Genomic DNA, 71,219 nt, shown 5'->3' with positions numbered 1-71,219 from the left:
GACCCACGATTAGTCTCTAGTCAAAATTCAAACTGTGGATCTCAGAGATTATCCCTTCTGTATATCTTTGGCTAACTAAGGGGTTAGAGGAAAAGGGCTGCCAGTATCCAATTTATAACACTGATATTATACTTGGAGCACCTTTTAATGAGTGCAAGGCCTTTGAAACAGCTGTCATTTGGAAATGTACAGTCATCATTCAGTGCAGTGTTAAAAAACAGGCCCTTTAATCATTAGGTGCCTGTTGAGAAATGGAAAGTTTTTGGTTCTGTTTGCATTTTGCTCATAAGAAGAACCACTCTGCAGAGAAATGAAATTCCTCCCACGTGCTATTGCCAAGGCTTTAAAAAACACTGCCAGGGCTGCTTATTTTTTATATTAAGCAACTTGTGTGACCTTACTGTGGACAAACTGAACCTTACACTGACTCTGTCCAGAGGATGACTTTGTCTCCCAGCAAAAAGCCAAATAAGCAGAGAGGGCAGGAATATCTTTCTCACAACTAAGGGGTTCAGAACACAGGGTTGATGTGGCCGAAGGAGATGCAGGAGCAGCCACAGTATCCCTGGATGGGAGTTCCCAGTAGGATTATTTTTTATTCAAAACCCAGAATTAGGCAAGGAAAGCTTTCTGAGAGCAGAGAGGACACAAGTGGTAACTCCTCTGGCCTGAGAGTAAAACATGTGCCATTTGGCTTGAAATGAAATTTGCAGAAAGAGGACTTAGGGGCACTGCTCACACACAATGTTAGAAACAGAAAAGTTTCTCATTTATCATGTCTGTGGTTGGACTTGCTCAATCCTGTGCTGGTTGACAATTTCCAGCTCTTGTAGATTCTCTTAGAAGTGTTTGTCAGCTCCATTCAACACCTTCTTTTCTAGATTATTTTGCCATTTTGTTCTCCTTATCTCTTCCTCTTAGATTTCCTTTTCACCCTCTCAAAAGCAGCACATTTATCATGACTCTCACATGATTTTTGCTGCCAGTGTACTCTGCTCCCTCTGTATTGGTGCTATTTACACCACCTAGTTTGGGGGGCCAGCCTTCCCAGGTGTCCTCTGCCACAAATGTAATTCAAATCCCTTGAGAACAGAACTGCCCCTGCATGTGTCTCTCCCAGCAGTGACTGATGAGGGGTCTAAAGGCACCAGACCTCCACTGGAGAGCAACAGGAACAGAGCTGCTCTATGAAGGACAAGAAACCAAGGGTAACCATGGGCAGATGCAGCACGCACCTGGCCAGAGAACCATCCCCCAGAGCCTGAGCAGAGCAAGCAGGGATGGGTGATGGCAACAAGCTCATTTGATGGTACTAGCAAATCAAGACCAAGATCAGCCCTGAAAGTCCACTCAGCACGATGGGGCTGGGTGCTGGAACATCTCTAACACAGCCAAAGCCACAGGTGGGTGCTCATCCCTGGGCTCACAGAGGTCCTGGGGCAATGACAGAAGGTGCACGTGGGGAGGCTGCAGCTCAGGGCAGTGAAAGCCTACGTGGTGCTCAGGGCCACAGTAACCAAACAGCACACTCAGGGGCCCAGAGATAGCTCCTGAGAGTTTCAGCCAGCCTCACTTGCTGTCCTGTGTGCTGCAGCAGAGCTTCCTGGGTGGATGGCACTTGTGCTGGAAGCACACAAGTGCCAGAGCCCAGGAGCAAGTGCCAGAGCTCCCCAGCATCACTGGGATTCTTCTGGGTGCAGCTGCGCAGTGGCTGTGCCTCTGCTCTGCCTCGTGTCCCCCATGTCCCCAGTCACTGCCTGCACCTGCTGCTTTGATCTCAGCCCTGCCTCGCTGCTGCAGGGGGTCACAGGATCATTAAGGTTGGAAAAGACCTCAAGGATCAATGAGTCCAACCTGTGACCAAACACCACTGTGTCCCCCAGCCCAGAGCACCGAGTGCCACTGAGTCCACTCATCCCTTGAACACCTCCAGGGATGGGGGACTCCACGTCCTCCCTGGGCAGCCCATTCCAGTGTCTAACAGCCCTTTCAGTGAACAAACACTTCTTGATGTCCAACCTGAAATTCTCCTGGCACAGCTTGAGGTCATTTCCTCTTGTCCTGTCCCTGTTCCCAGGAGCAGAACCTGATCCCCTCCCAGCTGTCCCCTCCTGTCAGGGAGTTGTGCAGAGCCACAAGGTCCCCCCTGAGCCTCCTTTTCTCTAGGATGAGCCCCCCCAGCTCCCTCAGCCCCTCCTGGTGCTCCAGCCCCTTCTCCAGCTCCATTCCCTTCTCTGGACACACTCCAGCCCCTTCATGTCCATTTTGTAGTGAGGGGCCCAGAACTGGACACAGGATTTGAGGTGTGGCCCCAGCAGTGCCAGCACAGGGGACAGTCACTGCCCTGGCTACCAAATCATTCCCAGCCAGATGCCTCTTGGCTATCTGGGCATGGCTGGCTCATGTTCAGCTGATTGTCAAGCAGTGCCCAAAATCACTGGATTCTTGCCTGACCCAAGAACCTTGGTTATCATCCCAGGTCCTCTCTGATGTTGTTTGGATCTGTGGGACTGTGCACTCAATGAGAGTGCTACTCCCACCTGCCTTGCCCTTGCTGCTCCCTGACACAGGGGAGAAAAAAAATTATATTTGGAATTCTGGAAATACCAAGCAAAGGTAATTTAGCTGGAGTTTTGTCACCCTGTCCCTGATTTTGACATCCATCTGTTCACACGGACACTCACAGAGCTGCACTCATCATCAACACGTTTCTACAACACTGCACACAATAATGTCAAACAGGTGAGTGTGAGGGTAGGAGCCAGGATCCTGTTTTATGGGAAACAGGAATCCTGGAGGAGTAACTGAACTCCTGTGTGGGAGAGGTTCTCTTGCTGCTTCACAAGAATCACAGTCTAAAGATAAAACTCATTCCCTCTGCCCTTTCTTTTCAGAATTACATTTTGCCCACAAACCAAAGAATTGCTTAATGGAGGATAATAACATTTATATTTTTTTTGCAATTCCCAGATACTTAAATTACACAACCTTAAATCACTTCATACCCAGATAAAGTGGGTATTAGAAATGAAAGGACTCAGATTCCAGTAAAGCCTTCATTAAATTTGGCCCATCTCAGTTTCCCTCTGAAATGGATAGCCTAAAATTACAGAAGCTAAAAGAGGCCAGGTGATAGATTATAAAGAGAGGCATTGGCACAGGTCATAAACCAACTGAAAATGGTCCTTTCAAACCCACTGTGAGGTGACCGCCAAGGGATAAAAATCAGACCATTAGTCACCCTTTTGTGACATTTTAAATTGGCTACTTGCATCACTTTCATTGACTTTCTTTTCGGGTGCCATCGCCCCCACTGATTCACAAAGTCTCATTCATTCAGGGAGTGAGGTTTGACTGCAAAAAGAGCCACCTCAGAAACGGATTAATCGTGAGAATTTGCAGGAAATAACCACAGGAAGGAACAAGCCAATAAAAGGCAAAGGAAAATGACATTGCACACTGGCTCTGGGTGTACAAAACAATGCAAATGCAATGGAGTTGCTGTTGGCTGCACAGGAGCCTGAACTCCTGGGACCATTAACTTTTGCATGCACATTTGGGAAGGGAAGATCTATTTTTAAACAGTTTTAATCACTGACATTTGTTCCATTTTTATGATGAAAATTAAGAAGAACAGAGAAAAGGTTCCTAATATAGATGTTTTTCTATTAAAACTTGTCCCTCAAGATCTTCCATCCTGCCAACTGCTATTTTTCTAGCAATTAGTCCTAATGATTTTCCCAGCAGTAAAGGAAATTACTTCAAAGTGTGTAAATACAAAAACATATGTAGTTAAAAATTTATAAATAATATATTGTCATAATTATTGCATATAATGAATATATGGCAATAATTTAATGTGTATAAAAATATGATTGGCAAAATCCCCAGAGGGAATGGATAGAATTCTTTTCCTTGTTTTTCAATTCCTAGATTTCACATTTCATAATAAAGATATTAGATAATTATGATAAAGAGTATTAAAGTATCTGGTCAAATTCCAACGAATTTCCTTTTCATTTCTTTGGGAAATATTAAAAATCACAATTAGGACAGCAAGCAAAGAAACTTAACATAAAGTGATGCATTTTAGCTAAAACTAAGATCAACTTCTCAGCAGAATCCAGAAATAAAAATCATGTCATCTAAATGATTAAAACCAAATAAAAACAAAAAAGACAAAAGATAAATATGTTTCTCTTCCTTTCAGCCCAGTAAGACCAGCCATGGGGTGATCCAGAACTACACAAGGGGAAGATGAACCCAGATGTGTCTCTGCTTTTTTTTTTTTTTGAGCAAAACTCAAGAGAAAGTTACCTTCTCTCTGCAGAGGTGATTTTCCCAGGCTGTATTCCTCCACAGACTCTGAAAACCCAAAATCTGGCTGCAAATTCAGAAGAGAATTACACAAACTTTCTTGGAAAGACCGTCAGACTTTGGGACTTGCTAAGGGTGGAAACTAGAATCCCAAAAATAAAACCCTCTGTGGACAGAAAAGAGAAAGAAAAAAACAAATTAGGAAGAAGAAAGAAAGTAAAACAGCAGCATAGTAAGAGAAATAAAACTAGATTCCCTCCAATTTTATTAAACCACCTGCCTTAAGGTCTCTCCTAAGGGTCAGCCTGACAAGGAGGTGTTAGGAGAATAGAGCTGGGGATTCACAATCCACATCCTTCTACCTCAAAGTGATTTTATTTCCCTGGGACTGCCTGATGCTGGCCACCATCAGAGGCAGAATCCTGGACTCAAGGAAGGTCATGTCTGAATGAGTGTGGTGAATCTTGCACTCAGCCAAGTCCCTTACACACAGGCAGGAGGTGAAATAGGTCCATTTTGCATTATTTTCCCCTTTTCTGTTCATTGTAGCAAACAGCAGTGCAGCATCTTTAGAGCCTACAGGATGAGGTAAAACACTTACACTGATAACACCTCCAAATCCTCCCCAGTGTTAGGGTGGGAAATGAAGCCTCTTTGTGATGCTGTTCCACAGGGTGTCCTGCCAAGCTGTTCCAGCTTAATGCCTCTGGTAACTCCAAGGAAAACATGAGGATTACTGAGCAGGAATGACAAGTGGCATTCACAGGGCACTGCCTCCTACTCCAGACACTGCCCCTTTCTAACCCACGAACACCTTGACCTTCACAAGTCTGCTGGAGTTGTCCTGGTCTACAGCAGCTAAGTCCTCTTAAGTGCTATTTAAATAGCAACAAAATCCCTTTCTTCACATTTTACATTTATCCCAAGGAAAGAAATCACAGCTGATTGAAAAAACAAACAAAACAAAACAACAAAAACCACATGGAAATATGCCAGGAGTTTCCTCATCCTCGAAACTTGACAATAAGCACATTTGAAACACTCATGTTGTTGCTGGGAAGGAAAAAGTGGTTTAGCCAATATTTAAAGAAATATTTCAAATCTGTATAGAATAAAGAGGGTTTGTAGCCATGGTAACTTCCACAATCATTTATTAAAAAAACTATAATATCCCTGAAGAGTTGTGACACGATGCAGTAGCCATGTCACATTGTGTGCAGCGATGTTATGTCTTGAAAGCCTGAATGACTTGATGAGACCTGGCATGATGCTATGGATATTTAAAATTTTTCAAGGGAAATTCCAGTTCTAGTGGCAGGTAGAAAGAAACAAATTTTCACAGGGGGGTGGAAAAGGACACAAACAAATGACAATTGTAAATAAGTCCTTAAAATTTCTGCATTTGCAGAGTAATTTCACAACACAGAAGGTGAAAGATAACAGAACACTGTGGCTGCACAGGAAAAAGTTCTTATCCAACACGTAGCATCTCCACTGGGACTACACAACTCCTGGAGTAAGTAGACAGTGTCTTATTTTTGGTAAACATGAAGATATCATTACTGTAGAAACATATTACAAATTCAAATGTAACCACTGGAAAGAGATTATAATTTGGATTTTTTTTTTTTTACAATTTAGACAGTCACATTTGGAACTTTAAAGCACTCATTTAAAATGAGAGCATAAAGTCTTTGTGCTTTGACATCTTTTTTTCCTATTTTGAATGAAAATTAAGACTTGAAAATAATTTTTTGAGCATATGATTGTGAAAAAAAATATCTTTTCTGCCATCATTAGAGCTTCAGAGTGATTCAGACTGTTCTTTTAATGTTCAGACCAGGCACAATATGTGATATCAAGTGATAGCCAGTTGAAAAAGTGGATAAAGCTCAGGACAGATCTGACTCCAGTCGGAGAGGGAGAGGATTCCATGGGTTATTATACCCATGCATTGCAATGAGACATCTCTGACAGAGATGTCGTATTCCCAAAATAGCATTTGTCACCACATCAGAGCAGGCATTGGCTTGGTGCAGAACATTTTCTCTGAATTTACTATCTTTTAAGCTGCCTGAGAAGTATCAAGGAATGTGAGATCATTTGAAGCTAGTGTACATATTAACAAAATAGTGGTGAAAACTAAAAACATTCCTGCAGCACTCTCAGAACAACTTTCTCCCCCAAAACAGAGGTACATCAGTTTTAAGAGGATTATTTTATAAGAGAGCTCCAAGAAACTCCCCCTGAAAACTGTCTTTCTAAGGGGAGTTTTACAAATTTCTTTCTTAGCAAAAGTTTGACAAAATACATTTAGAAAAGCATTCTGCATGGAAGAGTCTTGCACTGGCTCCGAAAGGATAATGATGATTTTTCCTTGGAGGGGTATGATTTTGAGAGTGTGGATCTATCAAATAATGGTTAGGAAAGATCATCCACTGTAGTCCTGTTGGACTTGGTCCCAAAGGCCTGAGTTATCTCCATCATGTCCAGAGACATTATTCTCTCTGCCCCAGAGATGAGCTCCCTGCCTGTGCAATGTGTTCTCTTCATTGCAAACAACAGACTGCAGAGCCAGAGCAGCAGGAAATCACAATCAACTTTATTTCTCTTATCTGGACAAGTTGCCTTGTCCCAGGTACTTGTCACCAGAGTCACTTGTGAATGTTCAATGTAGCTCAACCCATATTTGTGCTCGGCACCACCACGGGCTCGTGCATGACTGGTTGTAGAATGGCGAATGAACTAACGAGCCTTTTCTTCTTTCACAAACCTCAGTCACAGTGATTTCTCTCAGGATCTGCCAGAAAATGTTTAGCTCACCCACTGGCAATAGGCTCTGCCTTAACTGTCTAAGTGCATGACCATTCTATAAACTAAAGGCAGATTTCCACCCAATAGACTTTAATAGCTGATATTTGCTTGGAGACCTTTTGTCTGCCCTCCAAACGCCGAACCTGCTTCCTTTTGGAGATAAGTCTTAAAGAGATGAACCATAACTGAGACAGAATCTGTCCATTTAAATTTCTTCTCTTCAACATGTGGAACTGTCTAGAACACACCACATGCTCACAGACACTGACAGAGATTTGAAACTCAGAAAGATGAAGAGAGACTATTGGCCTGGCTCAGAAGGACCTTAAAGATCATCTTGTCCCAGCCTCCTGCCATGGGCAAGGACACTTTTCACAACCTGGCCTTGGACACTCCCAGGGATGGGGCAGCCACAGCTTCTCTTGGAAACCTGTTCCAAGGCCTCAGCACCCGTACAGGGAAGAATTTCTTCCTGGTATCCAATCTAACCCTGCTCTCTGTCAGTGTGAACCCATTCCTCCCCGTCCTGTCACTCCAGGCCCTTGTCCAGAGTCTCTCTCCATCTTTCCTGTGAGCTCCCTTCAGGCACTGCAAGGCCACAGTGAGGTCACCCCAAAACCTTCTCCTCTCCAGGCTGAACAATTCCAGTTCCCTCAGCCTTTCCAGCTGCTCCATCCCTCTGATCCCCTGGGTGTCCCTGCTCTGGCCTGGCTCCAGCAGCTCCCTGTCCTTCCTGTGCTGGGATCCCAGGGCTGGAGGCAGCCCTGCAGGTGGGGCTGAGCAGAGCGGGGCAGAGGGGCACAATCCCCCCCTTGATCCCCTAAATCCTCACCCACTGTGTACTGAACCAACTCACTCGTCTGACTGCAGCGCGGTTCTGCCATTTTAAAACCAATAAATGTTTATTTTACTGTATTTTGTTTGATCTGGTTTGCAACAAATAAACCAGTTAAGTTTTATGATACACCCTTTGAGATGTTATTTTTCTTTGGAACCTAAATTTAATCTAAATCAGTCTCTGGTCCACCAAGGACAAATATTTTAAAAGTGCTGTCAGCCATGCCTTTTAGCCTGCTGTCTCCCCTTTATAATTATTGATGTTGGCATTATACCAAGAACCCTTTTCTTGGTGTATCAATAGAGCTGTGTTTAATTTGACATTTTACTTGCTGAATAAAAAACTGGTCTCAGTCACAGCATTAGTTTCAGTGTGTGCTTTCAAGCAACAGAATCCATAATTTCTGTGCTTTAACAGCATTTCATTTCCCTGATATCATTTGACCTCTTGACCTTCAAACATTTTGGCCTCATAGCCCTTCTGTCTTCCCTAGGACCTGCTCCCCACCAGGCTGCTTCCAGTTGTTGTGAATTAATGAACCCCGAGGAGAATTAGGCTTTCAGTCTTGTTCGTATCTGAATGCACACCTTAAAGTGTGGGATAAATGTCTAGTTTTGTCTCATGTCTGGTGATGCAGTCTTTCTGCCACAGCCACCTTCAGGACATTAATTATTCACTAGAAATAATAAGAGGACTGACACTCAATAAAAACCTGCCAGGTCTCCAGGTCCCATTCAGATGCTAACATTAGCTTTTATCTTTCAAATAATACATATTGAAATTCATTTGCTAACTTATTATTCGGCAAAGGAACCACAGGTCACATTAAAGTTAATTTATGAAATCATTTAAGTGAAACCCCACACCTGCCTTTACCTTTCACTTCTGCAGAACATTAGCAGGCTGTATCACGTGTCATTGCAAATGTTTTTCATTAGAGTCAGCAACAAAGGTGACTAAAGTGAAGCACAACAGCTGGATTTAAGAGAAGTAAATCTTGGTCAACTTAATTGTAAAGGCCCTTGAAACTGGGCTTTGCCATCTCAACAGTAACTCCTGAGTCATGTGTGTGCATCTGTATGTTAAAGCCCTCCTTTGAAGGCATTTCAATGCCTCATCATATCAAATATTGAAGAAACATGATCAGCTTGCGCTGCATCATTGCCCTACCACTGAACTAACCAATTCCTTCTGTCACCTGTCTGTATTAAAATCAGGAGGCTGGAAATGTGGAAGTGTTCTCTAAAATAATCACAACTTTCCTGAAGTTCACGTGATCGTGTTCAGTCAACACGTAAGGAAATATGAACAGACTCCTGTGACCATAGAGACCTGCATGCTCTCATTATTCCTGCACACATAATGAAAAGTCAGAAATGTCCTCAGAAATGTCAAAATACAGCAGAAAATTTGCTCTGGTTTTCCTCAGCATAGCTTTCATATTTCCATTAAGTGGGTAGAAAAGCAAGTACTGACACTTTACAAATATTTGTAACTTCCCCTTTTGTTTCTACATTTGCTGAGGGAAATTTGTCACTTTCCCCCTTTTAAGATTTTTACCTCCAGCTTTGGCAGGCTTCAAGTATAGAAATAGGGTTTTTTCCCCTTCATTCAAAGGGAGTTCCAGATATATATGGGCTTTCATGCTTCTTCTTGGGTGGTGGACAGTTGCTACTCATGAAAGAGGTTAGGATCATTTCTACGTTATTAGATATGGCGTATTTATCAGCAAAGTTCCCTGCACACTCTTCTTCTTGCAACCTGAACCTCTCTATACACAGCTCTCATCCTGTCCCTGTTCCCTGGGAGCAGAGCCCGATCCCCCCCAGCTGTCCCCTGCTGTCAGGAGCTGTGCAGAGCCACAAGGTCCCCCCTGAGCCTCCTTTTCTCCAGGCTGAGCCCCCCCAGCTCCCTCAGCCCCTCCTGGTGCTCCAGCCCCTTCCCCAGCTCCGTTCCCTTCTCTGGACACGCTCCAGCCCCTCCGTGTCTTTCTTGTCCTGAGGTTCCCAGCCGTGCCCCAGGATCTGAGGTGTGGCCCCAGCAGTGCCAGCACAGGGGACAGTCACTGCCCTGGCCCTGCTGCCACACCCTGGCTGGCACAGCCCAGGTGCCATTGGCCTCCTGCCCCCCTGGGCACACCTGGCTCCCGTCCAGCCGCTGTCCCCAGCACCCCCAGGGCCTTTCCCAGCTTTCCAGCCCCTCTGCCCAGCCTGGAGCTGCAGGGGGTTGGTGTGAGCCAAGGCAGGACCGGGCCCTTGGCCGTGTGGACCCTCAGAGCACTGGCCTGGGCCCATGGATCCAGCCTGTAAATCTCAAAATAAATTTCCACCTGACAATGACATTGCTGGTAGTGACCAAAAGCCTAATGTGCTGAGCCTTTCAGAAGCAGAACGGTCAGTACTAACCTGTCCCATATTTGAAATATCTCTGAGTTACCTTTTAGCCTCCAAACTGTCACTCAATCTTCCATGGCACAATAACATGAAATGATCTGTGGTACTTTGTGCTGCCTCATCCTAAAGAATTCTGAGGACAAAAACATGACTGAGAAAGGCTCATGTGTCCTCTCAGATCCACTGCTACAGTGGATCCTAGCTATACTTCTCACTACCTCTGAACAGAGAACTGAAAAAATTTGGGAGGTGGAATTCCTCCTTTGGTGCTTCCTTAGCAAGTATAGACTTGCTGTTTACAAGGCAAATACAACCCTGAGTTTCCCTAATTTCTGGTCAGTTTTCTATTTCTTGATGTAAAGTTGAATTTGCTCTGCAATTTTAAATGATTGCCAAGCCTGGAATGGGCTGCCCAGAGGGTGGTGGAGTTCCCATCCCTGGAGGTGTTCAAGAAATGACTGGATGTGGCACTCAGTGCTCTGGTTTAGTTGACAAGGTCAGAAGTTGGCCTTGATATCTTGGAGGTCTTTTCCAACCTTAATGATTCCATGATTCTGTGGTTCTGTGCAGGGAACCTTAAAGACAGTTCTTTAAAGAAGTCACGTATCAAAATGCCAAACCAAACCAACAAAAACCAAATTACCAACCAAAAACCCCACCAGTAACCCAAAACTCAGGAAACAGGAAAGTCTCCCTGTAGGGTCACTGAAGTCTGATACTCTACTTGTCCATGATTAGATCAAACATTAAGCGATAATAAATATATTAGACACAAAGTAATCCATAATTGACTGATTTCTTCAGATACACATTTTCTCTGAAAGTTTCTCAAAAATTTCTTTAGATACGCATTTAATTCTGAAAGTCTTTTCTCTAAAGTGCACAAAAGAAGCAGAATGAGACTAAATCCCAGATGAAAATCTGCCTTCCTCGCCCTAAAGTGAAGAACACTTCGGTAGTGAACCACAGTAGAACTTGCAGCAGAGGTGACATTGCTTTGTCACAGTGCAACCCAGATGAAATTGGGAAGAGAGGAGATGGCTACAAAGAGGTTGCACAATAGAGAACTGTTAAAACAAACTGTTTATATTCTAGAAAAGCAATAGGCAATCTGCCTGCGAACTACTTGCCCATCAAAAGAGATACAATTTTCAGTGAATCTACTTGAAGTGATTTTAGTTGAATATTCTCTCCCAGGAGAAGAATTCACCTCGCCTCAACTCCACTCCCCAAACCTTAATTTTCTGAAACATACAGGAAGATTAGTGCATAAAGGAGAGACCATCTGTTTCCTTTCATCACTAAACTAAAGATGGTTTCCTCTGTGGAGAAGATTGCAGCCCTTAAGATCTTGAGACTGAAAGTGTTTGTAATTTAAATGCAAGCAAGGCAGGAATCTAACAGGTCATTATTTCTTTAAAAATGAGGGAGGGAAGTTGAATCATCAATCATTATCTCACATTATTTCAATCTTATCTCTTTTTTGGCTTTAACAGGCAACCCCAGGCACATGGCCAGCAGTATTCACTTTCAACCAGGATTTTGTTTTCTTTTCTTCCTGGAATACCTGGATGACTCCAGGTATTGAGACACATTTTTAACAGACACACACATGAACCACTGGAAAAATCCTGTTCGAAGCAAATGTGTGTCTGGTACATTTAACACTATTTTATATGGTTGTAGATGATTAGCTCTTTCCTTTTCATGGGATTGACACTGTTAGAATAGATAATTAACATAAGCTCAGGAGCAAGTCTGCTCTTTGAGACTTGATGTTCCCAACTCTCACACTACTTAATTTCATCTAGAGGAAATAATGGCGTTTTGCCTTCTTGAATTGTTCCATTTTTATGTTTTCTAGAGACAGGAATGGCTTTAAAACATGGGCAAGCAGAAGTTGGAGCTGTCCCTCTCACAGATTGATTTTTGCAGCTCAGGATTTGAAGGTGCTCAATGCCTAAAGTTTTTGATTAAATCCATGTATCCAAGGTCCATTAAAATTTATGATGTCACTCTGGAATTCACTGCTTCTGCCCAGAAAATAATGTTCCCCTTCTTATCCATAGCTATTCTAGAACCACCAAGACTGTTCTACATGTTGAAACATTGCAAATTTGAAAAGCTACACCTGAGGCCTACATGTGATATAATTTTATCTTTAAAATCTATCCAAATCAGGGGATTTGGAGAAGGAGGGAACGATATGACTCCACATGGGCCAAAAGGGTCCACTTACAGTGACCTGATTCCAGGCTAAAGTCTCCGAGAAAAATAAGCAGAAGCATCTTACATTCCAGCTATTGCTACTGGGTACCTATTTTACAAAGTGATTTTGGCATTTTTAATAAAAAAAGCCTCAAAAGTACCCCAAAAACAGAATATCAGAGAGATATCAGCCCAGCAGTATGCTTAGTCTGATTGCAGGTTCCTTTCTCTGCACTCAGATGGATACTCTGAGAATGATGAGAACCTCTGTGATTATGACTCTCCCGTGTGTTTTACACCAATTTCACTGAGGAATAAAAACACCACAGGTGAGTCATTCCAGATTTCCTATCATGATGTTATCTGACTATCATGCCTCTTCCTAATAATTTTTTTTTATATCCCATACCCATGCAGATCTTCCTTTCAGTGGCATCCCTGGACTCTCAGAGAGCAGAGGACAATGTCCCTCATCCTCTTCTTTTTGCCTGCCTTTCTTATTGTATCCCCACAGTTCGCACCCTTACCTGTTTATCTCCTGTACCCATTAGGGTCTGTATTCCCTCCTTCCACTTTCAGATTAATAATATTTTAACTATTTATCTCCCAGGATTATACAGTACCTTCCTTCTCCAGTCCACAGCTGCCCTCATGGTGGGAATTTCACCCTCACAGAGGAAACCAAATAAAAAAGCAGGGGTGTTGCCTTTGCCAAGAGCCACTTCTGCAGAGACCATTTGGAGGGCCCTGCTGTCCCACAGAACTTAAATTGGACCTTTCAACAGCTCATGATTTTACTTGAAAGAGAAGAAAAAAAAAAAAAAAAAACCAAAAACAACCCAGAGCTGTTGAGAGAAGTTTCCCAAGTGAAACTCAAGTCTCAGAAGGCAAGGAAAGGAGGTTCTTTTTTAAAACATAAACTGCTATAAACTATAGCACTATAAACTGCTGCTCTGGAATTGGGATAAATTTAGTATGGATTCATCACTGAGAAGTAACTCCTCCTGGTATGTGAGCTATCTGTGATCTTCTGAAGCTGTCTTCACTGGACTCTACAGAGGGATAAACAGGCTGGCAAATCTCACTGTATACATGCTCTTGCATGGGAAAATCCAATTTAATCCCTGGAATTTCAGCTTTCCCTGTTATGTTCTTAGCCAGGCAGCTGCTTTTAGGAAAATCTTTATCTTCAAGCAAGACAAGGAGCAAAAAGTATGGACTGCATGTGATTAGAAGCAAAATTTCTACTGCAAACACCATCTGCTTTGAGCTGTTTTAAACACCTGATTTCTGCTAAAGAGTGTTGTAGGAGCAAAAGACAGCAGACAAGACAGAAAGGAATCAGAAATGAGAGGGCTAATTAGAGATCTAATAATAACTCTTTTTTTTGGTCACATTCTTCTGGAAGTTATTCTTCTGGAATTCTTCTGGAATTTATTTCTTCTGGAAGTTATTTCATGGTTTTCAAGTTTGAAGACCCCATACAGGACAAAACACATTTCCTTTGGGAGATCAACTCAGTGAGCCAAGAACTTTACATTTACAATATTTGTTTTCCATCTTTCAGTGCTCTGCTGGCTGTCAAAGCAATGCACATTTCATAGAGCATGAAGAGAATCGCTAGAGAGAAAGGCAAAAGAGCCACTGAGGTCACTGATCCTACAGCTGATGTGAGGGCAGATTTTGGGGCTGTCAGGTCAAGTTTTCTTCATGTGGTGAGTGGTTCAATCTCTTTGACCTGGAATCTTCTCCCACCTGATGTGAACTGAGTGGACTTATCTGTAGACCAGCACTTAAAACTTCTCTAAGTGTGACAAATGAAGAAAAAAGTCCTTACTTTTGCACTTTGATTAAGTGCAGGTTTGTGGTCTTTCACACTCATCTTGCTTTTGCATATCATCAGATAAGTGTTAGGGTGGAGAACAGTCTAAATTTAAATCCTGTGTGGGAAAAAAAAAATAAAGAATTGTTGGGCCACCATAAGCACCAGACATTAGTAGGGAACCATGATCATTCAGTCTAAGTTTCACAGCCAGAGATGGAAAGATTAATTTCCTAAACTTCTGAGCAAATAAAGAACAATCCACAGAGACAGAGAAACTTCATGGGATACAATAATCTGGCAAAGTACTCAATCAGATTAAAAAAAAAAAAAAAGCTTTTCCATATATTTTAAGAAGAAAGGATAAGTAATAAGTAGTTACAAGCAAGAGAAAAAAACGCATATTTTGAAGTACATTAAGAAGGATGAGGGCAGAACATCTTACCAAATTTACCGAAGCTCAGAGACTAGGTTTTTGGGAGAGCTAGAGTTTTGGAAGATGGAAGAGCCTGTGTTAAAAATATTCACTATCAGAGCTCTGCCCTGGTGCCAGGCTGTTTTAACCTTTAACTACCTAAGTGAATGAGATGTAATCATACCATTTTATCTTAATTTATGCGTACCAAAGGCATTTCTATGCCTTATTTTGTGACCAACATAACTCCTCTGACTTGTTACAGCTCCAAATAACGTGAGATCCAAACTGGATCAGTGCTACTGAAAGAAAATTGTATTATTTCCCTGAGTTATATTGTGTGGTATCTGAGATATCAAAATAAAATTTCATGTACTGATAAAAACCTTAATCTCTATTAAGCTTTTCTGGCAACAGAGAAACAAACACAAGGCCTGTAGCACCAGGGTGAAGCACAACAGAGCTGTTACCTCAGTAGGGCTGGTATTTTTTAAATCCTATTCATTATTCTTAACTCTCTCACAAGTATCAGCTGCTCCATACTTTTCTTCCTTGTATGATTGAATTGACAAACACACTTTGAGGTATGGGCTCTAATTTCAGGTATATCTGGAAAGGAATGATGTCATTTCCAGAATGGGGATCAGAAGAACAAAAGTACTCTCCTCACAGATTATTCTACACATTCAGTGTTGGAACAAGTGACCATCTATAAACTACTCTTACGCATCAAATTATATCAGAAGAAGGCCAAAAGTCTATCTGAAAACAGTTTGTGTTTTAAGTCACACACACTGTGGTGTGCCTCACAATCTTAAATTTATGTTGGAACAGAGCTGAGGTATTTACATTATTTCTAGAGTCTTTTAAAAAGTGGTTACACTGCTAATATGGCCCTTGAGTGAAGCTGATTTATTGACATTTCTTTCAGAAATGTCACAAAAACTGTTCTTAAAGTCATGGCTACCTGAGACAGAATATGGATGGAAATCTCCTGTACATCCTGCAGCTTTTTCACTGGAGATATTACCATCAGAATCCCATTTAGAGATATTACCATCGCTTTAGTCAGGCCTTTTACTGAAAGGAAAAGGCTGATGAAATCACTTCACCCCATGAAAGAAAGATAACACTGTGCTGGCATCGGCCTGTTAAAATTCACTGGGATCAATGGCCATGGAATCAATTTGCCATGGAATCCTAGTCAGTGCAGATTTTCCTCCTTTCCCCTTCTCTTGCATGTTGTTGTTCTGTGACTAACAGAGACACGTTTCCAGCACAAAGCAGACAGGATAATGGTGAAGAAGCAGAAATGGGGGGTGATTTTCACTTCACCCCATCCTCATATCTTGGGAGGTTCAAGCTGGTCACCAAGGGGTGTTCTCACTTGCTGGACTTGAGTACTCTCTTTGGGATATTCATTTCACTGAATTTTTGGAGCTTTGGGGTTTGTTATTTTTCCAAAGTCATTCCCTGTTACTTTCTTCCCTGCTGTACAACCTTCTTTCCCCAAGCCTTTCATACCTTCCTTATAAGGCTGCTAGCAGCCTATTTGGTACATTTATTTGCTAAGACAGATCTTTGGGGCTCACTGCTACACAGAGAAAGGGGGGTTGTGTAGCCTGGAAATGATTTCCATTTAATCAAAGCACTTTCCTCAGAATGGACTCCCTGTGTCCAAGGGGAGAGCAAGAGAATATTCTTACCTCATTTTCACACGATTCACCTGCTTATCAGTGATTCCATATTCGTGGCCTGGAGCCATGGCAAAAGAGTTTATTATTATTATTATTCCATGTCCCATCCATTCTCTTACACGTGTGTCTGCTTTTCCTCGGACTATACCCCTCCAGAGGATGACTCTCCTTCATGCCTATCCTCAAACTATGGGTACCATGAAAAAGAGGAACATTTTTTTCACCACACAACCACTTGTAAAGACCCTTCTAGGCCTCAGTTTCTTTTTTTTTTTTTTTTTAAGGGTGGGTCAGGAGATACTTAGCTAGATTTTATTCTTAGAACCTTCTTATGTCATGAATAAAGTTGCGAGGAGAAATTTTTATTCCGATTCATACCTGTGCAAACACAGAGAGCAGCAAAGGTCACCATGGAGTTCTTAAGTGCTCATCTCAGGGAAGGGAAGTTTTACCAGCAATTCATATGGACAGAGCCAGGGAAGTCAGAGTTTTAGCTGTCACATTTACTCAGCTGCACTAGTCTGGTTGGCCAGTTTTAAAAACTGCAATTAACAGTTGCCTGACCCTTTCCTTTTCCCATCAGCTCTTGCTCATATTCCTCACAGAGAACCTGATAGATGGTCAAAGGTAAGTGATAAAAGCTCCTTTTCTGCACTGCATATTGGTGTATCAAAGTGCTTTAAATAGACCTTATTAAAAAAAAAATTACTTTATATTAGAGTATTTTCTTCCAGAATCTCAAACCTTGCCTAGCAAATCTCCAATTTAAGTGAAGAAAAGTTGGCACAGTTATGAACTCCTGGACTCATTCTCTTTATAGTTAATTGTACTTTGAAGGTGTTCAGTATGAGCTTTATTGGTGGCAATTTCCAAAGGAGGCTGAGCAGGGAGTACTAGTTTGGTAAAACAGGGTGGAAAAACCTACTGAGGAAAACATGTCCCTCACATTTAAAGATCTTTACTTTTCCCTCTATGTGTGCCTAACAGATATGTGCTAGGAGCAGCCTGTTTTTTTGTCACACTAATGAAGCACAAAAAGAATGGAAAAATCAAGGAAAGCCAAAGCAACCCAGAAATACCCCTGGGTGTGGTGTTGAGACTGGGAATTCTCCACTTCGCCACCTGCATAGCCAGGCAGTGCCAATGGAGCCCAGGGATGCATGACAGAGGATGGAGAATGGCATTGGGAAGGCTCTGAAAGCAGAATTTTGTTCTCTAGTGCATCATTCTCATAGCATAAGAGCAAAGCATACCTGAGCAAAGGTAGCGATTTCTGTAACCAGATAGGAAAGTGTTTGCTCTTACACTCTATTTGCCTGTCAGCCTGAGCTATGCAGGGTCAATGAGAGAAAGAGTTGAAAGAAAATTGCCCAGAGGTGTTCTGTGGCTGCCCCATTCCTGGAAATGTCCAAGGCCAGGTCAGATGGGGCTCTGAGCAGCTAGTGGAAAGTGTCCCCCATGGCAGGGAGTTGGAACTGGATGGGCTTTAAGATCCCTTCCAGCCAAAGCCATCCCATGGTTCTGTGAAACTCGTGGAATACCAGGGTATGGAATTCTAGCAGTCTGGTGGTTTTCTGCAAATTCTTCACTGACAGATGGGATTTCTTTTCCCCCTCAGTCTCGTTTGTGACTCTCTGCTGAGGTGCTTGCACAGGTATCTTGGCTCCACACTGTTGCAGGGAGTTGCCCTGTTTAAGCCAATCCAAATGACTGGTTATCCTCCAGAGAGGTTTGTAACCTCCACACAGCTGAGGGATGATAGCTGTTGTGTTCCATTTATAAAATAGTCCTTAGCCAACACACAAGCTGCACTGAGGCTGCTGCTGCCCCTCCAGTCCCCAAAGGCTGCTCTGCTCATTCCTCATTCTCCGACACTTCTCCTTCCCGGAGCGTTAGAATCCCTGTTCAGATGTCCTGGAGGCAGAGAAAGGAGCACTCTGCTGTGCTTCCTGAGCAAGAAGGGAAGCCATCACTCACACCTCATTAGCTGTGTGTGGAGCACACAGCTGTTCCCAGCTTCCACACTGGCATCCATCTCACCAATGGGCAGGAATGGGGCAGACCCCAGAGTGAGCAGAGGAAAATTAATTTGTGCCTTTTACCCCATCTTTTTCCCAAAAGCTGCTTTGAACTTTGCTCTTTAAGGACAGAAACTACTGGCCCTTGACTCAGCCAGGGCCTCAGCATGGTTCAATAGGGTCACAGAATGACAGAATGGTTTGGGTTGGAAGGGACCTTAAAGACCACCTCATTCCAATCCCCTGCCATGGTCAAGGACACCTTCCACCAGACCAGGTTGCTCAAGATGCTTATTCCTTCCTTCCTCTGGTTGACAGAGAGGGGATAAGGGGACAGTCTCCCTAGATGACCCCTCAGCAGCAGCACTGATCCCGGCACTGCTAAAGAGACAGATTTTGGCCAGTTATGTGCAAAAAAGCTCCCACCCAGCCACATTCCCTGCAACACATTAACTTAACCTGGCTCCAAACACCAGGTTCAACTCTGGCCTAAAAGGAACTTTTAAACCCAGAAGCACATGAGCAGAGAGCTCCTCTGCCCTGGTTTTGTGTGTGAGGCAGGTTCAGGGCCTGGGTGAAAGACTTTACTCCACCCAAAACTGAAGCAGGATGCTCACTGCAGCACCAGACCTGCTCATCTCTGCCACTGGGAAGATCACCCTGACCCTGTCTAGCATTGATTTTCTTCCTTTGCCTTCTGCAAATTACATAAGTGGGGAGCCCCTTGGAGGCAGAAAAGAGGGGCTGTGGTGGCAGCTGCTGCTCCCTAGGAGGGAAAGAAAAGGGAACAGTGAGTGGAAAGGGACTGTCACAACCAGAGTGGCTTTGCTGCAAGTAAAGGCTCTCCAGCTGGGGCTGTGTGGGAGAGAGCAGAGATTCTGCCAGCAAGCAGAAAGGTAGAGGATTTATCATGATGTGGTTATGTTGGTTTTTTTTTAAAACACGAGCTAGTTTTATTTCTCCTGTGGCCCCTTCCTCATGCAGAGCTCTTGAAGGTAAAGAGTTCACAACTCTTGAGACAGACTGGGCAGACAAGGCTTGTATCAACAACCTTGAGCATTTTAAACTGACAGCAAAGAATCCAACCAAATGTATCCTCTCTCTATCACCAACAAAACATTTTTGGTCATGATCAGATTTCTCATCTTATGACAGCTCTCATGTTCTATCCACAGAGCCAAGGGTGTGTGGGTCCACACATGAGAGACAGCAAAATGACAGCTGAGAACCTATGGAAGTTGTCAAAATCCAACATGATTTCAAAATTATATTCTGGGGGGAAAGAACAATAAAAATACCCCAAACAAATTGAACTCCTTGTGCTTCTTTCCCACCCTCAATTTGTTTGCACTCTGAACAGGGTGAGAGCAGCTCTCTCAGAGCACATTATTAATATTTTCTGCCTGCATCTGCTGTACCCAGGCAAAAACTGCTCCCAACCCTGCCCCAGCCTCACATCTCCCAGTGCAGTTAATGTGCTGAAGCACTGTTTTGCCCTAGTAATCTTGTTTATACATGTTTCCTCTGCATTTTATTTTCTGCATGCCTGTGCTGTAATCCCATTTGCCAGCCCGAAAGGTAAAAACAAAACAGAACGAGCTACCAAGAACAAAAAAGAAAAGGCAGGAGTCTCGCAGGAATGCCCCTGCTCATCTCACGTAGGCAGGAATGTGCTTTTCCACCGCTGCCACGTGAGGAATGGCACCTCTGTGCTCAGTGTTCCCCGGTCCTGCCTGAATTCCCGAGTGGGCAGCACAAAGCGCAGGGATTTGCGGGCAGTTAATTCAGATAATTGTATTTTCCTGCCGCCCGTGGAACGGAAACGCCGGAGCTCCGGGGGCAGAGGATTCCACGTGCGCTCGCCTGCCGTATGTAGTGCACCGAATGCCTGCAGCTGCCCTCCCCGTGTCCCATCTGTTGGAGATTGATGTTGATTTTGCTCATCCTGCCTCCTGAAAAGCCAGCAATAATAATGAATGAGCTCGGCGCTCAGCAGAGTGTTGGCAGCCGAATCAGGCTGAAGGCAGGCACATGCTCTGCAAGGCTCCTTTGCTGCAAACACGCACACAAGGGGATGGGACTGGATCCTGGGATTAAGAATCCTGTCCTAGACAGGTCTTTGCACCACCTTCACCTCGGTGGATTTCAGTCTATCACTCTTCTTATCATTAGGAGGCTTCTGTTGTGTTTACTTTGGACCTTTTTTACAGGCACAAAGTTCAAGCACAGAGCTAGGTGCTGGTTAAGGACAGTCAACTTCTAAGCAAAATCTCCTTTTCAGATTGAAGATATTTTCATCTAAATTTAATCTTTTATTGCAAATTAAAAGCTGATAAATAGAATCAAAATTATTTGATTAGCCTAGCCTGAAACTCAAGCTTATTAAACCATGAACTTGCTTCCTATGCTCTAATAATGACAAGGAGAAGCTGGAATGAAATTAATGAACATGCTTTTGGCAAAACAGCAGCAGTAGCTCACCTAAATGAAAGAAGATGCTCTATTAATAGAAACCTTAATTATAAGCCAGCCCCAGCTGTTTGTTTATAGGAACATATCTTGTTTCTGATTGGAGATGTCTAGATGTGTATACTATGCCTCCAGGCTGTAAGAGGAATCACGAGCTGTCCTTTTGGGGTACATGAAAAAATGGAGCTCCACTCAGTTCAGTCATGGAGGTGTAGGTAAGTCACACAAGGGAACACCTGTTCCCATCACCACTGTCACCACTCACAATCCTCAGGCTTCTCCCTGGAGGTCCTATTGCCCGTTCCCTGTGGTAAATAGCCCACAGCTTCAGTTGGTTCAGCCTTCGTTCTATTTAAATGGGACATTTTGCAATTTGTATGATTTAAAATCCTGAACAGAGGCTTGGCATACAGCACTGAACAGACAAGGACAGGAAATGTCCTTCTCTCTTTGCTTTGTAAACAGCTGTGTTTGATGGAGTCTTACTTGCAGCAAGGACATGTTCCCAACACATTGAAAGTGATAGAAAATTTCCCACTGACTTCACTAAACCTTTGAGACCCAAAGGAATGTTATAGCAATAAAAAGCCAGCATTGTACAATGGCCTCGAGTTTCTCCTGGCAGTGAATGTCGTTTCCAAAGAAAAAGCCAAAAAAAGCTGAATCTCCCCAAAGCAGGAGAGGCATTGAATGGTTTCATGCCCTTGCTCTGAGGGACTTTAATGTCCATGAATGCTCAGAGCGCTCAGATGTTTGATAAGTTCACTCTAAGATCAAAGCCTGTTTCCAGAGACTCAGAAATCTCCTCATTAAAGCCTCAGTCCTGCATCCATTTGTGCATCTGTTCACATCAGTCAGGACTATCCCTCAGCACAGAACTGAGCACCCCACTGGATCCATCCAGCAAAAGAAAATCAAGGGACTTGGAAGGAATGGGAAGATCCATGTGACAAGGATGAAGCCCTCCAGTTAAAGGCCTAAGGCTTGCATCAGCCCACAGATCTCTCAGGTCATGGTACTCTTTTCCTTAGTAGAGAGGGTTACAAAAAAACCCAACCAAATTGCTTTAAAAAGTTTGTGATTCACAGAAACAAGTTGCATTTAAATGCAGGTAAACTCTGAGGTGTTCAATGTGCAAAAACCAGAAGAGCTCCACTAATGTCAAGGAAATGAGGCTGATTCATGCCAGCTGAGAATCTGCCTAAAGGACCTTCACAAGGCAGGGCCAGGTCCTACAGCATCCAGTTCCAAGAGCTGCACAGGGAAGTACTGTCCTCATAAACTCCTGGTGAAATGGGTGACACTCCACTGATTTATGTAATATCAGTTCTAAATTTAGCCATGGATAAGAACTGAAATAAAGAACATAAACCTTTATGGAGCAGGAAAATCTACCTTTCAAGTCCAAACAGACTTATGAAGAATTATTCCTGAGCTGAGCTTACCACTTGCTGGTAATTTTTTCACTGTCTCAAATCCCACATCAAAAGAATTTCAGGCTGTGACAGACAGATATATATACAGATATGGATATAGAAATAGATATAAATAGAGATTAGCACATTTTAAATTATCAGTCATTATTATTCAGAAACTGTTATCACTGTCATGCACACATGGTTCTGAAGAATGGAGACATTATTTTATTGAGTTATAGATGGGGAAAAGGCATAAAGAATACAGGTAATGCACATATTTGAAATAGCAATATAAACATAAACAGAAAAATGTTCAAGTCAAAGTCACATGAAAAATTAGACTAATCTTCAGATGCATTCTAGACTTGTATGTACAGCATTTTTACGGTCAAAGTAGAAATATAAACTCCAGAGATGCAGCACATCTCAAGAATACAAAATAAATAAACAAAGATGAGTGGCAATAAAAGAAAGAGAACTAACACTTTAATCTTCTTCCAGAATGATGAGAAATTTTGATATGTAAGAACCACGGGAGAAGATGCCCAATCTATGACAAGAACTCAATTTATTTCCAAACAAAAGCTCAAATAAAGTCTTGTGCCTGGGAGTGAGCCCCAAAGCATTTAAACTTTTCTCACTCCTGTTGTGAAGCTGAACAGTTCTTCTGTGAGAGAAACCTTGGAGCAGACCAGTCTTTCAGCATTCCTAGTGAAGGAATCCAATTCTGGGGATGAAGGGGACATCACAGTTATTTATCCAGAAGGAAGTTTTTCAGCAGCTTCCAACCCAAGATGACTTGAGAACAAGGAATAGGCTGGTTTGTTTCAGACTCTGCAGCAGTGTTTTCCTAATGGTCAGTGCTTGCAGGAGGAAGGCAATCAGGAGAGTGTCATGCAAAAAGCTGCAGTAATTAAGGAGGAAAAACCATTAGGCTCCACACTGGACACAAAATTATGGCTTAGAACAAAGTGGAAGGTGTCTTTTCCCATGGCAGGGTGTTGGAACTAGAGGATCTTTAAGGTCCTTTCCAACCCAGGCCATTCTATGATTTTCTGATTCTCTGAAGGATTAATCATTATTTCACTTCCCTTTCAGGAGTGTTACACTTAACTGAGTGACGCTGAGCACCATCAGCGGTTTTCCTGCTGGAAGCTTCTCCCTCATCCATTTGTTTGCATAACCAAATATCCTAGAGAAAAAAAAACCAGCCCTGTTTCCACTCCCACAATCATTGCAAATTAGATTTTTATGGTAGATTTTTCCTCTCCAGAAAAATAGGTCAGTTCCCCTACAGTAATGTACACAATCTGAGGCCCATGTTTCTGCTTGGAATGAGCCCACATGGAATGCAAGTGCCCCTTGGAGCTGGGCATCTTCACATGCCACCCTCTCCTTCAGCTGGTCAAGTGACTATTTGCAGATTTCCCCTGCCTTCAGAGCTGAAGCGAGGCCTAAATACTTAAGCCTTTTTCTACTTCCAATCTCCCTCTCTGAAAATATGGACCATAAATATCCTCTCCCAGGAGATTAGTCCTGGAACCTTATTGGGCTTAAAGTTACGTTCAAACAATGTCCTAATAAAAACAAATAGTAAATAAAGTGCGTTCCAAGGACATCAAATCATGATTACAATGACTTCCATTTTTGTAGAACTTCCAAAATAAGTCTTTCTTTCTTTACGCATTGGAAAATAAAAAAGACTTGGTACACGGGAATAAGTTAAATAGATGGATATATAAAAGTAAAAAATAACAGGAGATTGCTTAAGAAGAATATTTAAAACCAGAAAAGTTATTCCCAAGTAGCTTCACAGGCAGCTTCTGTAAGACAAAATAGAAAAGAAAGAAGAAGAAAAAAAGGGATTTTTCAGCTCAGTGGGATGAAAGAAGTTGGTTTCAACGGGGTCTGAAAGGGAGCAAGGAGTACTGTGACCATAACTGCACACCTGAACCACGTGATTTTACACACACACACCCCTCCCTTAAATCCATCACAATGGAACAGTGCCTTCTTTCAGCGTGTGTGCAAATGTTCCGCTTCATAAAGCAGCTCTGAAAGGGCAAAGGGAAAAGAGAGCCCTACAAATACTGGTCATTCTCCCTGTGAGTCCTGCAGTGTGGGGACCACACAGCTACCCCCCTGCCTGTCTCAAAAGGCTGTTCCTCAGTTTTGGTAATGTTTTACACAGTTTTTGAAGGTGAACTTAAACCCAAAGGCGACTTAACATGAAAAAAAAAAAAAAAAAAAGCAGCAAAGTGAAATCCTTTAGAAAGGTTTTGAAGTGAATCTGTGTGAAATGAAATAAACAGTTCTCCCCACTCTGAAATACCAAAGGCAGTTTCTGTCAGAAGAGCTCCCCACGTGTTAAATCTGCAGTGAAGCCTCAGTGCCAGAGCTGGCACCCTTTGAAGTTAAAGGAAAATCTCCTGCTGTCTTTGTAGTGCCCAGATTCCTTCCTGGATTGAAAAATACCAGAGTAAGAGGTTTCCTAAGCTCCCAAGAGCTCTCTGAAGATCACTGACCAGTGATTAGAGGAGATGTCAAAGGGACTGGGTTAGAAACCCCACAGTGGCTGAGCTGGAAATGCTCCTTAGAGGGATCCTGGTTTTGTTGTGAGTGATCTTGGAACAAGGCTTATCAAATCTGATGGCAGATTTGAGTAGAAAAAGAGAGATTCACAACTCAAAATAAAATACTTGGATTTTTTTTTATTTTACCAATTCCACTTTTCCTACTTTTTTCCCCTTCTGATTTATGTTAGCTAGAATCAAACTTGAGTATTATGTGGGTTTTTCATGGTATTTTCATACTCTCCTCCTTTCTTTTCTCCTTTTGAAGGAAGAAGGAGAGGAAAAAAAGGTTGGAAAATGAAAGGGACTTCACTCATTTAAATTTTGAATAAATAAATATTTTTCAGCTGATGTCAAATTAACTGAAATTGACATTTAATTAACTGAAATTTACGTTTTCATGTAACCATGCAAAATACGAATGTAGCATTTCGACGCTCTTTGATTACGTATTTTCTACAGCAGGAATGTCATGATTAAGAATTTTCAGCCAACTTGAGGGCATGATTATTAGGAGTCCCTGCAATCTGGCATCCTGAGCCATAATCTTTCTGAGTAGCACGGAGGGATCTGTTTTGAGCAGCAGAGCATCTACACTACAGCAGTGTGCTGCCTGTAATACAAGTGAGGATAACACAGGGCAGGAGATTAATATTCTGCATCACACTGGGCTCTGTTATTTTTATCCTGCTGTTTCCTTCACTCACCATCTCATGACTCACACTCTCCCCACACTGGAATTTCTGCCTCGGTCTCGTGGCTCACTGGTGTGCTAGGGAAGCCGTGGAGAGCTGTCTGGAGAACACCACTCCTGCTTGAGCTCCAGGTTGCTCTGGAAAACACAGAGAGGCAGCAGAATTTACTGGTTTATCACACACCTGCTCTGGCTGTTGCAAACTGTCTACAGCACTTGTGAGGGTTGCAGTTCTTGTTTCTACAGCCTTAGTGACATGTCTGGTTGCAACTCCCAGTTCCAGACAATCTCATGGAAAGCTGGCACTGCACCAGCCTTTAGTAAAAGTACAGGGCTCAGCCTGTGAGGGGGGAAAGGGCTCTTGAGAGACAGGTGAATGTAATTCAAGATGAGTAAAAGACCTGCTCCTCACACATATCTCAGGGATATGGTCCTCGGTGCCACACTAGGCAGACCGTCCAGGGTTGATGCTTCCTGAGGCCAAACCACAGTTCCCTGACATGGGATGGGAAGGCCAGGTCACAGGAGGACTTAGATGTTGAAATCCTTACTAACTGCACATATAGCTATGGTGATTCCAAACACAGAACATCAAAACCCCAGTACAGTCTGCTGCTGTGGAATCCTGCACTCACCCTTCCCAGTGGATTCAGTTCCCCCTGTGCCTGGACTCTGGCTTCTCTTTAAATCCAGAAGTAACACGGAGTTTGCCAGTAAGGAACCTAAATTCTACCTCTTCCCAGAAATGAAGCTGATCAGAGGAAGTATAATTATTTTCTCTTACCTCCTCATGGAGTGGTAACAGCCCCTGCTCAAGAATTCCAATTCCCTCCTTTCACTCTAACTGGACTTCCATCTCCATCTTCCTGAGGGCATTTCCAAGCCAGTCAGAAGCCAAAAGCACAGAAGGTTTGCTCTTTATGTGAACAAGCAAATTATTCTCTAGGCTAGAGGGAGTACTTCAAACAGCAACTGGATACCATATCACGCTTCAAAAAAATATTAATACCAGAAAATAACAGATAAATCTCACTCTAGATGTTTCCCCCTCTTTTGCCCTGGCACTTTCAAAAATGAAGTTCATTGAAAGGTGTCAAAGAAGCCTTGTCCACAGAATATTTACAAAAAAAAAGGTGTTTTTCTGGGGAAAGGGGAATAAAATCCTAACTTAGCTGTGAGAATTCTACTCACAGAATCACAGAATCACAAGGTTGGAAGAGACCTTCAAGATCATCAAGTCCAACCCAGCCCTAACACCTCAACTAAACCACGGCACCGAGTGCCACATCCAGTCTTTTTTTAAACACATCCAGGGATGGTGACTCCACCACCTCCCCGGGCAGACCATTCCAGTATTTTATCACTCTTTCAGTGAAAAACTTTTTCCTAATATCCAACCTATATTTCCCTTGATGCAGCTTGAGACTGTGTCCTCTCATTCTGTCAGTGCTGCCTGGAGAAAGAGACCAACCCCACGTGACCACAGCCACCTTTCAGGGAGCTGTAGGGAGTGATAAGGTCACCTCTGAGTCTCCTTTTCTCCAGGCTGAGCACCCCCAGCTCCCTCAGCCATTCCTCACAGGGCTTGTGTTCCCAGCCCCCCTCCAGCCTCGTTGCCTCCTCTGGATGTGCTCAAGTGTCTCAATGTCCTTCCCAAACCGAGGGGCCAGAACTGGACAGAGCACTCCAGGTGTGGCCTCACCAGTGCTGAGTACAGGGGGAGAATGACCTCCCTGCTCCTGCTGGCCACACCATTCCTGATCCAGGCCAGGATACTCAGGAACAAGATTCCCCTCACACTGAAGCAATGGGCTTTCCAGGACATTAGAGTGTCTCTAGCCAAAGTCATGCCTTTTTTTGCTGAGAAGGTAGCTAGGTGTCAGCTTGGTTCTAGAGTCAGCTTGGTCTGGAGTCAGTTTAGCAGAAGGGTCGCTTGTGATCCACTGTGTTATTCCAGCTTTCCCAGGAAAACATAGCAAAGGATGTCAAAAAGCCCTTTCTCACAAGCTTTTAGATCCCCTGGCCTCCTGCTTTTTCTTTCTGCTCCAATCTGGCTCTCCAGGTAACACTGGAAAACATAAAGCATGTTTTATTTCTGTGGATGTTTTGTTCTCCAGATTTGTCCTGGGGCAAACTTCCTACCCCTCATGTCAACTCAAGTTCACATGGACTGCTGCTGATGACTCAGAACAGTCAAGGAGCCTTTTGTTGGTGACACAGCCTCATCCAGAAGAGACTTTGTTGCTCAGAACCCAAACACCAGCTTGAGCCATCCGTCACATGCTCTGCCCTCTCCTCTCATCCCTCCCCAGCATAAGTGGCTGCCTGGAGGGGGGCAGATGTGCATGATGGAGCAGGAAGGCTGACAGCTTGCACACCCACATCACATCCAAATGTCAGGTCTCCCCCGAATGCAAAGGGCAGAAGCTTCCCTCAGTCCACCCTCACTAGAAATGTGACCTCAACACAACAGTCATGCCCTTCCTCCCAGACAATTCCTCCAGCTGGAGGATGATCAATGTGAGAGCCCCAGGAGAGGTTGAGGAGGATGTGATTACTGACCTGAAATGAAGCCTGTGCACACTGAAGGAGAAGCTTCCACTAAAGTCTCTTCCACTGGAATCAGCACCTCAGGACAACAAATGCTGCTGCAGTTTGAAAGATGATTACCAAAAAAAAAAAAAAAAGCTAAAGGGAATTGGAGCAGCCAGAGAAAATCTTGTTAATGCAGCAGTGTCCTGCTGTGAGCTTTCTGTTTAACAGAGAGGCTCCTTGGTACTACTGAGTTAAACAAGTTTTTGCTGTCAAACACCTGTCAGTAGTTCTTCAGAGTAAGGTTTGTCCTGAGCTGCAATCTCCTGTCCTGAACCTGTCTTTGTCTGCAGCTCTTCTAAGCAGACTCTATGAATCCAGAGGAACTATTCCCATCTCTTACTTCTCAGCCCTGTCTTATCACCTGAGGTACACAGAAGGTCAGGAAAGGACATAAAAACATCTCAAACAGGGCATCAAGAGGATGTTTCCAGGCTCTCTTCAGTGGTGCTCAGTGACAGGACAGGCAGCAATGGCCATAAACTAAAGACAAGAAGTTCCACCTCAGCACGAGGAAGACTTTCTTTCTGCTGAGGGTGGCAGAGCACTGCAACAGCTGCCCAGGGAGGGTGTGGAGTTCCCTCTCTGGAGACATTCCAAACCCACCTGGATGTGTTCCTGTGTCACCTGCTCTGGGTGACCCTGCCTGGGCAGGGGGGTTGGACTGGATGAGCTCCAGAGGTCCCTTCCAGCCCTAAGGATTCTGTGAAAGCCATCACTCAGAACAGTCAGGAAATGACTTGCAAAGAGCAGCTTTCCATTCACATGGAGTTGGTCTCTGCACTTCCTCCCACTCTTCTCCAAACACGAGGAAAGGAAGATGCAGGGACACTTTTGTCAAATGGACTAGAGTAAAGCAAAGGACTTCCTCCATTCACTGCTTTTTCTGGAGGATGTTAAGTGCTTGGAAGATACATTTTTCATGGAAATATTCCTGATTCAATCCAGAGTTCTCTGGCAAAAATTTCCTCAATCCTATGGGAGATGAGCTCTTTGCCACCTCTCACAGACAGTAACTTGCAGCTCCTACAAGCTAGAGCAGGGTGGTTCATTTTAAACAAGATTTTTAATATTCCAGAAAAAAAACCATAAAACTAATGTGATTTCCTTCTAGTGATTCAGAAGAAGGAGTTGCAATCCAGAGGGTAAACTAACTACTAAAATGTATATAATCACTATAATTTCCAGAGAGCAATGATCAAAATTGCCTCACATCTGTACACTGCATTCCAGGAACTCAATTTTCATAGCAAATGGATGCCTACCATTGGATGAAAATCTCATCTGGCACTGAAAACAACAAAGAAGGATGGTAGTTCCTCGCTCAGAGCATCACTGAAAAGCACTTAAAATTATTGATGTAAGATTAAAGCCTTAAAAATAAAACTACATCATTAAAGAGCAGGAATTTTGCCTTGAACACAAAGTCACCAGTTTCAAGACAAGTATAGTTCTATTTTTGGAACAAGAATTAATGAGAAAGGAATCTGAAAAACCCAAACATCACTACTCGATATTTTGTCACAAGAAACGTGAGATATTTCTCCATCTCACAAAGAGTTTCTGTCCTAAGAGGAAAGGTTCACACTTTGCTTTTTCAAGAAACTACAAGTTTTGTACTTTCTAGTATTAACTGATTTATGCAAATTTTATACTTATCCTGTCCATAAATTAATGAGTTGCCAATCTTGCTGTATTTTAAGTCAGATCAGCACCAGATGGAGAGCAGACTTGCTTATAAGGGGTTTTATCAAAAGAGTAATTAAGCAAATATACATCTGAAACCCAGTGTCAATACTGACAAATCTAACAAACTTTCCTAAGGAACTACCTGATTCTGTGCTGGCTGGATTCAGTTTTAAGTTCTTGGCAGAGATCAGTATTCTGCACTTGAGCTGTGCTGTCCAAAATGTCTAAACTGAGCCCTGAGCTCAGTACTGACCCCCGTGAAGTCAGTGGCACCACACCAAGTGTCTTCCACTGTGTCAGGACTGTGACTTACTGTTTTTGAGTCAGACATTGGCAAATACCTAAAGCGCACCCTTTGGCTGCCGTGGCAAAGCCTAGATTAACTCTTTCACCTCCAGCTTAATTAGAGCAGCCTTGGTATGTTCAGCAGTATGAGAGCAATCTTTCTGTGGCATTGCCTTTCCTCTGTTCCTGCTCCCACACAGGCTCTCTGAGCACAGACTTTTGCTCTGTGAACTGGGAATGCAGACCAGGAGCACCTTCCCATCAGAAAAACACAGGCTCTATTGAAACAACAGCAACTCCCCCCATGAAATGCAGCATCGGGTCAGGTTTGCCTATGACAAAGGCAAATTTAGGCTGGCACAAGGCAGTGTTGAGTCTGACAGTGTGTGACTTTCACAGGTGCTGTTAGAGCTTGTGGGAGGTGTTGCTGTGACTCATGGAGGCTGGCAGAACTAACAGGGCAGAGTGGTGAGACAGTCCTGTTAATGACTCTGGTGGCTGTAGGAAGAACCAGGCCATTCACAAACTGAAAAGGGACAAAAGATCTTTCAGGAAAGGGCATGGGAGCAGCCACAGCTTCTCTGGGCAACTGTGCCAGGGCCTCACCACCCTCACAGGGAACAATTTCTTCCTAATATCCAATCTAAACCTGCTCTCCGTCAGTGTGAAGCCATTTCCCCTTGTTCTGACACTACATTTGTAAAAAAAATCCTCTCCATCTTTGTCCCTTCAGGTACAGCAAGGGATTTGTTCCTGTGAAGCCTGCACCTGCTTCAAGAAAGGCTGAATGTCCCCTCTCAGTGAGTGACACACCTGGTGTAATCATGGCAGAAGACCAGGCAAGGCTCCCCGGTGCTTGCATTCCACTGAATATTTACATTTCTTTGGAAAGATAGACATGAGATAGAGTAGCCTACAAATGATCAATTTATGTACAGTAGTTAGGACAAAAGGAATGTTAAGATTCTTCAGAGAAAAAGGAAAAAGCTGGGTGAACATACAGCAAAATGGCCAGTAAAACTTGCAGCCAGTAAAATCTTGTATCACAGAGATCTAAACTTTTGTCTGAGTTCTGAAAAAACACATTCTGAGTATTTATAGTGATGCTGGTTAAAAAGAAGCCAGCCCAAATTTAAATCTGAATCAGGCTAAAGCTTAACCAACAGTGAATATTCAAGAGACCTGGCTGCCACCACTTAGAATTTAGAGTCAGTGCTCTAAATTCCACCTGTGAGAGACCACCAGTGAAGTTTCATTACCTGCAAAGTGAAGGCTTGAGTTCACTACACAGGGCGCAGTCACAGCTGTAACAGTGACAGGGTGTGTGAGAAAAAGAGAGTGAAAGTGAAAATACCATCTTTACAGTAATCCATGGATCAGCCCACTTTAGGATCCAGCTTCAGGTGCTGGAGCTTAAAACTGACTAAGAAGCCTTACAGGAGATGTATGAATGATCCACAGCAGAAAATTTAAAAGCAGGAAAAGGAATTACTTTCTAACAGAAGATGCAATTAGGCTATGGAACTTAGTGACACAGGTAATCAGAGAAGGCAAAAACTGAACCGGATTCCAAAGGGCCAGGACACTGAAGGAAATATCCAGATTATAAATTACAGAAAATAAAAACATGGAATAGATTGTTATTCCAGTTATCTTTTCAAATAGCAAACACTAATCTGGCATACTGTGAATCTACCTACACAAGGTCTTTACACATCAGTTCAGCACTTGCAACCCCCCAGGTAGGATTCCTTAAGGGAAGTCCAAAAGTCCCATTTGGCTAGAATTGTTCCCACCTTCTCCAGCTCCATTTTTCCCAGTTTAAGCATTATGGACTGACAGTGATACCCAGCCTCATATAAGAGACCACAGAAATAGATTGATTCATAGTTTAGGCTCCAAGCTGACAGTGGGGAATAACTGCCTCATCCTGATCCTTTTCAAAAGTGATTTTTGCCACCAGTTCAAAACAGGGCTCAGACAAACCCCTGTTCCATCCAACCAGCAGTGGGAAAGTTTACCAAAATCAGCACCAGTGCTATTTCATCCTCTCTCTGTCTGCTGAAGCCAGCTGCAAAATATCCATTCAATTCTACAGCAGAACAGGTCTTCAGAGTCCAAACACAATTTGAAGCAAGTAAGGGTGGAGTGGGCATCTCTCTGGCCCAAATTCCAGTCACAGAATCACAGAATGGTTTGGGTTGGTAAAGATCATCCAGTTCCAACCCCTAGCCATGGCCAGGGACACCTTCCACTAGCCCAGGTTGCTCCAAATCCCATCCAGCCTGGCCTTGGACACTGCCAGGGATGAGGCAGCCCCAGCTTCTCTGGGAAACCTGTGCCAGGGCCTCTCCACCCTCACAGGGAGCAATTTCTTCCCAATATCCAATCTAACCCTGCTCTCTGTCAGTGTGAAGCCATTTCCCCTTGTCCTGTCACTCCAGGCCCATGTCCAGAGTCTTTCTCCATCTTTCCTGTGGGCTCCCTTCAAGTCCTGGAAGGCCACAATGAGGTCACCCCAATCCTTCTCTTCTTCAGGCTGAACATCCCCAGTTCTCTCACCCTGTTTGTATGGATAGTTATCATCCCCATCCTGGATTGATCCCAGGGGTTAGTGCTCTGCAGCTAAGAATGGTAAAGGTTTTTTCATCCCTTCTAGGATTAAGTTACTCTTCATTCAATGCCTATGACATTTGATAACAGCTACGACACAAGTGCTGTTGAGCAGCACAGGTCACCCTCAATGCCACCTGTACTTCACCGTGGGTGATACCGATGGCCCTCGACACCCACAGGTGATAAAAGGAATGCAGCACACCAAAAAAATGTTGCTCAGCACCGTGTTGAAGTGTTCCCTTTGTGGATAACAAATTATGGAGATGGCATGTCTGTTTGCAATGACTTCAGTGTCCTCCCTGACTTCTGAGATGACTTTTAAGAATGGGGACTGTCTCCCAAGGAAAAAGCCATGTTTGTCCTGGTTAGTCCCTGCACAGCCATTCTGCTTTAAAATAATAGAGGTTAAATTTGGTTTGGAATTCCAAAGTGGACTCAGTTACACATAAGTCAGACCTACCCTTATTCTAAATGTGATTATCCACAAAGGAGTGTGCAACATTTTAAGTCATTGTAATTAAGAACTATTTTTTTCTGATTCCCATTCAGATTCCTAAATGTTCCCATGTAGCTGAAGCCTTACAGATTTAGGAAAAAAACTCTCCAATCTCTGGTCATTCTTTAGAGAAGAAATATTGCTGTAAATTCTTGCCTGTAAAATCTGAAGAGGCACAGTAATGTCCCTTTTACATGCACTGCATTTTCCCCAAACAAATGTAGCAGGAGCAAAACAGGTCAAAATTCTGCAACAGGAACTACAAGATGATTTTCAGAACATACATGTGTTGTGGCAAAGCCCCAGATACACTTCTGTTCCCAAATTTGATTTATCACCTAGGGTATAATGAAAGGTAAAGCTCAGTTATTGCAGATTTTTGCCTTTTTTTCTATTTTTTTTCCCTTTTCCGTTTTTTTTTCTTTTTTCTTTTCTTTATTTTTTCTGGAAGATATTCTTTTGTAAGACATTTCTTGCTTTTAGCCTGTGTGCTTATAGCATTATTTAGAGAAGCCACTGGGCAGATGGTCCCCAAATGTGAGTTAATAACTTGCAGGTAGCTTTTGGGGAAGCTTTTTGAAATCCCTTCATGCAAAATGATTTCACAAACTGCCTGCATGCCATTCTTTAGCTATTTGAACAGACTATTTCAAAATGGTCAAAAGAAAAAAATGGCAGATTACATTCCATTTGTTTTGCAGCAGGCTGCTACACTTATTTTACCATGGTAAAGGAACACAAAGGGAAAATAAAGTACATACATGCCTTTCACTGAAGATTTTTCTAGACCTGGAAGCCATGACAGACTTCAAGGTGAGGATGTTTGGGCCTCTGCCTCTCTTCTGCAGCAGTTCTTACCTTTCAAAATCAGGTGCTTTTTGAGAGAGGATGAGTGTTCAACAGTCATGAGTCAGACTGCACAGCATTGTAAGAATAATGTAAAAATCGGATTTCAAACAGGAGGCTCTTCCTCTTCCCCACTGGTTTGGTACAGATTCTGTGTGCTTTGCATGGCATAAAGTCAGAAGTGTTGACTTTGTCTGGTCTGGTGAGCATTTCATCACTGGTTTTGAACAGATTTCACCAGAAATCCATCACTGACAAAATTCTGCAGCCTTTCTTAACAATGGCAGCACATCAAATGCCTTCTGATCCTCACCCAGATTTGCCTGTGTGTGAACCAATCAAGCATGACTGCCCCTCTCTCCAGGGTGATTCATACCTTTAGAAAATAGAACAAAAAAATGAATATTTTTAGTTGGAAAGGCCCAACTGTCTGAGCACTCCTCTCCTAGTGCATGTTGCCCAGCATTCCCCTGTTCCAGGTGCAGAATCCAGCATTTGTTGTTGTTAAATTTCACCCCATGGCTCACAGACCATATCTCCAACCTCCCAAGGCCTCCTGGCTCTGTAGAAAGTCAACAGGACCTCTCAGTTTGGTGCCACCAGCAAATTTCTCATGGTGTGTTCAACTGCTGCATCCAGGTCATTGATAAATAACTGGACAGGACTGGCCCCAGACTTGAGCCCTGAAGAAACAAGGCCCAAGGTATAAAAAGCCATCAGCTCAGAGCCCCAGGCTGATACTTACAGCAATGGGGAAGGGAAGGGAAGGGAAGGGAAGGGAAGGGAAGGGAAGGGAAGGGAAGGGAAGGGAAGGGAAGGGAAGGGAAGGGAAGGGAAGGGAAGGGAAGGGAAGGGAAGGGAAGGGAAGGGAAGGGAAGGGAAGGGAAGGGAAGGGAAGGGAAGGGAAGGGAAGGGAAGGGAAGGGAAGGGAAGGGAAGGGAAGGGAAGGGAAGGGAAGGGAAGGGAAGGGAAGGGAAGGGAAGGGAAGGGAAGGGAAGGGAAGGGAAGGGAAGGGAAGGGAAGGGAAGGGAAGGGAAGGGAAGGGAAGGGAAGGGAAGGGAAGGGAAGGGAAGGGAAGGGAAGGGAAGGGAAGGGAAGGGAAGGATCTCTGCCTCAAGATGCAAGGCACAGTTTGCCTTACTTCTAAGCACACCTCTGCTTCTTGCTGTTACCCTGTAAATCCCATCTAGTTAGCATTTGCAGCACTTCAGAGAAGTCTGTGAATATATCATGGTCTCTCCTGTGTTGATAGAGCAACAGTTTAGGACAGGTCATGCCACAGCTTTTGCCCAAGAGAAGCAGTTTTAATTCCAGTCGTTCTTTCCTCCAGGCAGCCAGCTACCTTTCCAAAGGCTGTAAAAAGAAGAATCCTTATCTTCTTCAAGGCCAGTGTCCTTTTGCCAAAGCTGGTTGCAAATGGCTAACAAATTCAAAAGCTACTGATGGACAAAAGAGTGGCTAAAAACCACCAAACCCTTCTCCAGACCGAACCCACCTCAGCTCACTGCTGTCTGCAGAGCTGATATAAACCCATTTCTGCAGTGCTCCACAGAGCCAACCGTGTGTGAAAATAGCTGTCCTAAACTTCCTGCTAAGGCCACCACTAAGCCACGGTGTCCCTGTGTGGGGAACCATCCCCAACACGAGCCAAGCCTGGGAGCCCTGCTGGGGCCAGAGCATGTACTGGCATCACCATAACCCTGCTGAAGGGTGCCTTCAACTCCTGCATCCAGGTGGTTGATAAATATGTTGAAGATGACTGTTCAATAAGGAGCACCAGGCACAGCCCCATCCACTCAGCTTGGAGTATGGAAATCAGGGAGATGATGATGAGGCAGAGCCTGCAGAAGAGAGAGAGGGATGTGTCCTGGAGTGACTTTATGATGCTGCTATTCCCATTTGTCTGTTTAGCCCAGAAATAAGTTTTGCACCTTTCAGACTGGTTCTGAGAGTGAAGGGGGGAGAGAAGCACGGAGTTTTTTTTCAGGAACTGCACTTGCTCCCCCGTATCCTCTCCTGGACTGTGTTGTCTGCAGCACAGACAGACATCAGGACAAGGCTCTCCTTTGCTTCTAGTTAGTTTTTAGCTAGCTGAGGCAGAGAAGTTCCCTGGACTGTGGTTTTTTCTTTTTCTTTGGACCTGTTCAAACCTGCTCTGGACTGAACACCAGAAGAGCACGGGCAGCTCGCAGCTGTGGCCCACGGGGCCGGTCCTGGGCCGTGGCATTTCCAGCACTGCAGGGACTGAGAACAGCCTGGGTGAGCTGAGCTACAGCCCACCAAGGGGACTTTCTGAGTTTTTTTGAGGTTTTATTGTTTAATATTGTTAATTTTTTTTGTGCTGGTGAATGCTTTGCCTGTTAAAAAAACAGTTTTTTCCACTTTTCTGCAAGGAAATCTTTTCCTGAACCGGTTGGGCGAGGGGCCACTTGAATTTGCTTTCTAGAGGAACCCCTTTGGACGTTTCCTCCCAAATTTGCCCTAAACCAGGACAGGATGGGATAAGGATGCTGTGCACAAAAGCACCCTGCCACTGTCCTGGGATGGCTGATGTGCCCACCAAAGCTGGAGGAGAGCCGTGCTGGCTCTCTGGAGCAGCCAGCCAGGGCCAGCTCAGCTCAGCACATCCTGATCCTGCCAGGCAGCAGGGCAGGCTCAGCACTGAGCTGCTCCCCGAGCACTGCCTGGCCTCAGTGGAGCCAGCAGCTCCAGGCTCCCACTGAGACCCAGAGCCAGCAGCTCCAGGCTCCCACTGAGACCCAGAGCCAGCAGCTCCAGGCTCCCACTGAGACCCAGAGCCAGCAGCTCCAGGCTTCCAGTGAGACCCAGAGCCAGCAGCTCCAGGCTCCCAGTGAGACCCAGAGCCAGCAGCTCCAGGCTTCCAGTGAGACCCAGAGCCAGCAGCTCCAGGCTCCCAGTGAGACCCAGAGCCAGCAGCTCCAGGCTCCCACTGAGACCCAGAGCCAGCAGCTCCGGGCTCCCACTGAGACCCAGAGCCAGCAGCTCCAGGCTTCCACTGAGACCCAGAGCCAGCAGCTCCAGGCTCCCACTGAGACCCAGAGCCAGCAGCTCCAGGCTCCCACCGAGACCCAGAGCCAGCAGCTCCAGGCTCCCACTGAGACCCAGAGCCAGCAGCTCAGTGGGGGCTGGCTGCAGCCCTGGCTGGAGATTGAGCCGTCTGTTCTCAAGCTGATGCTGCGCCCTCAGTGCCTGCCCTGCGCTGCCTTAGTCCCTGTGCCACCCCCTGCTCGCTCAGTGGGAGCCTGCCACCTGCCAACAAGGCATTTGCTCTGATGAGGCAGCAAACGCCAGCCCCCCACACAGCCTATGAAAGTTGCTGACATTCGCAGCACCGCGAATCAGCTGCACTCATCCTCCAAATTCCAGCAGCTAGCTGGGAATTAGAAAGCTGCAGGTTTGGCTCACTGCAAACCAGCTCAGCTCTAAGCTGTCTTGTCCCAGTCGTGTCAGTACCAAACTGGAAGGAATAGCCACAGGTCAGGCAGATTTGTCTGCACCACTTCACAGTTCAACCTTGGGAAATCCATTTTTCACCAGGAACTTCTCCTGTCTCTGTACCTCCCTTTGGGAAAGATGCTAACTGGCTGTTTGTCATCCGATCAGAAAGGGGAATTGAATATTGCCTGGCTGAGTCACAGCCTGCTGAAATTCACTGCTGCCCTCTCTTTAAATTGAGAAGGCATGTCTGGCACACACTTGAGCAAGACACTTTATAAGCAAGGCTTCTTTTCAGTACAGGTACCTGGCTCATGGTTCCTATCCAACAAAGACTAAGACTTTACAAAATCAGCCATTGGCAGCGCTCCCAGGATATTTTTCCATTTGCACATATTTCTAAAAATGTCAACTCCAGTCTAACCATTCTCATCTGGGGAGCCTGACATCAGATGTACATTAGCCTGGGAAAAAAATTACCCAAAATGCTAGCCACTTCTAAAAAGGAAAACAAATTCCAAATATGTTACACTGGCTCCTGCCTCTGGGCTCTCTGCAAACGAGAGGAGGATATTTTACAGTGTGATTTTACAGCCACGATGATTCAATTAGAAAATCAGACAAGGGAATAGGGATGGGTTTTACAGGGATGAGAAGTGGATGATATGTGACATTCCTGTTCAAGCCTGACTTCCTGTTTGTTTGGGTTTGCTACCCAACAGCAGACAAAAAAAGTCTCAGGCAGAATCTCAAGAGCCACGTGCAGTCCTGGAATGAAATCCAGACAGCTAAACAACACTGCATCTGGCTGTGGGAGAGCTTCCCTAGGGAGAAAGCATTTTGGCTTGAGCATTTTGTTCCAGTCATCAGTCTGATTATTTTCTCTTCCAAATTCGGACCCTTCACACCCCTCCCCAGCATCACCTGCCCTGCCTGAGGGACGAGTGCAGCCAGGACATGCCATGCTGCCACTTGGCCACGCTGAGGCCAGGCAAGAAGTGATATTGTTGCCACACCGTGCCCACAGCACATGCCGTCAGCATTCCCTCACTGCTAAGAGAGATCTCCGTTTAATTTGGGCTGTCAGGGGTCAAGGAAAACAAAGGATGTAACTGCAGAGCTCAAGTCGATCTGAGCAGGACTCCTGGAATGGAATCCAGTTGTCTTCAGTGGGACTAATCTGCAGCTACAGAGTGAACAGAGTGCAGGGCATGCTTCTGAGATATTTTAAATATACATTTCCATGAATGCTGCAAAAATGACTTTACAACTTTCCCTCTGGGAAATAATTAGAAAGCCCTCCTCCCTTTACTGGCTCTGATGATGATTGCATCTGCTCACCTCCAGGATGTGTTTGGCACCTGAATTACACTTTTGCTTTCTTGCAAATCTTCATGTTTTCTACATGTTCATTTTCACTATGTGTCCTGTCTCTAAACATTAACACATAAATACAATAAACAGAGTTTTCAGCCTTACTTGATGAAACAGACCTCAAGGAGTGATACCCTGGCACAAAAAGTTCCATGACTTTTTCCCAGGTGGTGTACCTCAGCATTCCAACCTCCACATTCTGCTGGTCTTTTCTATATGACACCCACACTAAACCAATGTGCCCACTCATCTGCTGACATAAAAATCCCATCAGTAGGTTCACTTGTCCTTAGTGGTCCTTTCAGAGTGATTTACTTCTCACCATCTTCTTAGGGTAGTTGACAGCATTGACATCTCAAACTATTGCAGTTAGAGCTGTCAAGACCTATGGATACAGGAAAGATTTTAAATGGAAGTTTACTTCTACTTTAGTAGAAGGAAGTAGGAAGTTTACTTTTTCTTCCTCCTCTGACTGAATTTAACTCATGTTCCATTCCCTGGGGACCACTGGCATGCAGGCTCACCTTGAAGCCACAGAAGAATTGTAGCACTGGCCCATTTTCTGCCTGTGCTGGGTGGTCCTTGCTTTCTTCAGCACTAGAATGCAACTAGAATGCAGTGTCCCCACCCCTTCCTTGGTTTTTTGGGGTTTTTTTGGGGGTTTTTTTTGTTTGTTTGGTTGGTTTTTTTGTTTGTTTGTTTGTTTGTTTGTTTAATTTCCAGTCATTTCATGGTGGATCCTGCTGGACAGCAAGACCAGGGGATATGCACGGCCACCAGGGCCTCAACTGGAATTCTAAGCAGAGTTAGAAGATGCAGTGACTGAAACACAAGATACAGCCTACACTAGGGCCAGGCAAACAGGAAAATCAGCCAAAAACCAAAGCAACAGTATCCCACTCCCACTGTCAGATCCACTTGTGCTCCTCTGTGTGCAGCTGGAAGAGTGTGGTGATTTTTAGTTAGAGTTGCATATAAATGAGTGCAGGTGGAAGCAGAATTAGATGAGAACAGATTTTGGCAGGAATAACTGTTTTCAGTGAATAGAGACTGATTACTGTTTAAGAATGTGCCAAAAGAGGGAAATATGTAAAGCTTTTAAGATACCCCAAAAATTACCTGAGGGCAAGAGGCATCAAAGCAGGGTTGCATCTACACTTGCCACCTCAAGAGTTTGAGGGAATGTTCCCAAGCAATTAATCACAATCAACCACACTTCAAGCCTCCTGGTCACGCTGGTAAGTCTGCACCCAAGCACTCTCTCCCAAAATACTTCCTAGGCACGAGATGGGCGTGAGCAGAGGCCAGGAAGGGAGCCCAGCAGGCTGAGTGCTGAACACCTTGTTTCAGAGCGAGCCTCTGGCAGCAGGAGCTCAGCCTGTCTCCTGCCAGCTGGCCTCAGTGCCAGGGAATGGTCCTGGGCACATTTCGTTTTCTAATATAGATGCAGTCAGGATGTCTATGAGAATTTGTATCTCCCCCTCAGTGGAATATCCAGCTTCCTTTTTAAGAACAGAGCTACCCCGTTTTCCACTAGCAAGAAGCAGTGCAAATGCTATTTTGAAATGCCCAGTGTTTCCAAGCCTCCCAAAGAGATTTCTCTCTCATGCTCCAGAATTCTGCACTTCTCAGACTCTGCTCCGCTGTAAATATGCATCAGTGAGATGGAGATACTCTGGGAGTGGGAAAGGAGAATCTGACCCAAATTTTGTTGGTTACTGGAATTTACTCTGCCAGACCTGCAGGAAAATGCCAGTGTCTGCCTTAGATCCACACTTCAGCACATTCTCCTAAAGGCAGGTACCTGTATCCTTTCAATGCACTGGGCAGACTTTTAAAACACGATCCTGAGCGATCCTGTGCAGGTATTTTGCCCAGTGGCTGAAATGCAGAGACAACTGCAGAGACGACAGAGACAACACCATCCCTTTGTCAGTCAAATGCTCTGAGAGCTCAGCTTCAGATTCCTGCTCTTCCCTTTGCTTCCTCTGTGGCTCAAGGAACACTCTCTCCTTCAAAGCACAGAGGCTAAATTTAAGCTAGAGGGCATTCCTTCCCAGAACAAGCTTTGTCACCCCCCAGACTCTCTGCTTCTTTGCACCATTCTCTTGCATAATGAAACACCATGTATTTTCACAACAGCCTTCCTTTAAACAGCCCCCCTGTGCAGCACTGCCTTGAAAATTACTGTGTTTTCTGAACTGAGAAACTCATACAACTGGCTCTGCAAATTCATGTTATATGAATCACATTCAATCACATCCCATTAGACCTTCAAATCATTTTAAACAAGACAGAAAAAAGAATTATAAGGTTATGTTGCTTAAGTAATTCAAATAATTCTTCACCTTTCCAATCACAAGCATTTCTACCTATAATTAAGCAGGGAGGAGGGAGAGAGAGAGTTTTTAAATGTGTTGAACTTGCTTGAGAGAATTAAGTATGGTAAAATGTAACCAATCTCTACTAACTGAAGAGAGCAAAGCAAGCCCTGGTATGGATTTTGTGATATTTTTTAGGGGAATTACTACATGCTAGGACACCACCACTGGAGTAAAATCATGCAAAGGAAGAAATTCTACCTGCTGCTTGTACACACCAGACCCTTACACCAGTGTAGTCCATTTACATCCCATCTTTTCCTCCAGCATCTTCATGGAAACATCAGCCCTGACATGAGTATTTATTATGCAGCTGCACTGTCATGAGAAGAGCTGCAAGGTTCCATTGCACTCCTCACCCAGAGGAGTGAGGAAACCACCATTCCTGGCCAGGGTTGGACATGGGATTTGAGAGAAGAGACCTCATATTTCAACATTTATGTCCAAACTGGCTTTGTCAGAAAACTGGAGAAGGTCAGCGTAACCAGATTCTTCAGAGGGAAATTATTACCTGTTTTCATCCAAGGTGATTCTCCAGCAACATCCTTTCCAATGTAAATTTTAAGACAACCACAACTGTTTTTCAGAATATTGCAAATTACAATCTCCATGGCACACCACAGTTGAAGGACAGAAATAAGATATATCTTTCTTTTTTTCTCTTCTTCCTGTCAATCAAGTGTTAAAACTGATTTATTTGGAAACATCTCCCTGATGACTGTGAATTATTTACACAGAAGACAACTTGCAGATGACTTTTGGTAAATTCTAAATTCTATCTGGAAAATTATTAATTCTGCAGTAACCATAAAGACTGTGTGCTAGGAAGCCCAAGCTCTAAATAAAACACTTTGTTGCCATCTAGGAAGGACAGTCATTTTACTATTAGATCAGGTAATTTCTGGGGCATCCACAGCTTCTCTGGGTAACCTGTGCCAGGGCCTCACCACCCTAACAGGGAAAAATAAATCTGTTTAATATCCAATCTAAACCTACTTTCTGTCAGTTTGAAGCCTTCTTTTTCTTTAAACAAGCTGGTATTTCTCTTCAAAACTTCTAATTCCAATTAATTCTTTAGTCATATCGTTATCAGCTTTATTTTTTTCCTATTCCAATTAACATAAAAGTTTTTATTTCATATGATTTCAATGGCTATTATAACCACATATTTCACAATATTTCATCATACAAATATTAAGTATGTTCTGGTCAATTGGCCCACAGAGTTACTGGTGAAATTCCATGTAATGAGCTGACACACTGATGTCAGGAGGCATGACCCAGTCTACTGTAGTGTGTCAGTACCCTGAGGTCCCAAATTTTGGCCAGAGAAGCAGAACTTCAACAAGCTGACCAGAAGAACTGGGGAATAGTTAATGCATACAGAAAGAAAGTTAAAAAAAAAAACAAACAACAAAAAAAACCCCAACAAACTACAAACAAAGCAACCAAAAACCAAACATTACAGAGCCTGTGAAAAGTCTAAATGGCACAATCTAAAAAAAAAATATTTAGTGGTGCTGTGTATAGCAAAAATCATGGCAGAATGATTTTGGAACAATGATTTTAATTGGTCATAGGCTAGACTATTATAAAGACTTTTTCTATTTCTATTTTTTTAGACATTTGTAGCTGTGGAGTGAGGCTGGTGGTCACACAGTGACGTGGATAAAGCTGAACCAAAGGCAGGCAGATGCTGTTAGAGCTTCAGCTCCCCATTTCCCTGCTGCCCCTCTGTCCTGCAGGGGATCAGCCGCGTTACACCCTGCCTGCCACACAGCATCCCGATCCCACCACTGCCCAAGTGGCAAGGCCAAAGTCCTGATGAGGTGCTTAAAGCCCTCTTTCCCTTATTCCCTAAATATGGCAGCAGCCACCCCGAGGCCCCTGCCAAATTCCACTGCTGTTCACGGCATCTTGCTAAATGGCTGGATCAGATGTCAGTGAGGCAGCTCGTCCCTCACCGCGGCTCAGTGGCACTGTCACATGCCACTGAACACTCTCCTCATTTGACCTCAGCTCCAGCTTCACTGACACTGACCAGGAAGAAGAATTTCTTCACAGAAAAGGTTGTCAGGCACTGGAATGAGCTGCCCAGGGAGGTGGTGGAGTCACCATCCTCAAAGGTCTTCAGGAAGCAACTGGCCGTGGCAGTCAGTGCTCTGGCCCAGTTGACAAAGTGGTGATCTGTCACTTACTGATCTCCGAGGCCTTTTCCAACCTCAGTGATTCTGGGACAGGTTTCAGAAGAGTCAGACTTTTTGTGCACAAATGTGTCTCCCCCTGAGAGTGCTCTGACATGTGCTTTGCTCCCTAACAGGAGGTGAAGGGCAGTGCCTGAAGAATGTCTCAGCACCACCTCCACCAGACCAGCAGTGTCTGCTGCTGGAGAGGCCAGGGAACAGCCTGTAGGAGTGCCATGTTCTCCTCACAGAGCCCAAATGAAAAGAGCACACAAAAGAGGGATTTGTTCGTGCTGCTCAGAGCAGCATTAAGTCCTCTCTGTGTTCAGTGACCCCACCAGATGGATCATGGTGCACAGCTGCTGGCATCCAGTCCTTGCCTGCAGAGCCACCCAGAGCCATGCAAGAGACCACAGGGGGAATCTCTCTTCCCTGAGATCCACATTTTAGACCTCTCAGTCCAGCCAAACCCACTCCTGTTTGTGCCTCTCCAAGCCCTGTCCCCCTCTGGAAGGCTTGGTCTTCCCTTCCTCAGCCTTTTCTTTACCCTGCCTGTACAGAGAGCGTGGTGCAATTGTTCCCAGAGCTCCGGGAGATGAATGGTGTTACATAACTGCTCGGTACTGTTTCATCGTTTTTTAGCATGATGGAAAAATAAAAGGGAAATGTGGACTCCCCTTGGGGCCAGGTGAAACAAACTAAACTTACATTACTGGTGATCCAAATGAACATTCACTTCAGCACCCCCAAGAATGCATTTTAGTGCACAGTGTCCCACGTGAGAGGACAAGCCATTAATAACTACAGCATGTGTGGGGTGAGGGAGCGTCACTGTTGCAGCTCCTATCCAAAAGAGTTTACAAAAAAGTGTTGGTTTGCTGTTTGGCTGGGTTTGTTTGGGGTTTTTGATGTCTGCAATGATTTGCTATTCATTAAGTGCTGATATCTTGATGCCTTTGATATGGCAAAGAGATCTGATTCAGCCTGCTGTTCATTGCAGGTCAGCTAACATAAAATCAATAGTGGTTAGGGTGTATTACCTTCTTGTGATAGGCCTAGAAAATTCTCTTCCTGTCTCACATTTCCAGGAGCCTTCTTCAACAAGGGATTCAGTTCTTACTCTCACACTCTTCTGCAGCACAAATTTGCATTGGCACATTATGTGACTGCATCGTGTACCCACATATTTACCCCAAAATCCAAGGGGAACCCATGGCTCCACTGTTTCAGCCCTGTTTATAACTTATCTTTAAATAACCATCAGAGAATCAAAGAATATCTGGAGCTGGAGGGGACCCACAAGGAACATCCAAGTCCAACTCATGATCTCAAACCTCAAAATCATAAAAATCAGTGCATCTAAAACACGTGCTGAAAATTGTATTGGTTTAAGCATGTATCTGTGCTAAATGCTCTGTTGAACTGGGCTGCAACCATGTCCTGGTCACATTACTCAGGGTTTGGCAGCAGTACCTGTCATTAGAAAGCAAATCCTTTACTGCCCTATAAGCCAATAGAAATTATGTATTTGTTTGTAAAGGTGTCAATACCGAATTTGCCTGAATTGTGCTTAACAACTGCTTAGAAACCCACGCCAAGCAAATCTTTTTAACTGTTCTTTAGAATGATTTGTTTTCTTTCTATTGGAAAGTTCTGTTGTTTTGTTATGGAAAAATACAGCATATTCAAACAGAAGACTGAATTCAATTTCCTGTCAGATAAGTGAGCTCAGGCAGCTCCAGGAAGAGAAGGCAGCACTTGAACTTGTACTTCCACGAGGAGAGAACCAGTTCAGTGAAAGCAACAAAAAGACACATGGTGGGGAGAAGAAAAGTAAAAAAGGAGGAAGACCAGGCCTTCCCTTTGTGTCACCATGAACAGCTTGACCCATGCCCCACAGCCCTGATCTGCTTTCACCTACATCAGCTTGCTGCACCTACTACACAGATGTAATCCAGATCTCTAAAATCCTTACAAAGGATTCCAAGCAAGTGGCTGTGTGGACACAGTGCCCCTGCTCCGAGGAGCTGACAGCCCAATCCAACACAACACACAGTTGGAAGACCAAACTCTGGTGGTCAGGCAGGTGGGGGTAGTAGTTCCAGAAAGACCACCCCAAAACTTTATCCTGAAAGACTCACTGCAGTTATCTGGTGCGTGTTCAGGCGAGTCAGATGGATGTGATCACTGAGAGCAAAGCAAAGCACTTGTCTGAGCAAAAAGCCTTACTCTAAGTCCATCAGTGACCTAGGTCTCAGCACGTGCAGCAGAGTGACACCACTTCTTTGTTTCATCTGAGATTCAGCCTCACCAAAGAGCTGATTCTGCACTTCCCTCTGGTGCAACAACTCCCACCAAAGCAAAGTGGAGATCTCCCCGAGTCTGGAGTGCAGCTGCACTGGATGCTTTTCCTGTCAGTCGTGTTTCGGACAGCTCCTCAGCACATTACAGCCTCATTCCACAGCTAAATAAACAAGCAAACCAACCAAGAAACCAACATCTAAAATTCTAAAATTAATGTGAAAGATGCCGTTCTCTATTACGAGATTCCAATTCCTTCCCCTCAGCCCTGGGTTTTGGGCTGAGCACTCTGATCATTAAAAGTATGACTTGCTTGGCAGTTATTTTACTGACCAGGAGAGACAAAATCGTCATGCATTTGGGCACTATCATTAAAGAGCACGGTCAGGGACAGGAAAGCAGCATTTGTGTCTAGGGGAGAGAATGTCAGAGCGCTGCTCTGCAAAACTGATCTCAATTTATCTCAGGACATAGATGAGGTACTTGAATAAATTATAATCCCAACTGAGCACTTAATTATATTAGAAAATTTGTCAGAAACAAACCTTGAGCGATGTTGACAATTAAGCCTTCTCTTCTCTGCTACACTTGCTGTGCCACAGGATGTGGGAAAGGCATGGAAATCCTTCAGCAATACAACAGAAGCTGGAGGGGGAAACAGAGATGTCCTTTGCAAGAGAAATTGTAAGAAAGCTCTTTGAGCTAAAGGAGCAAATTTGTGTCGGTCTTCAGAGTTATCTGTGATCCTGATGAAGCCAATGTGTCACTCGTCTCTCAACAACACCTCAACTGTAAAATCCACAGCGCTGAGGTTTTGTTTGGAAATTGAAGAAACCAGGGGTGTGTTTTGATGAAAAGATGGTGCTTCCCACACATGTCCAAGAGAAAAGCCAGGCGATGGTTGTTGAAGCAGCACAGCACGCCACGTCCGACTCCTGAATTGCCATCCACTCCCGGTCTGAGAGAACTAAAACCAGAGAACTGTGTGCACAAATGGTGTGTGCATGCATAAAGGTGACTGATACACACGCTCAAGGAACCTGGAGCGTACAATGAAAACAGTTCTGCAGATATTGCACTCAATATTCTCCTTTCTTATTGTGCCTATCTGCTCCCTCATGTTTTTGATCTGTTGTGCACTTGAAAATCTGTTCAGATCACTTTCGATCCATTGTGCACTGGATTGAAACCAGTAACAGCAGACAGTGTATTTTTTTCCTTTAGGTCTCAAAAATATAACAAAGATATAAAACTGTAAAACCACACAAAAAAAAAAAAAAAAAAAAAAGAAGCAAAAAGCTGCACATACTTTTTTGAGTGGGGCCAGTAAGCACATGACTGAGTTACTCAGAAATTCTGAAACAGGAAGGTAACTAATAAAATTATTTATAAAGAAGTATATCTACAATATTTAATAATTTAAGGCTCACAAGAAACTAACATATCAATGACAATGGAAGTTTTCTGCTCTAGGGTTAAAAGCACCAAATTCACTTCACATACAAGATAACCAGATCTGAACTGATCACTAGTGGAAAACTCAGAAAGTGCTGATTTGCTAATGTTCCTAGTGCTTTAATGATATATTTCACAGGAATAAGAAATCTCCTTTCAACCATAAATACAGTCATACAGATACAAAATATATTTGAATAATTTCAATTTGAAACTACAGTACAAAACCCCACAACCTCCCCCCTCCCATCCCCAGTCCATTCATTCCTCACACACACATCCCCCCAGTTCTTTACACTAAACTCGGAGCAACTGAATTGGTTACAAATTACCCATTCAAAATCAATGACCATTTGCTAAAATAAGTTTCTACAAATTAGATTTTTCACTGTCATAATTTACCAGCTCCTGCATCATGGAGTGTAGCTTATTCTTAGTCTATTTTAAAAATAGGTGACCCTTTGTGTCATGGAAAAAGAACATAAAAACATGTATTCCTGGAGGACTGCTCAGGACAGCGATCAATTTATAAAATACAGCCTGACTTAAAAAACTAATTGGTACTAAAAGAATAATTATAGTAGCAAGTTTCTGACACCAGGAAATCCTTCTGCCCCTCTGAACTCTAACTGTCTCCTCTCCTCACAGGTCTGTTTCCCTATTGGTGTCCAGACAGAGAGCATAGAGGGATTTTCTGAGATCTACGTTACTTTTTGCTTTGATATTGGCTTTCTCTAAGGAGCTGGTGCCATTGTTGAACTCCTCACTGTTTTCCAAGTGCACAACAGATTTGTTCAGAGAGTTTTTACTGGGTCTTCTCTTCACTTCTCCCCCCGCAGTGCTGCCCTGAGCACTACTGTGTTCATCTTTGAGGACAGCCTGCTCTTCGTGGTCAGTCTCTCGGTGGTAGAAGTAGTTGAAGTTGGACACGATGACAGGGACAGGCAGGGCAATGGTGAGCACACCCGCGATGGCACACAAGGAGCCCACAATCTTGCCCCCCACAGTGACAGGTCTCATGTCCCCATAGCCCACAGTAGTCATGGTTACCACAGCCCACCAGAAAGCATCAGGGATGCTGGAGAAATGAGACTCGGGGTCATCGGCCTCAGCAAAGTAAACGGCGCTGGAGAAGAGGATCACCCCGATGAAGAGGAAGAAGATGAGGAGGCCCAGCTCCCTCATGCTGGCTTTCAAAGTCTGTCCCAAGATCTGCAGTCCCTTGGAGTGCCTGGAGAGCTTGAAGATCCTGAAGACTCTGACCAGGCGGATGACTCTGAGGATGGCCAGGGACATGGCTTGCTGCTGGCCCCCACCCCCATTGCTACTGCCAGCCCCGGGCTGCTGCTGCTCGTGGGCCAGCTCGGTGCCCAGGGTGATGAAGTAGGGGATGATGGCCACGATGTCGATGATGTTCATGATGTTGCGGGAGAACTCGGGCTTGCTGGGGCAGGCGAAGAAGCGCACGAGGAGCTCAAAGGTGAACCAGATCACACAGGTGGTCTCGATGATGAAGAAGGGGTCAGCCAGGCTACTGGGTGGTTGCATGGGTGGGGAGTCCCCGGGCGTGCCATTCAAACCTCCACCTTGTGGGGGCAGGGGTATGGGCATCTCCCTCTCGTCCCTGAACTCGGGCAGGGTCTCCAGGCAGAAGGTGATAATGGAGATGAGGATGACCAGCACGGAGACGATGGCGATGGCCCGGGCTGAGCTGGAGCTCTCGGGGTACTCAAAGATGAGCCAGACCTGGCGCTGGAACTCATTGCGGGGCAGGGGCTTCTCCTCTTCTTTGATGAAGCCCTCGTCCTCCCGGAAGCGCTCCATGGCCTCCTCACCCAGCTGGTAGAAGCGGATCTCGTCGGCGAAAACGTCGATGGAGACATTGACGGGCCGGCGGAGCTTGCCCCCGGACTGGTAGAAGTAGAGGATGCCGTCGAAGCTGGGCCGGTTGCGGTCGAAGAAGTACTCGTTGCGGAGCGGGTCGAAGTAGCGAATGCGCTTGTCGGGGTCCCCCAGCAGCGTGTCGGGGAACTGGTTGAGGGTGCCCAGCTGCGTCTCGAAGCGCAGCCCCGAGATGTTGATCAGCACCCGCTGGTGGTGCATGGCGCCCGGGTTGGCCGCCGCCGCCGCCTCCTCCTCCTCGTCGCCCGCCGCCGCCATGGCCATGCCCCGGCGGTGTCCCCCTTCCTCGGACGGCCCCATGTCCGCGGCGGGGCGCGGGGCGCGGGGCGGCGGCCGCGGCGGCGGCGCGGGGGCTGCGCGGGGCTCCGCCGGCCGCTCGTCGGGGCCGCCCGCGCCGCCTCCTGCGCGGGGACCCGGCGGGGGCCGCTCCCGCTCCTCGTCCCCCGCGGGCGGCGGCGGCGGGGCCGGCGGGGCGCTCTCCTTGCTGTCGCTCAGCTGCGGCGAGCCGGCGAGGTGCAGCAAGTTGCCCCGCCAGCGCGCCCGGCCGCCGGCGGCCGCGGCATCGTCGCCGCCCGCGATGGCCGTGGTGCCGCCGTTCTCCAGAGTCACCAGCGCGATCTCCATGGGCAGCAGCAGCAGCAGCGGCGGCGGCGGCGGCGGCGGGAGGCGGGCGCGTCTGAGGCGGCGGGCATGCTGCGCTCGCCGCGCCGCTGCCGCTGCCGCCGCCGGCCACCTCCGGGCGGCCGCGCTGCCCTGCCCTGCCCTGCCCTGCCCTGCCCTGCCTCCCCTCACTGCGCCGCCGAGCGCGGCCGAGCGCGGCCCGGGGGAGCCGCCCGGGGACCCGGATATGAACGAGCGATCATTATATTATGGTCGCTTGACGTCAAAGAGGATCCCTCCTGCTCCGCGCCCCCGCGCAGGCAGCGGCAGCATCCCCCGGGGAGCCGGGATGCCGCGTCCCCCCGCGCCCCGCCCCGCCCCGCCCCGCCGAGGGGCTGCGCACCGACGCGCTGGGGCAGCGGGGCCCGGCCGTGGCGATACCCACAGGTGCCCGGGAGGGGGATGAGCGGCGGGGGCACCGCTCCGGAGGTGCGAGAGGCCGGGCGCCGGCAGTAGGTGCGCCCGGGCAGGGGGCTGGGGCTGCCCTCCGGGCCGGGGGCGCGGGGCACAGCGCTCTCCGCTCCGCAGCCAGCGCCCCCGCCGCGCCGAGGGATTACGGAGCGGCCCCCGCGCGTGGATTTGCTCGCAGCGAGCGCTTCTGGCTGCAAACCCCCGCTCACCTCTAATGAAAATCAGAATTGAAAGCCCCGGGGATTCCCGGGTCCTCGTGGCGTGTGTCCCCCCCTCCCCATTCCCCAGCGGAATAAGAACAAAGGAAGGGATTGGGTTGGTTTTTTTTTTCCGCTTTGCGTTTGCTCTCCTCGCTCCTACTCCCTCGAGTTTCTCGCTGAATTAGTGCGGCTCCAAAAGGTGCTTCCCGAGCCAGCAAACGACATTTCTGCTGTGCTATTTTCATGTTAAAATTTGCAAACACTTTCCCATTGATGCATTCTTAAACGCACATCCAAGGCTAAAACATTTCAGTAGATGCACATCTTATTAGTGAGAATCGAGCAGCTTTACACAATGACTTCAATTACAGTTCAGCAATACAGTCGATGCTAAGATCTTACTTCCTATATTCAAGCCATGAACTCATCTATTCTACTCAAGGTCTGCAGGGAAATACACTAAATATGTATATAAATACTGTAGGATTAGAACCTATTGGTATATATACACCACTCCAGTCTTGTCGAGTTTCTGGTTTTCTAACAAAATTGATTGTGACCATTTTGCCTTCCAGTGGGCATCACAGTGACATTTTTCCCTAAATCCTTATGTTACTACTCACAGCTCCATCAAACACTTCACCTAGATTCGCTGTGACTAGTGGCTTTCCCCTAATTTAAAACATTACCTCTGTGTATGAAATCTGCCCAAAGATATTAAAAGCAGTGCCAAAATAGAAAACCATAATTGTATTAAAAGGTTTCTGTAAGTGGTGGCTTGCATTTTATCTCTGAGAACTGAGCACAGAATTACCAACCTGTTTTGCCACTGTGCCAGTGAATAAAGGACAGCTTTACTCACGCCAGTAATTTCTAGAAGCAAAATTATGTGGAAGATAAGTTCTTCTTTGAAAATAACAGCCCTTTGATTTACAGTTATTTAATGGGATAACATATTAAACCTGCAAAATGTAGGATAACACTCTGTGGGACGAGCAAAACCCATGATAAATACAGGCACACCACATACACAGCTGTGCACCCCAGTAAGGAGTGGCTGATCTGCTTCCAGTGCATATCAAGGATTACAAGCAGAGTAGGGCTTGCACACTCGAAAACTATTCTGGTTTTTCAGTTCTGTCAGCTCCAGTAATTGCAAGGCATTCTCCCTCCAAACATTGCCTCGGGAATAAACATTTATTATTTCAGGAGAAAACATCCTCAGACATCTGTGATGGTGGGCACCACTCGGAGCAGAATGAAGTGTACACAAGAGCAGTAAGTTGCTGCCTCTCCGATGTTTGTATCCATTCTGCCATTCCTTCATCAATAGCAGGGAATGCCTGGGAGGGACCACGCCGAATTTAAGTTCTAGTTCAAGTTTCTAGCTTTTCTAAGTAACAAGTTGCAGTGTTCACATCCTGAATTCGAAGGCAGATGGGATTATGCTAAAGTGCAAAGAAAAATAAAGACTTGCCCAAATTCGCTTGGATGAAAGCCTTGCAGAATACCCTATGAAGAAAATGTACATTATTAATTGATACATCAGAAAAAGGCAGCTGCTTGTACAGCATTTGAGTAACTTGTAGCTACTTTCTTTGTAGCTTTAAAAGGTCTGAGAATCTATTATGGTGTCTGTTTGTGTGGGTACAAAAGAAGAGCAGAGAAAAGGGACAAGAGAAAGTGGGAGGATGGTGTTAAAGGGGAAGGAACATCTACTCCAAGCAGGGAATTTTAAAGGACAATTTTTATTTAATAGTCTTCATTTTTTCAGCTCAGTGTAAAGACCCTGAACATGCTCTTGAAGAGCAGCAGAAAGCCAAGGTACTGGAGAGAAAGGATGACATGCAGACTAGGGAAGAATAGTGCTGAGGTGTACTACTAGTGTTTTAACCAGGCAGTCCTTGAAAAGAATTTATTTGTCCATGTACTTGTGATTTAGCCAGAGGTATTTTCTACCCTGAACACAGTCCTGCGCATCCACAACAAAACCTAGCATTCACTGCAGCTCCCACTATGCCATTCCATAGCAGGTGTAGCTGCTGGGAGCTGTCCTTCAGTGTCCCACAGCGAGATGAAAGACCCATCCCATGGAGAGGTCCCACATGCTGAGAAATGAGCCGTGGGGACGGTCTGCAGGGGTTGCATTCACCTAACCACACCCAAACTTACTTCTGCACACAATACACTCTCTGGTACCCTGACCAAGGACACCCTGGGGACATCAATCTCACAAATACTACTTCTTGTGCCATCCCTGTCACTGACAGGGAGTGGTAGCTTCACAAAAATAAAAACACGATGCTGAGCGCTGAAGAGGGGCACACCAAGCTCTCGAAGCTGCCCACAGACCTCCTCCTCCCCAGTGCTGATTGGACTCCATGTGCCTCCCTCGGCACATTTTGTGGGTACAGGGACCCCGGGGTGACATGGGTGACTCCTTTTTTTCCTTCTCCATGTGTTGACTAAATAACGGCGAGGTTGTGGCAGATGGTGAGGAAATCATCTGAAGCTGAGAGGAAACCGAAAGGGTTAAAGGCAAATCCGTGTCTCCGCCACTTGGTTAATTCCCTGGCAGCCTGATCCCGTGCTGAGATGATTCAGGCCAGAGAGAGGCACTGCCACAGTCCCCAGGCAGACCCTAGAGAAAAGACTCGTATTTCCTGTCCAGGAGGATTAAGTACCAGGCCATTGAGAAATCACAGTAAACATCTGGATGGAGCACTCCATCTATCAAGCCCTAATCCACGAAGCTATTCATTAATGAATTCAGCACATTCACACTGTTCTATATATAGGGCTGGCTGATTTTTCTAAATGTTTGGTTTCTAGGTGGTTTACATCTGTATCAACAGATTTTTATTTTTTGGGTGAAGCAATCTACTGTATTCTGCTTTTGCTTGTTTAATTGTTTAGAGTAATTCTTTTGCCTTTTTAAAAAAACAAACAACACAGCTGTGTTTTCTGATAGTATATAAAAAAATCCAATAGTTAAAACCCAACCGCATCCCTGCGTTTTATATTGCTTTGCAATTTTAAGCCCAAGTTCCTCTGGAAACTTTCCATCACACAGGGATGGAAAAAACATTAAATAGTAATTGATTTTCTTTTCTGTATTTTGTTTTGATTAAAATGAGAATCCCTCTCATTTATCTTCAGAGAGAAAGTAAGCACTGAGTAAATGGTCTGGTTAATTCAAAAGTAATTTGATCAGAGCATCCATAATTTACATTGACTGGAACAGCAGGAAAGATGCTGAGCACTACCAGATATCAAGCTTATTCATTTCAGCTGCCTACTTGCACTATGCTTTACATCTTGTTCATGTAAACTGCTCTACGAACATCTAATGACCCACAGTTTGTAAGGGGGAGACTTACACACCACCATGCCCTCAAAAGTCATCTGTTAAGATTGAATAACACTACAGCTCCCAGTAAACATGCTGTGGAGCTGAGTGTGCTGCTTTCCACACAGCTGTGCCAGCCTCCTTCCAGAGCAACTGCAGCCTTTGTCACTCATATTGGTAGAACCAGCATTTGGCCCGGAGGTTTTTCACAAATCCAGCTGTGACAGGATATTTTCAACCCATCCTCAAAGCTTTGGACTCTACCAGACAGCATGAGCCATCCAAGCTTGCAATTTATAATTTCTCTCCCCTTTTTACTTTCAGTGCTTTGCTGTGGCGTAATCTTTAATTCCAGGGACTTGATTTTAGAGGGGAAATCCCATTCAGTGCCTTTATTCTCTGTTAAATTCCAGGAGCACATAGCTGTGCTCTCAGGTTTTTGTCACAACAGGGTGGCCCAGGTGGACAGTTCCAACTGGGACAACCCAATTTTAAAACAGGAGAATGAAGCCAAGCAAGGGCAATCTGAAGGAGTAACCTGCAGAGCTACTCAGCTATACCACTGCAGTTTTTTCTTCACTGACAATGCAAATACCCTCACAAGTGAATTTTGCTTGCATCAATGCTTCTGTAACAGCTGTGCTCCGTGCCAATGTCTGTTCCTGTATGGAAAGCAGGGTGTTTCTGGGCAAACTCAATCCCTCCTTATCAGTCAACTGAAAATACTTCATTTTCATCCTGTGCCATGAAAGTCACACCAACAAAAAGCTCTTGCTCATTCAAGATCAGGCCACTCACTCAGGCTGTGAGGAAGAGGGACAGGAATAAACCAAAGGTTTCATGTCTAGAACAAGTGGTGACAGCGGTGTCTGATTTAGGTGATCAGTCACTTCAAGCTGTCAGGTGACAGATTTGTACATTCATGTTTTGTTACCACCTATGTGGCCAGTGACACTCCAGAATCCATGGCTTTGTCACACATAGACACAAATTAAGCTGCATAGGCTGCCTTAAAAAGAAGGTAAATGGCATGTTTAGAAATTCATGTGTTTTAAGAGTGGAAAAGCAAGGAGTAATCTCATTCAGATTTCATGCTCATTTCCTGCTCAATTTTTAAGCAGTCATGAGTCAAGGAAAATCAAAATACATGATGCTTATTCTGGTATAAAATTATGAGTGAACTTAGTTACTACATTCTGAAAACATTAAAGTGAGGGGAAACTGAGGTTTCAACCTACTCATGTATAGGAAAAAGAGCATTAGATTGCTTTGTGAGCACAGATAATTTAGCCAGCTGCAGGAAATGCTCTACCACAAAACTAGGAGGCCAAAGGTACTGATGGTTTAAACAGGAGAGGGCTGTAAATGAATCATTAGGTGAACTGGAATAATGAAACAGCTTTACTTGCACTGAATCTTCAGCTCTGGAGAGCCCCCAGGGGAAACCTTCCACGTGAATATGTTAGATACACAGCAGATCCCGTTTTCTTGTCTTTCCAAACAAAGGGAGGAATGAAGGACCCACCCAAGGATTTGCTAGTTAAAATTCTGACAGAAGAACTCCAGTATGCAAAAGTGTCACGATTTATTAATTTATTAGCATGGAAAAATAGTTGACAGGAAGAAAACCAGCTAGCACAGATGAGTGATTCTCATGCTCACCAGTGACAACCAGAAGAGAGACTGCTCAAATCAAAGGAAAGCCATTTATGATGTGTCCTTGTGACAGTGTGAACAAGTCCTTTGTGGCTGTGTGCGAAGGGGAGGAGGGTGAGGAATGGCAGAATATTGTTATATCTTCCATATGTGTGTGGAGGGACTGAAGGAAAGGATTGGGGTACAAACACAGAGCAGCGAGGAACAAGTTGAATTTATTTTTTGCAGCCACTCGACTCCAGATTGCCGTAGGGCACACGGCTCTTTGGGGTACATCCATCTGCTAGGTTCAGGCCAGCTCTAGTCCTCTGGACATTCCCAGTGGAGTTGGACTTCCTTATATTTGAGGTGGATTTGGCTTGGCAATGGCAATGCCTCATGTCACTAATTCAAATCCTCTCCTTCAACACCTTTGTGTCTCACAAAATACCACTACTCTGTAGTACCGGTTTTAATCAGCTGAGCAGGATTCAATCAATAATTACCACTTGGTAGTTTAATTAGGATCTTCAAAGTACTACCACATCAAAACTTTAACAGTATTTAACAGTCTGCAGATGAATATAAGTGCCAAATTCTAGTCGTAATTGATTTAGGAGCAAAAAAAAGAAGCCAATTAGTGATGTCTTAAAATCAATGGAGCTATACAGCTTTGTGCTACCCAATGAATTGAATTTATACATTTTGTATTAATTCTTATACAATTAGGTAGTGGAGGTGGTTGCTTATGGTGTTGTTAAACTCTTTATGTTTGACAAGAAGCAAAATTTAAAAATAACAGCATTAAAAATAATAACAAATTGGAGAAAAATCTTATGAACATCAATCTATTCTTTCTAGTTCAATTATGGCATCTACAAGGAACAATACCAAGTATCTTCATGCATTAAAATCCTCTATTGGTATGAGAGCAACCAAAGGGAAATAAGCATTCCAGAAAATGGGACATGGTGATTTACTGCACTGGTTTCTTATTAGCATGAACGTGCTAATAATGCCTTCTTTAGCTTCAGGACAGTGAAGACACCTGTCCAGCCAGACAACCCAATGTCCAATTTCCTTGCTGCTTATACATCAGGACCACCCCAGGCCTAGTAAGAGCTTCCTTAGCAGGACAGGGTGGGATGCAGTGTCCCACCAGCAGTCCCTGTGGATTCCTGGCTGCTGCTGCTACCTGGACATTGATTTCCAGGCTGGAGGCACATGGCTCTGCCTGACCTACAACACCAAGCTGAGATAATTCTGTGGATGCAAAGAAACCCTCTACAGCCTAAGAAATGAAGCAGGGAGCTGTAGCTGGCTGCTAGACCTTGGACACCAAGTTAAAGATGGAAGGGAAAAAGACCTTATCTTGCAAATGTCCCAAAGCCTGCGATGCTGGTGACTACTTGGCTTAGCTTGGCCTCATCTTAATGAACTCTGCTCCTCAGTTCCTTAATCCCTGAGTTTACACCATTCCTTTCTTCTCCCTAACCTGGGGTATTTGAAGGCAAAGCATGAGCCTCACACACACTCCCCAGATACATTTTCTTCCTGAAACCACGTCACAAGCAGCAGAGAACGCTCATGTTCATTAGGCTGTGCTCTCTGTCCTCTTTGATTTCCATCAAGTCAGCTTTTCCTGCTTTCCCCTAATGTAGGTCTGATAGTAGAAGTGCAGGAAGAGAGCCAGGAGGCTGAGGATGTAGAGGAAGACTGCGGTGTTGAAGCCATCAGGGAATGGGCACTCCGTGAAGAGGTTGTAGGAGGAATGAGCAGCAATGGCCACAAACTGGCACTGGAAGAGGTGGGAAGAAAAAAGCAGCCAGATTAGGAAACCTGCATGAGATACACCTCAGCTGGCCATTGAGACCATCACAGCTATCACAACATCCTAGCAGTGTCCTCAACCCACAGGATCACCTGCTTGCCTCTCCTGACATCCCTGGTAACCTTCCTTTCAAGTTTAGCAGTGTTTTCCCACCAGGAAAGATGTCCACCAAACCTGGAGGTTTAACCAGTCCAGCCCCTCCTGCCCTTGGCCCATTTCTCTGCCATAGTGCAGTAACAAAGATGCTGGAATATGGAAACTGAAGGTGAGAGATTCCTCTTCTCCAGTGGCAATCAAGTTATTATACCCATAATTATTTTGATTTGTATTTTAACTTGCAGAGAGGAACTAGAGATACTACCTTTATTCATTTAAACATTCAACATTAATATTTTTTTTTGTATTTTACTAAGTCACCTGTCCTAATACCCTGAAGCAATGAGTTCTACCAACCAAAGAGCTATTAAATATTTTTTTCCTGTGCTATAATTTGCATTATAAATACCTTTTTATTTCATACAATGCTTTCTTGTTCTGCTTTGCCATGCAGGCTAAGTGAGAATTCTGGAGCAGCCTTCACTGCACCACTGTTTTACACATATCCTCTTCCTCTTCCCTTGTACCTGCATACTTTTGGCTTGCAAAGCCTCTCTTTGAGTGGAAAAATCAACCATTGTCCTTGTCTGGACGATTGCATTTATGCTGTATCTTTGAAAAAAACATGGGCTTTTCCCCCAGGTTTGTAACTTCATCAGAGATGAGGGAAAGAAAATCCAAAGGGATTTTCTGGAGAAAGACTAAAATTCACGTATTTCTCCTTAACTTGCCTGTTTGCCTGCAGTTAGAGAACCCCTTCCTTTCTGAAGGAACTGAATCAAGGCTCCCCAGTCTGCTGCCCTATTGAGAATCCAAAGTTTCCCTGAACCACTGCCCCCACCTCTCCACATCAAGCTCTGTTTTCAGTGCTCCATATAGAACATAAAAAGGAGCACTCCAATTAATTTTTCTCTTCCCTTCCCATTACAAAGCTGTGGATAATTAGTTTGATATGGTCACTGAAGGCCTCTGATAGTCTTGTGAAAGCAGCATTTAGAGCAGGTCACCCCTGGCTTCACCTCTCAGAGTGGCACACGAGAGCACCTGGGGATGTGCTGCCCTCCGTGGGCCGTCACTATAGGACACGAGGAAACACGACTGCGAGCAGCGAGCTGCTGCTATTGTAGAGGTAAAAGAGCAAGTTTCTTTTTCTGACTCTGGCCTTTACAGTTTTCCAAAGGTGCCAGTGGATTGGAGGGTGAAAGTGCCACCTCTCCAACGACACTGGACAAACTACCAATCCATCAAATTTCTCCTCCTCTATGAAGGAGTGCGAAACAATAAGTTATTTACAGAAAGTGTGTGAGAAAGTTTGCTACAAGAATGTAAACTCAGAAGGCTTTAGAAAATCTTAAAGAATCAGGGCGACAGTGGGCAGCAAGCAGATGGAGCCCGTGAGGTGACAGACAGCAGGGGCCATCACACCTGAGGTGTGGGAGGGCAGGGGTGAAGACCTGGAGCTAATTACCAGCTGCAGGATGGTCAGGTAGCGCTTCCACCACAGGTGCCGGCGCATCCGCGGTCCCAGGCTGGCCAGGGCGTAGTAGCCATACATGAAGATGTGGACAAAGGAGTTCAGCATCCCAACAAAGAAGGCTGAGGAGTGAAGAAGTGAGGTTGAACAAGGCACACCACCCATTCCAGGCTAACACCGTGAAGGGCTCATAGCCACTATGACGATGCTTCCAAAATACACCACACCCACCTCTGTGCATGAACATTCCACCTGGGATCTCATACCTCCCATGCAAAACCAGGACACCGTGGAAGCACGTCAGCTTCCCCCTTCCTTCAGCATCCAGAATCACTGGATGGGTTGGGTCGGAAGAGACCTCAAAGGCCATCAGCTCCAACCCGCTAGAGTCGCCCCAAAATTTTATCTGGCCTTGAACACTGCCAGGGTTGGGGCATCTATGATATACCCAACCCATATCAAGTGTTCAGGGACAGAGAGGGGCTTCAAAGGCAGACTTTGATTGTCTGACCTAAGCATTTTGCACCATTCTGGTGTCAAGGCCGTGTAGCCAAAATGACTTCCCCAAAGAAGAATGCCCCAGCATCTTGTATAGAGCTTACCTAGAGTGGCTGAGTACCCAGATGCTTCTCTTCCAAAAGGGGCAGCGTTCTGGATACAGCCAAGAAATGGGCACAGGCAGAGCAGGAAACAGAGCCAGAACCTGGGCTGCTGCCCCAAGGCCTCTGACTGGGGAGTGAGGGAGCACTGCTCTGGGAGGAGATATACATAAACCTTCTGTGGGATATTATGTTTTTCTGTTTGGACCCACTCTGATGGCACACTCTTATTCTGGGTGAGGCAGTGAACATGGCAGCCTAAATAGTCCCAAGAGCTGAGCAGATGGGATCATCTGAAATCAGATGGGATCATCTGAAACAAGCTTTTCTCACCTTTAGAAGTAGGTGAGCTTCCTACCTGCCAGTCAGCCCATCAGCACTGTTAATGCTACCTCCACGGCCCAAAAAAGCCATGAGAAACACAAGGTTTTTTTGCAGCAGAATTTCTTACAAGCACACCTTGTCCTCCAGGCACGTATTTGACCCCTGACCACCAGTTGAAGAGCATAGAGCCATGATGGTACACGTGCAGAAAAGTCACCTGCTCTTGTTTCTTGCGCAGAATTAAGAAAACCTGAAAGAAGCCAGGCAAAGGAAAACCTTGAGTCAACGTGTTTAGACAAAAATTTCACAGTAAAAAATTATAAAAATAGCTAATGATGAGTCTGAATCTCCCAAACCCATTTCCTCTGCTGTTAACAAAAACTGGTGAAATGCAATAGAACTTATAGGGGGAGCTGGAAGACAGAATTTCTTCCAGAAAGACCCAAATATTTTTATGTCTGGATTCAGGGCCCAGACTCCAAAAAGGACACATCTGAGACTCAGACTGAGCTTCCATACAATTCACAGCTGCTTGGATCTGCTCCTTTTCAGGACATAGGTTCTATATTTACTGCTACCAGACAATAACCCACAGAAAATCCACTGTGCTGAATGGCCAAACCCTCCTGGAATTTGCATTCGTAAAGAGAATGGTTTTGTCAGATGAATAAGTGTCAGGTCATTGCATTTCACCATGCACATTCATACACACACACAGCAAAAAGTGAATCTGCTTTTTAGGCACTCAGGACTGGCAAAAAACTGCTTTTGTTGCTGATGCAAACAGAGAGAGGATTGGCCAAAACCCTGGCAATAGGCCTAGGAAGGATCCACATGTTTATTCACATTTCAGTGGGTTGTTAGCTTACACCCCAAAGAGCTGTAAAATTTCAGGCCAGGACACAGCTGTCTTCTGCTGGCCAAGCAGAGGCCTTGCCCAGTCACTTAGTTCATTTACAGTGCAGAAGGACACCTGAAGACAAGCTGTAAAGAGCTGGACTTTCAATTCCCCCAGGACACAAACCTTTAGTGCAGAGCTCCAGGAAAATCCATGGCAGCAGAGATGCCAGGACTTGTCCAGCTCCTTTTCTGCCCCACTGTTAATCAGCCAGCCAGGCAATAGCAGAACCTGTGTGGAACCAGCAGCTAAAATTTTGGGGACCCACTTGGCAGCAGCCAGGGGTAAAGCCTCTCCCCTAGCACTGTGCCCAGCCTCAGGAAGGGTGCTGGGGAGGGAGTGTGTGCAGCCGAGGGATGGAGACAGGCAGCGAATCAATACAGGATCAGCCCAGGACATCAGTTCTGGCACGCTGCCCCTTTCTGACAAAGAAGTATCAGTGTCCAGCCCCGGCCCCGCTGAGGAGCTGAGCCCTCCTTACCGTATCCAGCAGCTCGATGACTTTGGAGAAGAAGAACCACCAACACACTCTTGCCATCTGCTGGGCAGCACAAGGCACGGCGGTTAGAGCTTTACCCAAAATCAACACATTTTCAACCATGCTGTATCCCTGCCCACCCGGGGTCTGCAGCAAGGGGGGAAAATTACGGGGTGCTTTTTTTTTTTTTTTTTTTTTAATTCCAGATGGTAAGACTCTGAAAAACTGAAAAGATAATACGATGCTTGCATCTGTTCAAAGCAAGGCATTGTAACTCCAAATTCAAAGAGAAAAAACTCATGCAGCATTTTTGGAAAGCTAACGCTGGTGGGACCCAAACCACTGTAACGACCAGGGAATAGCTTTAGCTAAACCCCGCTGCTAAAAGAAGGGTTGAGTGAGATTTCTGTCATGCAAGGCAGAAGATATAAAAATCAGTTTTCTTGTTGGAAGAGATCACCCAGAATCCTTACAATCCATGTGAATAATCACATCTATTTCAATAATAGATTTGCAGTATTGATACTTTAGCTGGTAAGATCACCCTCTCTGCAGTGGTCAAAGAGCAAACTTAGATGGCTGGGTTGACTGAAATGATTAATTTTAGAGAACTAAAGTAAAGTGCAACAACTGTTGAAGCAGACAGTTTAGTGGAATAGATTTACAGGCAACAACAAAATGGAGTCAAAGACTTCTTAGCCATGCAAATTGCTGTTTATGAGCAAAAGAATCTCCTAGCCACGGGAGGGCAGGGCCTAAGGCAAGCTTTCTCCAGAACTGTACCCTCATTCCCAGCTCACTCCGGCTGTAATCCACTGGCTGGCACAGGTAGCTGTAGTTGGCCAAGACTGAAGTGACCAGAAACTGAAACAAATGAAAAGCAAATAGAAATCAATTTGCTGTTCAATGCCATCGGTTCCAAAAAAGATGGGCATGTTAGTGCTAAGGTAGTAGGGTCTCAGTCTTATAGTTACTGACAGAAAATCCATGGACAAAGAGTAAAAAGCTAAAACAAAGTACTTCACATCCTGGTTGAAATCTCAAAAAAAAGCAAATTTGGCCTGGGAAGATTTGTAACTCTTTTTGTAATCACTGGAGGGCTCAAAACTACTTTGCAAGAATACTGAATTCTAGGCTTCTGAGTCTTTCTGAGAGACTCTGTTCTCCTTTGCAAAGATCCAAGGCTGATCTGTTTTGGTAGGCTGCATTTGCCTGTTCATTGGAAAGCCAAAAACTGTACCAAGTAACCAGTATAACTGGACAATCAAGCACAGAAAAGCAATTTACACACCTGTCCTCAGATGGAGCAGCATTTGTTAAAAAAAAAATCAAAAGCAATTCATGCTAATGTAACACTTGCAATACAAATTAAAAGGGCACATTTGTTGGCATCATAATGTTTTTGAAACCTATTTGGCCATGTTCCCTCAAAGAGTTTTCAGTGGCCTACATAAACTAGGGGGAACAGGCTTGTGGAAAAGCTTATGCATTAAGAACAAGCAGAAAAAAAATGTTCTTAACACTCTCAGCAGCAGGAAGACAGAGAGTGCTTGGCACTCCTGGAGAGAACTGCCAACTTTGGAAAATCATAGGATGTTAAGGGGTTGGAAGGGACCTTAAAGATCACCTAGTCTCAACCCCCTGCCTTGGGCACCTTCCACTAGCCCAGTGGTTCTCATCCTCAGAGATGGGTCCATCACCAGCCAGACTCGAGGCGAAAGGAGGCCGTTCCACATCCTCCACACACTCTGTACCTAATGGGGAATTCTCAACTAGCAATTCATTCATTCCTTCAGGATGAATGAAATCCCGTGTTCATTTCATGAATGGCAGGGGGATTGAGAAACGGGAGGAAAACAAGCACAGCAGGACAATACTGCTCCTCTTGTGGCAAAACAGGGACACGTCCAAGCCAGCTCCCACTCCCTTCAGCAGAGTCCATCAGCAAAAGCCGTTCAAACCCTGGAAGCTGGAGGCTCTGGAATTCAAACCCTTCTCGGGTGCTTACCTAGGAGCCAATCCTGCCTCCTCACCTCGTAGAACATGTAGCTGGATAATGCCACCATGGCCAGGTTGTAGGCGAGCAGTGGAGCCCGCAGCTCCAGCCGCCGCCGCTGCCGCATGCAGGACGGCCCCAGCGCCACCATGAAGAGGTAGGAGGTGAAGACCAGGGTGACTGGAAGTGGGGAGTAGACCAGTGGCCACGGGTCTGTCCTTGGATCTGAGAAGCAAAACACACAGCCACAGCTGGCACCTCCACACAGCACGGGGCGGATATATTTAATTGTATTTCATTACTTCCCTTCGGCGCACTTGCTGCAGAAAGAAAATTGGTGTCTTTGTGTCTTTGCCAAGCTGCACCTCAGTCCTTCTGCTCTGACTCTGCCAAAAGGCTTTAGCACAAAGATTTTAGCCCAATTTTTGGGTATGGACTACAGTACTGGAAGGCAGAGCTTTCCTGGGATGAGCTGGAGCCCTCCCTGGGTGAAAGGAGTGATCCCAGACACTGTGCAGGGAGGCACAGGAACAGCCAAAGCAACAGTGGCTCCTCAGGAGTGTAAATCTTTACAGCTAAATAATAAAAGTGTTCCAATCACTGGTGTTACTTCCTTGCAATCCTCAGAATATCTGATATTCTCCACTCCTTCGTTTTTATATCTCATAGAGTGGGCTCTCTTAAGAAGCATGAATTCACTGGGAAATGCCAAAACACTTATCCCTGCTGAAACAGCTCTTTGGTCCTACAGCAAAGGGAAACTCAAGAGATTTTCTGTCATGCCACCTCCTCCTAATCCTGCTATCACCCAGGATATGTTATATCAGCAAAAACATCCCAGGTACCATTCATGCTTTCCTTTCCTGTGCAATCACTGCTCTGTCAAACTCTTTCATTTTTTTATAAATGCTGTACCAGTCTGGACAACTCTGTTAATCCCCCTCCCTTCTAAACCTTCCAGTTCATTATGATGGCTGTTATGGGCTGTGTCAAGAGCTCTTTGATATTCCATTTCTAGATTTAGCTGTTCATCAGAAGTCCTGAATCCCAATTTACACTCTATTGTGAAATTCAAGTCCTGAAACATTTACCGAGCATTATGTAAAGTCTGAGCATTATGCCCCATGTCCTCCTCTTGCAAGTCTGCTGTTCTACCTTCATGGCATTTTGTGGCTTTTCTTTACATCCAGAGATACGTCAGACCTTTGGGACCAAATGGAGCCTTTAACTACTGAAGATCTGATGTCTCCTCACTGCAAGCTGTCAAATCTCAAGCACTGAGGAGTGGTTACTGCCAATATTTCATTAGATAACAGGTTTTCCTGGCATCACAAAGAGTTTAAACCCCAAAGTATTGACTCTTTGGTCAACTAAGCTTTCCCATGACACATGAAAATGCATTTTAAAAAAATCACTTCCTTTAGTACTCCAGACTCAACAGGCAATCCCAAGCTCCACATCTTGTCAGAGCCCACTGGGAAATCCCCCATCCCCTCATTCTTTACTGTGATCCAACTGGAGGGTCAATGAGATATATTTCAAGGGAAGTTTGTGATCACGGAGAAGGAAAAGTGGAAATCTGCTTAGTGAAGAAAATGTAGGCTAGTGTAAGGATTGCATTCCTTCTAGGTTTGGTTTTCATGATCATGAAAAATGATCATGAAATTATGCAGAAATTCCCATTTTAGACAGCATCTCTACCTACCTCCACTTTCAAGAATCCAGTTGTAGAATTCCTGAGTTTTCTGCCAAGTTGAAGCCATCCCAAGTTCTGCAAATAAATTAACTTGACTGAATCAGGAATGAAGAGGCTCTTTAGACAAAGGCTCAGAACTACAGCTAATGAAAGGACAATAGTTTGCTTTCTAAAAATTTAACTTTTAGAGCAGGATTAAAGTCCCCTTTAAAAAATGAAGAAAGAGAACACTCCCCCTCCCCCCCTGCAATGATTAGCTACTTAACTTCCAGATTTTATTTATTTATAAATTTAAATACCTTATAATTTAATTTCCAGATTTTGATATTTCATGGAGTTTTCACCTTTAAAACATTCTCTGAGCAGCTGCATGTGATCTGCCAGATCCAAGAGGGAACTGCCAGTACCATCGGGAAATCAGTCACGTGGCATTTTTTCCTAAAGCAGTGCGGGCATGACATTCACATGAGGACACACACCAGGTGTCATAACTGCATTTTCTGCAGGTAGTATTGGATATTCCCAGTGCTGGAAGGCAGCTAGGGATTCATTCGGCACTGCTGCAGCTCCAGAGGGGTTAACAGAGCTGGCTATTTGGTTTTCTGAGGCCCCAGGTTATACATTAATTTTGTTTTATCTTGTATAGATTCTGTAATATAGTATGTAAAGTAGAATACTCATACGTATTTTAATGATCCTCCTCTTCCCTTCTTTCCTTTAGCAGGGAGATGTTTTCAAAGGCACTTAGCAGTTCTCCTAGAAAACACTTTTCTGCAGTTAGTTTCAACAGCTGGAGCTACCTGATCCAGTTCTCTCCATTAGCAAATACACAGGAACAGCTTCCTCCCAGTTTCATCTCCTGCTGGCATTGAGAAAAGCACATTTTCTCCTTTGACCCCTCCTCACAGACTGTGACACCCAGGCCCAACATCGTGTCGGTGACAGACACCCCCAAATTTCTCTCCTGCAGTTAATCCTTGCAGTCAACCTCCTTTTTGGGTGTTCCTCTGGCACAAAGCCGGAGACCCCTGGGAGGTGTCACACCCATCCTGACCCAGAAACACATGCCCTTGTGATCCGGGTGCACTCTGCCAGCACCCAGATTAGTCGGCGATTATCAGTGGGCTCTGAGTCAATCCCGCAGGGATTCCACACGGTTACCAGTCCCCAGAAAATCCACACACACTCCAGCTCTCTCCACTTCCCTTCCTTCCCCCCAGACCCGTCGGGAAAAGGCAGGAAGGAGGAGCAGACTCACCGCAGCAGCGCAGCCGGCTCCGAGCATCCCTTTTTTCTCCAGGGCTGTCCCCAGCCGGTCGCGGCGCAGGTGGAGCCGGCAAAACAAGGAGCTGCAGGCTGTGCTCGGCTTTCCTCTCCACAAGGGAGGTGAGTGCATCCCCTGCGAGTCTCCCACAGCCGTGGTGGATCTTCAGGCCTTCTTCTTCTTCAGCCTCCCAGCGGCGGCCACCAAAACCCCACCGCGAGCCGCAGGCACCGTGGGGTTGTCGCGCAACTTTGCCAGAATAAGGGGTTACATCACATACTCCTCCCCCGCCCTCTCTTGCCTCTCCCCACACGGTTTATCAGATTAGGGGACTGGAAAGAAGAAGGAAACGAATGCAGAAGATTCCTGGGATTCCACAGGAGTGAACCAGTGACCTTTAGTGCCCGGGCCCGGCCAAGTGGGAACCGGGCCAGCATTTCTTGTGCAGGTTTCTTCAGGACACAGCACGACAGCTTTGCAGATAGTAGAAGATGAGGGATCACGGCTGGAAAGCAGTCTGTTTGGAGCACTCCTTCAGACCAGCACAAGGGGCTGACAGCAAGCCTTTTGTGTGCTCAAAATAGGTCCCGACCACCAAATGAGGGGACAGAGAACAGTGGGAATATACTCACTCACTCACTCACTCACTCACTCTCACTCACTCACACTCACTCACTCTCACTCACTCTCACTCACTCACTCTCACTCACTCACTCACTCACTCACTCTCACACTCACTCACTCACTCACTCTCACTCACTCACTCACTCACTCACTCACTCACTCTCACTCACTCACAGCAGGGAAAACTCAGCTGGAGTCATCCCCTCATATCCAGCCTGTGTCCCTGGGGGAGTCACATTTACTGCTTTTAATGACAGGAGAATATTTGGAGGGGTGTGACAGAGACACCAAGTGATCTCCAGCAACTGCATCAAGGGAAAATGCAGAGAGCTGCAGTGATTCAGTCCCACGTGGGGGGACCTTTGCAGAACCAGGAGCCTGGACCCCACCCTCCAAGAAACAGCCCAAAGCCAAGTGATGGGGTTCAGCTTGGTCACCTGGGGCCACCTGGAGGGTGGATACATCCTCTTCTTTTCCCAGTGGGCACAGATTATTAGCAAACTCCTAATAAACTAGAAGGTAGCACCATTTCTCATACCACTGCATTGTGTCTGTCACCAGATGCATGACAAACCTTTTGGAAGGGCAAAGCACCAAAGATTAGCTTTTCAAAGCAGCTTTAGGAATTAGGCAGATCATGTGCTGGGAGTTTTTCATTGAAAGACATCACGTGCTGATGCTGCTGGACAGCTACTGCATTTCTATGATTTATGGAAACCATGGGAGAATTTAAACAAATATTTTTGGGAAAGGTGATTTAGGATGAAGGTTTTGAATTTGCAGGGTCAGGGGGTTAGAAGGGCAATCCAGTTTAGAAGAGGGTTTGGCTGACCTTTGGTAGCATGTTGGCTTTTTTGCTGACCCAGGGTCAGGGAGACAATTATAGTGAACTTTACAATCATAGTGAACTTTACACACTTCTTTTTGTGGTTGTTTTTGTTTGGTTTTGGTGTTTTTTTTGTTTTTGTTTTTTTTTTGTTTGGGTTTTTTTGGTTGTTTTTTGGTGTTTTTTTTGTTTGTGTGGTGTTTGGTGTTTTGTTTTGTTTTGGGTTTTTTTTTGTTTGTTTGTTTGTTTGTTTTTTTGGTTTTTTTTTTTTGTTGTTGTTGTTGTTGTTGTTTTTGTTACAGAGCTTCCTATAAAGACCTTTCATTGAATCTATATTTTTGGTGCCTCAGTCCTAAAAAGGGTTCAATGATTTATCTGTGTGAATCAATGGAAGTGATAAATCCGACCAGTCCTTTCTATCTGTCACATGTAGATGGGACTAGATTTTATTATATCCATCTGGCAGTTTTAAGTAAACTACCATGTTTGTTGAGTTATTTATATTGGTGTATAAGACTCAGAATTACAGACACAAAACTTTTCCATCAAATGTGTTTTACCCTGGTGAAAAAATAATCACCTGCAGTGAATTTTCACAAATTTCATTTATGTGAACTATTTCATTGTTCACATAAACTGGATTTTTTTTTTTTTTAATACCATGAAACATATTTTATTTTTTTTTAAACCTTCCCTCTTCCTGAAGTATTCCCAGTGGTGCTGTTGCAGATGTTCGCTAGCACGGCTGGCAGATGGAGAGATGTCCTCAGCAATGTGGTACTTTTAGACTCCAGGAATGGGTGTCCTTTGATGAATGTCAGCACAACTGTGAGGGCAGCTCTGAAGGGACTGCACACAAAAGCCTCAGGGCTTTCACTTTTTTCTACTGACTTTCACTCAGTAGAAAAATAACCCCCAACATTGTTCCTTCACTGAAATAGTATTAGGGGAGCTCTTAGTGCCAAAGTGAATTGGGTTTTTCATTCAATGACTTGGCAAGAAAAAAGGGGATTGCAGGGACATGAGTGACAGGCACAGTAATAAGGAACTCAGTTATATAGAATGTGTGACAGATCAGACAACTCCATCAGAGATTAAAAAATATATTAACCACTGAAAAACCTGGCTGTCTCCAGCATCCTTTAGAGGTGATTGCCACAAAATCATTATCAAGAGCAAGTACCAGCAGCAAAACAATCCTGAGAACTTCTAGACTGTGCAGCTTTTGCTCTTTGGTCCTATGATCGCTATTGCTTCCAACCAGAGCTGTACTAAAAGCACAGATTACCAGAGGAGACCTGTTCTAATGCTTGAGAAAGGCAAGGAGCCACTCTCATCTGGAAACACAGGCTATGTCATGGTGCTGCTCTGAACCCCACAGCAGAGACTTGGCAGATTATAGAACCACAGAATGGTTTGGGTTGGAAGGGACCTTAAAAGATCAGCCAGTTCCAGCCCCTGCCATGGCCAGGGACACCTGCCACTAGCCCAGGTTGCTCAGAGCCCCATCCAACCTGGCCTTGGACACTGCCAGGGATGGGGCAGACACAGCTGCTCTGGGCAGCCTGTGCCAGGGCCTCAGCACCCTCACAGGGAAGAATTTCTTCCCAATATCCAATCTAACCCTGCTCTCTGTCAGTGTGAAGCCATTCCCCCTTGTCCTGTCACTCCAGGCCCCTGTCAAGAGTCTTTCTCCATCTTCCCTGTAGGCTCCCTTCAGGGACAAGAAGGCCACAATGAGGTCACCTCAAAGCCTTCTCTTCTCCAGACAGAAGAACAAGATGATCTTTAAGGTCCCTTCCAACCCCAAACCATTCTGTGATTCTCTGATCCCTTCTGCAGCAGAACACACCTTCAAGTGATATCACCAACCTGCTCAGAACAACGAAACACCAAATAATAGCAGTAGGAATTTCAAGCTGGGTCAAAGAATATCTAACCAATTAAGGCACCACAACCTTAGCTACCAGCACACACTTAAAGATCTGATATGGCCAGATGCCTTCTCAAAACTTGCACATACCTGGCCCTTGGAACTCCTGAATGGCATCAATGAGAGGTAAATATCAGAGCTGAGGATGCCACAGAACAGGAAGGAAGGTGACAAACCCACAGCTCATATCTACATCTGCACTCTTGCTAAACAAGCTGCTTATGGGATAAAACATTTACAAGTCAGGAGAAGTTTAAGGATCATATTGTCAACACTTCCAGCAGATGAAGCACTACCTTGCTCCTTGGCAAATGTGCTTCAGAGCAAGCTCTGAACTCCTGCAATAGTATCTTTGTGAATATATTGCCAAGGGAGGTTCGTGTCATCCCCCCTAATTCATGCTTTTTAACAACCACCTCAGCCCTCAATTGCTCGCAACAGAAATAAATGACAGCTGGTTTTATGAGCGCTCTCTCAACAATGGGGAACACAATAATAGATGTTTTCACAGCAATAGAATTTCCCACAGAATAATAATTGAATGGCTGAGTTAGTTTTGCTAATATGCAATTACCAATTTATACATGTTTCTGGGGAAATACAGTGGTTTCAGGTGACAATCAGCCGCCACTAAAACACTCTGAAGACCTCACCAAACTTTCCAGTACATCTGGGTCTAGTCCACAAAGCTATTGTGCATGAAAAAATCCAAACTCACAGCAAAAAGAAGCCCTTAAGAGGCCCAGTGAAGCAGCTGAAGATGCTTCTGGCACAGGGATTCTGTTTCTTGATTGCCTCGCTTATGCACCATGCAACCAATTGCACAGACCTTGAAAGGTTTAGAAGAGATTACAGGAAGGGATTTTTGGCAGAGGTACTGAGCAGCCTGTCTCTGTGCATAGGACTGGGAGATTGCATCAACTCTTGTGTAAATTATGGTCTTAAACCCCAGTATTTTAATTTTACCAGCATAGATTTTTCAGTTTAATTAACCTGTGAGGGTCCCAGAAAAGTCATTCAGCCTCTCTGTGCTTCAGTTCCCAGAGCTGTGAAGGAGAAAGAAACCTTGTCTCTCCAACAGGAGTGTGGTGAAGGTGACCTGCAGTGAGTGGAGAGCCAAATCTGCCATGTTCCACCCATCTGGGTGCAAACTAGGGTACTTCTGGCTCTGGGACTGCAGTCTTTGTGACCTTGGGTCAGTAATTTCAAGTGTGAACCATCTAATAAAAGCCCTAAATGTAGGTGTCTACACCTAATGAACTTCTGCAAGGCTTAAGGGAGTTTTAAAGGCTAATCCAGCTGTCTAAATAGAGGAATGTGCTGACATTCAGGGTGCCCCAAGGTATCTCACCTGAGCTCCCACTGTTCTGGTAGGCAAAGTATTCCTGCAAGCTCTGTGTCATATCTGTGAGATCCACGTGGATAGCAGAACTATCTTAAGGCATCTTCACAGTGGCACTGGACACCTACCAATGTACAGGCATCCTCTTTGCTTCTAGACCCACCTTTTGTCAGCCTTGCCTACTTATTTGATCAGTTCTTTGAAATAAGAACCTTCTCTCATGATGTTCTTTTGTCACCAAGCGTCAGTCTTGATTGTGGGAGCCTGTCACTCTGTTCTTTTAAAAGTTTTCTATGCCTTCTGATGTTTACATATTTCTACTAGAGTTCTC

At 44.9% G+C, this 71,219-nt stretch overlaps 2 protein-coding genes and 1 long non-coding RNA gene across 7 annotated transcripts; all 3 read right to left on the bottom strand.

The window, feature by feature from the left end:
• Positions 1 to 22,611: 22,611 nt before the first annotated feature.
• LOC128788263 (uncharacterized) lies at positions 22,612 to 47,522 on the bottom strand. The gene is made up of 3 exons (XR_008431010.1): positions 46,441 to 47,522; positions 25,690 to 25,814; positions 22,612 to 23,313 (listed from the first exon to the last, which is right to left on the bottom strand). It is a non-coding gene; the product is annotated as an uncharacterized LOC128788263 (long non-coding RNA).
• Positions 47,523 to 47,667: 145 nt separating this feature from the next.
• On the bottom strand, positions 47,668 to 49,876 carry KCNA5 (potassium voltage-gated channel subfamily A member 5). Its single transcript, XM_053942857.1, has one exon. The coding sequence runs from the start codon at positions 49,874 to 49,876 to the stop codon at positions 47,993 to 47,995; it is 1,884 nt and encodes a 627-aa protein (XP_053798832.1). The 3' UTR covers positions 47,668 to 47,992.
• A 5,574-nt stretch (positions 49,877 to 55,450) lies between these two features.
• Positions 55,451 to 66,499, bottom strand: LOC128788857 (elongation of very long chain fatty acids protein 4-like). 5 transcript variants are annotated; one of them, XM_053944164.1, is made up of 8 exons: positions 65,583 to 66,494; positions 64,909 to 64,974; positions 63,241 to 63,428; positions 61,991 to 62,071; positions 61,211 to 61,270; positions 59,967 to 60,081; positions 58,903 to 59,030; positions 55,451 to 57,305 (listed from the first exon to the last, which is right to left on the bottom strand). In XM_053944164.1, exons 2-8 carry the CDS (start codon positions 64,964 to 64,966, stop codon positions 57,135 to 57,137), a joined length of 801 nt encoding a protein of 266 aa, XP_053800139.1. In that variant the 5' UTR covers positions 64,967 to 64,974; positions 65,583 to 66,494; the 3' UTR covers positions 55,451 to 57,134. The 5 variants fall into 5 exon arrangements, with proteins under 5 accessions (XP_053800139.1, XP_053800138.1, XP_053800141.1 ...); XM_053944163.1 differs by having other exon boundaries at positions 64,909 to 65,761; positions 66,158 to 66,494; XM_053944166.1 differs by having other exon boundaries at positions 59,959 to 60,081; positions 61,211 to 61,267; positions 62,008 to 62,071; positions 64,909 to 66,497.
• Between the last annotated feature and the right edge of the window lie 4,720 nt (positions 66,500 to 71,219).

This window comes from Vidua chalybeata, chromosome 5 (assembly GCF_026979565.1).
Source record: "Vidua chalybeata isolate OUT-0048 chromosome 5, bVidCha1 merged haplotype, whole genome shotgun sequence".
NCBI classification, from domain to species: domain Eukaryota; kingdom Metazoa; phylum Chordata; class Aves; order Passeriformes; family Viduidae; genus Vidua; species Vidua chalybeata.
Note: the sequence above shows the minus strand (reverse complement) of the source record. Positions and strands in the feature narration are given on the sequence as shown.

What these genes read in the sequence shown, in the direction of transcription:
- LOC128788857 (XM_053944164.1), bottom strand. Translation starts at nt 64,966, where the DNA reads ATGGCTTCAACTTGGCAGAAAACTCAGGAATTCTACAACTGGATTCTT. An exon ending in CTGGATTCTTGAAAGTGGAG is followed by an intron (nt 63,429 to 64,908) that starts GTAGGTAGAGAT and finishes TTTGCTTCTCAG; the next exon opens with ATCCAAGGACAGACCCGTGG. An exon ending in ATACGTGCCTGGAGGACAAG is followed by an intron (nt 59,031 to 59,966) that starts GTGTGCTTGTAA and finishes TTCACTCCTCAG; the next exon opens with CCTTCTTTGTTGGGATGCTG.
- KCNA5 (XM_053942857.1), bottom strand. Translation starts at nt 49,876, where the DNA reads ATGGAGATCGCGCTGGTGACTCTGGAGAACGGCGGCACCACGGCCATC.